We start from the raw sequence: 72,089 nt of genomic DNA on the forward strand, positions 1-72,089 counted from the left end.
CGGTGCCCGCGTACTCCGACTTGACGGCCTTGCCACCCGCCCTCTTCCTCTTCCATAGCCTCCCAATGCCAGCCGCCCAAGGAGACGACCCCGAGAAGTTCAGGGAGCCGGCGACGCGGATGATGGGGTCGTCGGTGCCGCACGGAGCGGCACCCGACACCTAATCGGACCCGTCATCTTGCCGCCTACTACCCTCGTCGTCGCTGCCGCTGTCCTCCTCGTCACTCCCGCCCGAGGAGGAGTCTTCACTATCAGAAGAGCTCTCCACGCAGCACCTTGCACGGGTCCCAAAGCACCCGAAGACCTTGACGGAGAGAAGGCCACCCTCCATCAGCTTAAAAAGGAGAGTGAGCCCCTCCGTCAAGCGGTGGATATGGGCAAACGTCTTCCATCCCCGATGGAGATACATCACGTGAGGGGCAGGGAAGTCGACGCGGGCCCGCGTGCCACTGATCCCGCAGCCCCTCATGTGCAGCCACAACGACTCCGGCGGATCCACCTCCCTCTCCCGCGCCAATGGAGTCGGGAGACGAAGGCGACGGTGAGGCGGCCGGCGCAGCCTGACGAAGAACTCGCAAGGGTCATCCCCAACGTGGCCCTCCATGGGGGGAGGAACTGCTGGCGGAGGCGAGGCCGGCGCGCCGCCCCGTCCTCCTCTTCCCCGAGTGCCTCGGCCTCGCCCACGGCCTCGCCCCCTCCCCCTTCCCCTCGCGGCTGGCTCTGCCACCACAGGTGCAGGAGAAGGAGGGACGCGTTGTCGAGCGGCGACCCTCACCGCCACCGTTGAAGGACCAAGATTCCCTCTCTCCATGGCGAATGGAAGAGGGGAGCAGAAGCTGAAGGAAGGAGGAGATGAAGGAATGCGGGACGCCATCCCCCCCCCCTCCCGCTCTTTATAAAGGAACGGGGTGGGGGCTCGGCCGCCCCGCTCAGCCAATCAAGACACGGAAGGCGCAGGGAACTGGGACCGACCCGCCGCCCTAGCCCGCGGCGGCCCGGTTTCCCGCCTCCACCTTTCGCCACCCCAAGCGCATGAGAGCCATGTGGCAGGCGTGCAGGACCGAGGCGACGGGTGAGGCGACCTCTCCCTACCCCGTGATCGTAGGGAGTGGACGCCTTGAAGACCACGCCTCGGCCCCGTTCAGTAAATGGGCCGTGCCTCCATGCCTCCCTCCGTTTATGGGGAGGGCGCGAACCGACCCCTTTACTACGACGTGACGCATGCATGTAGAGCTCAGCCCCACGCATGCCGCCCACGTCAGACACGCCTCCCCGCGCCGCGCCACGCGCGGGAAGTGTGGGGAGCACAGCGGCGAAGAAACTTACCGCAGTAAAAACCGCCCCGCCTGCCCGCGCACCGTTTTTGGGCCTAGCCCAATGACGCGATTGCGCTTACGTGTGGCCCAGGCCCGGGGGCTCCTGTCGGTGTACAAAAAGATGGGTACACTTTTTGTACCCCTATAACTGTGCACGGGCAGTCTGAGCCATGGGCACCACCACACTGAGCAAGGCAAGGGAGGTGAGCCAAGGTAAGGCTGAAGCTCAGGAGAAGCAGAACGACGCCGAGACCAAGACCACAAAGAGCAAAGGGGGCGAAGCGGACCCCCCCCCCCCCCCGGCAAGATCCTTGCCGGGAGGCGGTTTTAGCAAACCCGGCAAGACCCTTGCCGTGGCAGCTCGCCCCACACCTACGGAGTAAGTCACCCTTGAGTCCACTGCCCCCATGGGGCAAGGATTCGGGAGACATCCCCGTGGTGGCATGCAGATCTTTGTGAAGACATTCAAGATCAGATACACCCTTTAGAAGATGATGATCCTTGGCGGGATCCCAGCCAAGGAGGACCACAAGGCCCCGGCAAGAGCCTTGCCGGGGATGACAGCAGGCGCCACAGCAAGACCCTTGTCGGGGCCCCGGCAAGGCCCTTGCCAAGAACACCCGTAGGGCCACCATCAGGCCCATGCCAGTCAAACCTCCACCGCCGTTTGCATGCAGCTACCGACCCAACCAGCTGGGCAGGCACCTGCGTGGCGGCATGCGGGTCTTCGAGGAGACCCACCACTATGCCACCTCAGCTGCCCGCCTGCCTACAAGGCACCGCGGGCGCCGCTGGCCAGGGCGCGTGTCGACACAAGAGGGAGCGGCGACGGACGAGACAGGGCTCTCCCCCGTCCCCTCTAAAGCAGGGACACCTGGGCAAGACAGATTAAATGCGCCTTGTCATGTAATGCAAGGGATAACCTCACATCACTGTACCCTTTCCACCTCCTGTGTGCCACTGTGGCAACCCCTTTCCTATAAAAGGAGGCCCAAGGAGACCAGGAGGAGGATTTGGCTTTTTGGAGCTCCTCACGCCCCATAGCTAGCTCAAGAACACAGATATACAATCCACCAAAGTAGGAGTAGGGTTTTACGCATCCTCGTGGCCCGAACCTGGATAAACGAACCGTGTGCTATCTGTTTGATCCGCTCTTCTCACGACCCCGTGCCCCGCAACCGTAGTAGGGATTCTTGTGATCCCATAGGTGTCGTTCCCACTGACAGTTTGGTTATGAACATGTTATACTACATATAATATATTTTATCTCTACTCTTATAAAAACGGAGTTGTTGATGATGGTGTGCCTACCATCCTGCAATATAGGCCGTCCGATTTATATCTGGCGGATAGGAAGGAAACTATGGCAATTTTGAGAAAAGATACCCACGCCCCTCTCCATATTTGCAAATTAGGCCTCCCCTTGATCATGTTGATGTTCTGTGGAATGCATGGGTATCTTGCTAGTACTACATATAATATATATAACATTGATCATATTTCGGGCTAATGTGTGGCTTTTGTAGCTCAGGTCTAAATATGTGTCATAATGTAGGGGGCGGGCACTGTACTATGTGTGATAAACACGGTGTACACATATGAACATGGTTTAGATTATGAATATATAGTTAGTACATCAAATGTACTATTTTGGAATCAACATCAAGTGTATTCAAAAAATAGAATTCGAGTTCATGTAGTACACATAGTTCATATCTATCTCTATAGTAATCATGTGGTGTGTTATTAAGGTAATGCACGAATGATGGTTGAAGTTGGCAACAATCATGATTGTAGATTCTTATTGAAATAGAGAAATGAATTCAAATTCAGTTTGAATTGCAGCGGTAGTATAGATAGTTGGAATGCACTAAAATGTTGGTATGAGTAGGTTACATGCATTATACAGCAAGCGAAAAAATATTAATTGGACATAACATGGATTCATACTCCCTCCTTCCATCTATATAGGGCGTAATGTGTTTTTTAAGACAGCCTTTGACTATTGACAAAATTAATAGTACATGACAAGCACAATGTGAAAATTATATCATTGAAACAACCTTTCACAGACAAATCTAACGGTGTGCTTTGTGTAAGTTGCATGTCATATATTATTGCTCTAATATTTGGTCAAAGTGAGCATCGAAAAACGCATTAGGCCCTATATAGATGGAAGGAGGGAGTAGCTTTGAATAGCATTTTTATAGTAAAACGGGGCAAGACTCTCTCTTTGTGTGGTGTGACTATTTTTACTTTTTTCATTTTCTTTTTGGTTGAGGGAAGTGCGAATTGATTTGGTACGTACAAGTACAATATTACACGTTAGGCTTGTCCCTAAAATTCAACCCGCGCCTTGTTATATCCCGAAAATTCAGATATCATGCTCCCAAAACTGGCGCCTTCACAACCCGCGCCCTGCTATCCCGAAATTACAACACGCGCAAAAACTCCCTCCAGCTGCCAAATCCCGACACGCGAAATCCCCCTTCTTACCCTGAGCCGAAAAGGGCCGCCAGTTCAAATCGGTGGGGGGTACTTTTGTAACACACCCTACATTTTGGACAAGCGTGTCCCTAAGTCATGGTTCACCCTCTCCCATCGCCTCCTTTTGCCATTCGAAATCCCAGGCCACCAAAACCTCTCTGCTCCAGCCGCGAAACCCCACCCTCCTCCGTCCGCCACCTCACCGATGCCCAGCTGGAGCCTCTTCCCCGAAGACGTCGTCCACCGCAACAGCTCGACGTCCCTCATCCACCTCCCCGAATGAGGATCCGTCGTCCATATCGTCGCCCTGCCGGTTCAGCCGCCCCGTCCTCCACCTCCAAGGAGCTGCTCTGACGATCGCCTTGTCTATCGCGGCTGCTCCATCCCCACAGCACCGCCTTAACCTGCTCCACTGGAACCGCAGCATCCTCACCGACTCCTCAGATGAAGTCGAGGCCTAATCGGCGCCACCAAAGAGCTTGTACACTCATCGCATCGCACCTTCTCCTTAGCTCGACCTCCTGGTGCCGACGGTGCTCCATCCCGCACCCTCATGGAGCGGCTACCTTGAAGCCAGCGCCACAGGAGACATCTCCACGGCAGCTCTCCCCTAGTGCGAGGCCCCTTCGGTGGAGGCGGCCATATGAGCCGGATCTGCTGCTGCTGCTCTGGCTCTCGCTCGCGATGCTGCTGCTGCTCCGGCTCTTGCTCGATCGCTCACTCGCCCAGCTTTTGCTGCTCCGGCTCTCGCTCGCTCGCGCTGCTGTTGCTGCTCTCCCCCTCGCTCGGGCTGCTTCTCTGCTCCGATTTAGCTTTGGGTCAGTCGATTTTCAGGGGGTGGGAGGCTCGCCGGAGTTAAGGAAGAACCACCTGCAGCGGGGACGGGGGCTCGCCGGAGAGGTACCCCACTATCTATCTTAGGGTTCAGGGTGGGGCGGGGGGGCTATAGGGCTGGCCGGGGCAGCGGCGGACCGGCGGTGGGGAGTTGTTTCGGGGCGGTGAGGCGGCGCTGGGGCCGGCGGTTTGGCCGGTGGTGGCTGGCGGCTCATGGGGGTGCAGGTTGAAGATGAACTACATGCCCTCCCTAAACTACATGTCAAGTGCCTCTCTGCTACCATTGCATTCAGTTTCGACAGTAACATTCAGATTCCACAGTAAATTTCAGTTTCGACAGTTAAGTTGAGAGTCAACAGTTTTTACCTCATCTATTGTAGTCAGGTGGTTTTTGGTGATGTAAATTTTACATCTATTTTACATCATCTATTGGAGATGCTATTAGGATCCCACTTGAGATTGATGATGTCTGTCTTGTGCTGCTTCAGCCCTGACGTCTTACGGCTCACTGGGGCTGCTCCAACGACAGAACGATCCATCACAACAGAGCAGCGCCCTGGACGCCGTCTACAGATTCCTCAGATCTTCCTCCACACCTCCGATAGCCACCTCTACCGCAACTGCTTCATCGACCAACCCAATGAAGCTAAGGTCGACATGGCTACGGCAAAGAGGTTGTACACTTGTTGCATCACTTATTACTATACATTCGTGTCGATCCATTAGGGCTATTTTGGTTCAACGGAAAAACATAGCAATAGGGAATTTTCCAATGGCACTCTACTATTCAATTATTCATGCATTTTGTTGAAAGGAATGAAGCAAAACATCCACCTGGACCTACTTTTCAAAATCCTATGCATGAAAACAAGACCAAGTGCATTAGTGGCAGAATAACATTCTAACTGTACATGCTTTCATATGGTTTCACTTTATTTTGGCCATGTTTCTTTGCATTCCTGTGCTCTTCCAATTCCTATAAACCAAACACTCAAGTTGACAGAAATCATGTGTTTACAAATGCTCTGTTTACCATGTGCATTCCTATCATATTCTGGTGTTTTTCCTATCCCTACGTTTTTAGAATCATGCAAGCCAAATGAGCCCTTCAATAATTACTTCAGTTACAGATATGTGTCGAAGGGAACTTTGTGTGGTTTGTCCTGCTCCTGTCGCGACGTCGTCCATCTCAACTGAGTTGCTCCATCGACAGAAACATCCACCAAACCAGACATCACGACTCCTGACCATCTTTCGCCGCCTCAGATCTCCTTCCCTGCCGCCGGCACCCACCGCAACGGCAACACCATCATCGACTCGGCAGATGAACCTGAGGAGTACACGAGTCCACAAGAGAGGTCACACTCTTTGGATTCTGCTTATGTTATGCATTGCTTAAAATTACCTGCTACTTTATCATCATGTTCACCTCTTGGACTCCAAGTCAAGTCCAAATTAATGTTCAAACTAGAGTTCTAAATTAGTTGTGGGCACATATCGAGGAAGCAATGAATAGTATCTCTGTCTAATATCTGGTTCACCTAGGGTATGCCTATGTTGTTCATCTGGGGTGGGAAACAAATAGTAAAGCAATCATCATTTGTCTTTTTATTAAATTAAAGCAATCATCAGCCTGCTATCATTATTTTTGGATCCATCCACTGGTTATTACCATCCTCTAAATTTCTGCATGCTCTCGTTACATAATCTCACCATATTTTTTTCATATGCATGTCAAATATTGTACACAGTCATGCTGAAGATGTAGAGAAAATAGAAGAGTTTTGCATGACAATACAATGTCATGCAAACATTGCCCCATGGTGGGTTCAATGGCAAACCCTCCCCACCCCTCTCCAGATTGTAATCCAGAGGAAGATATCTGTTATGAGGCGGATTCAGATGCCGCTGACCACTCCTATTTACCCCCCAAGGTGTTTGCTCTACCTTGGCATGATGATGTTAGTCATATCATGCATATATTGCCTTGCAGTGCCTACTTTTGACATCATATATGCCATCTGCTTAGTTTAGACATGTTCTGTAATGCCACATGTTTAGTTTCTATATCATATATGGGAATTATGCAGTCTCATGTCTTTTAGCCAGCCATAATATACGTGAAATGTGCAATGCCATCCTGTTTAACCAGGCATCATATATTTGAGTGATATCTTTCCCTTCCTTTTCTTCATTACATTTCCATTTGTCGACAATGTTTGTACATTAAACTACTCTTCCTGTGAATCAGCCATTTGGGTGGGAGATTGAAAAATCTGGAGTGAAAACAAGGCCTTCAGAGCAGACAGTGCTACTTGTCGAAGCAGATCTCTTGTTGTGGCCCGATAGCTCCTCAGAGATGGATTCAGAGACAGATGACCAGTCATATTCCCCCACCGAGGTGTATGCTCTAACTTGGCACGGTTATACTGCTCATATCATGCATATGGTGTCTTGCATTGCATAGTTTAGACATCATATACACAATATTCAACACCATGTTCTTAGTTCATACATCATATCTAATGCCCTCTGTTTAGCATATAAATCACATATGTGAATTAAATGACGCGATCCTGATTACTTAGATAACATGTAGGTGAATTATGTCATGTGATCCTGTTTAGTTATTCATCATATCTTTGAATTATGTTATGCTATGCTATCCAGTTTAGATAGACATCATATATGTGAAATTATGTCATGCTATCCGTTTTAGTTAAACAATATACATGTCAACTATTTCATGCCCACTTATTTCCACACTACCTATTGCATATGTCTCTCATACAGTGTATGTACATTCAACTATGTTTCCTGTTTATCAGCCATTTGAATTGGAGCGGGTGATGCCAGCATCTAGCGGACTAAAAACACGGTCTTCAAATAAAACAGTGCTACCTCTTGGTGGAGATGGCACCCCGGTTTTATAAGCACGAGAACCAGCCCTACCACACATAACCCAAACTCTCGCAGATTGTAACCCTACTGCGATGGACAGAGAACCGGCTAAAACAGTGCTACCTCTTGGTGGAGATAGCACCCCGGTTGTACATGCACGAGAACCAGCCCTACCACACATAACCCAAACTCTCGCAGATTGTACCCCTAGTGTGATGGACAGAGAACTAGCTTCACCCAATCTAACTCCAACCCCAGTAGATAGTAACCCAGTTCCTGTTGACACAGCACCATCTCCACCACAGAGCTCCCAAACAAGAGAAGTTAGTAAGGCAGCTCCAGTACCCAAAGGGCCAGTACTACCACGGCGAACCCCAACTCCACCAGTTAATACGCCTATTCCTGTGGAGGAAGCAAAACCAACTACTCGTAGTTTAGCATCTATCGCATTTGATGTTGTTAAATCATATGTGTGTATCTTCCCATCTTGGAAATATTATAATGAAGATGAAGGAAAATGCTAGTTGCAGGTGTTTGTCCAGGAGTTATGTGTAAGTAATGTTATTCATGGCAATTACTTTGCTTTGTCCCATACATCCTACCTCCATGATGGTTATAATACAACAAATTTTCCCATTTTTCTCTATAGAGAAGGACCAATTTGGAAAGTCGGGATGAGGTAATACCTCTGCTATCTTCAAGAATGCTTGTTGGCAGTATCGGAATTACCTGAAGAAAACGTACTTCACCGGCAAAGAAACTCATCAAATTCCCTTACGTTCTCCTGAGACACATTTACTGGACGATGACTGGGAATGCCTTGTTCTGTACTGGTCCCGAACCAAGAATATGTAATGTCTGTGAGATCATTTTCTATTTTTAAGTACTATATTCTTGCGTCTTACTGTACTCTGTTCATGTAGAACAAGTGCCTAAACCTGAAGAACAACTGTTCTAATTTAAGATTCCATTGCTATCATAGTTCAAAAAAGCGCTAGGCGTTAATTGTGTGTTTTGCCACCGCCTTGCGCTTTACTGACCAAAGCGCATGCTTATGCGCAGTTATGCACAGATTAAGCGTAGTTATGCACAATGCGTTTCACCAACGCCTAGAGCCTAGGCGCGCTTAAGCGCTCTCTTAGGCGCGCCTTTTTTAACTATGATTGCTGTCGTGCATACTGCTTTGCTCTTGTATCACTGTATTTACTCATACAAACTTATTTTTAAATTGAAGGATCCAATCGAAACTCCAATGGCACAGCAGGTATGTTCGCGCATGTTTCTTTAACAGGCTTGCTCTTATCAATAGCTCTATTTATTTCAATTTCAATTTTGTATACAGTTGACTTCTCATATCATGCACATTACTAGCATCACAACATAGCCAATAGTGTTGTTGTACATGTAGACCCGTGGTACCCATCTGAAATCTTGTTGTGCCGTGTAGTTTCCCATGCTTTGTATTCTTTCACTTCTGTTTTGTCTTGAAGTGATATGATTTGAACTATGTCTCTATTTTGATTTGGCAAGACAATGCAGTGACCATAGGACATAGATATATGTTTGTTTGATGCTTTTATTATGTACTAGTACTTGGCAATAGAAGACTTGGTAGTTTAATCTTGTCCACCTTACTAATGAACTGGTTCACTGAAATGAGTTTCATATACTAGTACATGCTAAACTTGTTATGTGTCTGCTTGTTTCTTCTTTTAGAATGCTGACAGAATATTGGGGAAGAGTACCTTATTAAGCAATGGTAAAGGAAGTAATGCAGATAAGGTTCAGGATAGTGAGACATCCTTGTTGGTCTCCAACAAAGCTGATAAAATAGCTAAGGAAGACTATCTCGAAGATAGTGAGACAACCCCAAAGTCCTGTCTTGGTTTAGTGTTCGAGTTATTGGCCACTACCGCTTGCACAAGCTATTCAAACTCACTATCTGAATCAATTCGGTTTATTGAGTCTCAACTACAAGCTGAAAGACATCGATCAGCTGTGTTGCAACAAGAAGCGGAAGGACTGTGGAAGTCCCTGGAGCATTCAGATGCATACTTTCTGGTGCAACAGCAAGCGTTGGAGGATTTTAGTGCCAAACAGCACAAAGCTAATAAGCTTGCTAAGATTATTGCCAGCATGGTGGATACCATGTTTCTTGAGCTCTTCTGAAGTTGTTTCAGTTATGCTCTTGTTTTGCTACCGCGTTTATTTGCACTGGTGGCCAATTTTGATGGTCAGTGTATGTAATATGCTGCTTTGTTCCCTATATTTGCACTGGTGGCGAACTTCGATGCCCAGTGGATGTAATATGTGTAATAGCGGTAATGGGCTAGCATTAATTGCTTGCTTATATATTTCGATATTATCTTGTTTAGTTGTTTGCTTGTAGTCACTTTAGTTCTTTTCTGTGTTTTTCTAGTGGCCCCAATAACCTATTTTTGGAAACTAGGCCAAAATAATCATGGCAACACACGGACTGTTGTAACCATGGGCCCCATGCGGGTCGTATGATCCATGGGCCTTCTACGGGCCATAGGATCCATTGGCCTTCTATACGGGCCGTAGGATCCATTGGCCTTCTACGGGCCGTACGATCCATGGGCCTTTTATGGGCCGTAGGATCCATGGGCCTTCTATGGGGCGTATCATCATTTCGCCAATCATGGATCGTACTATTCGTGGACAATAACGGGCCGTTAATAGGCCATATTTGATAACTCTATGAAAACAGCCCAACGGGTTTTTTTCAACATGAAAACGGCCCAACGTATTAACGGGCCACAAACGGGCCGACTGTAACCACGGGCTGAATTTGGCCCACAAGCAGAAAATGACAGTAACTGGCCGTAAGTAACCGAATGCTGGAAATGAGCCCAAGAATAAATGGGCCCTGAGAAGGCCGAAAGAAAACATGGGCTGGAAATGGCCCAACGGAATAATGGTCCGTTAATGGGTATAAAAAGTGATACACTGTTCATTACAGGCCAGTTTTACTACGGGCCGTTAAGGGGCCGAGGGTTAATAAGGGCCTCATATGGGTCGAAAGACGTCATGGGCCATACATGGGCCGAAAGTAAAAACGGGCTGGAATTATATTGGATGACCCAGATGACGCTACTGGCCCTAATTCGGATAGGCCGTAAATGGGCCCTCGGATAGCGGGCTGTAAATGGGCTATATGCGTAAAGGCCGTTAACAGGCTTGTCGTGGGCCAGCCCGCCACCTTTTGACCAAGTCAAACGGGCCGTCCTTTTCATAGGAATGGGCCTTTGTTGGGTCGTGCCACGTGTCGACGTATCATAGGCACTTTGGGTCCAATGAGTGGATGACATCTGTCCCAACGGTGAGCCGACACGTGTTTCCTCCAGCCAATGATGATTTAACACGTGGAAAGTCCCCATTGGTTTGGGGTGTTAACGGGTTATCGGATCCAAAACTGGACCCGATAGCTTAACGGCGTTCCGTTACGGTGGATGCCATGTGTTGGTCACCCTTGACGAAAGCACTTCTGTGACACGCGATTTATCGTCATGGAAGTGGACACTTCCGTGATGATAATTCTGGTAATGTCATGGAACACTTCTACGACAGCACATGTATGACTATCTTGATTCTGTCATAAATTTGTCATGGATGTACATGCATGACAGAAAACGTGACGTACTGTGACAAACACGTATCATCACGGAAGTGTATTTTTTGTAGTGCTTCCAATGCATTTAGCCTTTAATCTAAAATCAATATTGATTGACTAATGCACCAACTTGTGCTCTAGCTATAGGCTACATGTCTATCCTTAATTACAACATGCAACAACCTTATTTAATCTTCTTCTCTCAATGGTCGCATGCACACATAAATCTGCTATTTTTGGGCGTTAATTATGCCCTCGTCAATGTGTAAATCTCTAAATGTACAGTCTTTCACGGATGTAGGGAGTAGGTTGAGCACTTGAGCGTGAGCGTGTGTGTTGCGTCGCATGCTATGTGCGGCATGGGTGTGTGAGTGTTGCGTGTGTCCATGTGTACGTGTGAGTGTTGCATGTTGCATGCCTGCATGCATGCATGAGGCTTTTACTCCCTCCCATTGACATGTTCATATTTCAAGCTTCCTCTGTTCCCTCTATATTGTGATACTCCCTCTGTTCCCAAATACGGAGTAAAGGCCTCCCTCTGTTCCCACGGAGTATTTGTCTCTCTAGAGATTTCAACAAGTGACTACGTACGGAGCAAAATGAGTGAATCTACACTCTAAAATATGTCTACATACATCCATATGTTGTATTCCATTTGAATGTCTAAAAAGACAATATTTAGGAACGGAGGGAGTAGCAAATAAACAATAAGTTCTCTTGTTTTTCCCTCCTTGGTCACGGTGCACAACCAAAGATGACTCACCTGGATGGAGGGAGTAGCTGGTCAAATTTTGACACAAAATTAATGCATTGGTAAACATAATTTTTTGAGGAAAACGAGTCATTAATTGAGTGTTTTTGCAAACTACAAAAATTATTCCACCACTCATCATCTACCTTGGTTGGTGAGATTTTTGAATTGAGCCCTATAAACCGGAAAGAAGGTAGTACTAGTACTTCTACATTATTGGTGTCGAGTGCCTTGGCCAATGTTTCATCTTGTTGGACAGGATGCATCGATGCTTACATGGGGTGCTAAGCACATTAAAAACTTTAGCAACTAAAGCTCCCAATGCTTACATGTACAGGTGCTTAACTTGTTGGTGCTAAGCATCCTTTATTTAATGATTTTGTAACTAAAGTTCTTCATGCATTGGTGGGATTATTCCATTTAAGTCTTTTGTCTAGGTTCTCGCGCTTAGTACTGGGGTCACCACACTTATCTCTCCTCTTAATTACCTTTCCACATCAGACTTATTGCCTACATGGCAGCCTTAGCACCTGTACAAGTGCGGAGCATTGGGAGGGGCCCGAGCGTACAGGCATAGGGATACTGTAGATAGGAAGTCTTTGCGATCCATTATTCCCCATCTCGGTCAAAGAGAACTATTCAACTAGTCTTCACAGTGAAGTGACAATACACACTGCAGCAGATGGGACACTTGATTAATAAGCTGAACCAGCATGTTGGTGTTACTAAATCAGCCTTACCCAGTACTACCATCATGTTTTCTAGTGGAGCACGCTTACGTAAATATGACTACGCACCTCTCCCCCCCCCCCCCCCCCCGCTCACTTCTCGCCCGCCCGCGCCATCTTCCTTGGTAGCTCACGCTTACCATATCCCCCCGCTCACTGCTCGGCCACACACGCCATCTTCTTCGCTCGCCCGCCCGAATCCACTTCCCCGCTGGCTCGCAGGCACCGAAAACCCCGGTCACTCAGCGCCCTAAAAAAATCTATGGCGGAACTGACTGACACGCAGAGCCGCGATTGGAATTCCCTCCAAGATGTTCTCTTAGAGCACATCTGTAATCATATGGACCTGCACAGCACCGTCCGTATGGTCGCATGCTCTGTGTCTTTGTACCATCTACTCGTCTGCAACCGGCCGGCTCTTTTCAAGACACCCTGCTTGCTGATGCCCGATCCTCGCAGGTGTCCCAGACACCGACTTGACGATCCTACGGAGGTTGTCGTGGTGCCCCTTGACATGCTACCACTACCCGTCCACCTGTCATTCATGCGCGGCCACTACTAGGCGAGCATGAAGGCCAACTAGATCGTCCTCATCCACCAATCCAGTAGTCCGTGGTGTCTCGTGGATATCTACACCCGGCGAGACATCATCCTTCCATCATTGGATACCGCCGCCATCGAGCCTCGCGGCCCGCCGGATACTCCTGCCTACTACGCACGAGAAACATTGAGCTTTTGGCTCAACCTCTGTTTGCTGAAGGTTGGAATCTGCGAAGTGCCCACACCATCACAAGACTACATGGATTACAAGCTCATTGTCGTGTTCAACATGGGATTAGTCTATCTGGAATCTGGTTGCCATACATGGTTATGGCTCATCGTCGATCCTCTTCACCCAACATTTCTGTCTGATGCTACAGTGTGCGATGGCATCGTTTATGCGGTCGACGCACAGATTGGCTGCCTATACTGGTGGAATCTATCGTCATGTAATTGTTCTCTCTCATCTCATCTTTCCCTTAAGAATACGACTGCATGTTCATTGTTACAAATTTAGAATATATAGTATGTCTATAACCACATCATTGCTATATGTTCCTCTCATTTCCTAGATTTTTATGACCACACATGTTATTGTTAGAGTTGATATGAGAACAATTGGCATCTAATGATTGTTAGAATAGATATTATGAGTATAACCTCATGATTGCTATATGTTACTATCATTTCCAGGATTTTTATAACAACGCATGTTATTGCTTGGAGTTGATATGATAAATGTAGTAAGTGCTATGGTAGAATATGAGTAGGCCCTGTCATATCTGTTTTCCTCTCATTGTTACATGATGTTTGAACCATGATATGTGCTAGAATATGAAAGCCATTGGCTTATTTTTTTTAAGTTGGGGTATGATTATGACCACGGCATTGCAATTCTCTGTCTATGATATGTGTCACTTTTATAATAATCTTAATTCCACACATACTCTAAACATGATTGTTTATTTTTGTCCTTTTGGTCTCCAATTTGAATTGTTGCAGCAGACGCAAATGGGTTGGCCTTCATGATTCCAGGACCTGGAATCATACCAGCCGATGGGTGGTGGTCTATCGCTCGTTCAACTGACGGCGGTCATTTGATGCTCATTTGCATGTACCAAATTAACCAAACCATTTCATCAAACCACATGCAGTATAATGCCTGGGGTGTTCTTCACATTGATGGCTATGGCTGCTTCGTGTTCGAGAAAGATCCCAGCTCTGTTGGGCCAGGCGTATTCAACTGGAGGTGGGTTTACAGCCTCAGCAACCACTCCATGTTCCTCGGGCTCAATTATCCGATCATCCAACCAATCATCGATCATATCACCGGCGATGATTACCGTGCTATGCAACTTCCATTCGCTAGGGGGAACTGTGTTTACACATCATACCATGGGTTTCATGAATCACCATATCCAGAGATTCGTCGACACAGCTTGTTGCCAGATAATCTTTAGTGTGTGAAAGGCATCAAGCTTCCATGCGATGGATGGCTTTTGCAAACCCGACATGCGGCGATGTGGTTCATGCCAACAACAAATATGCACAACTTGATTCGTACTGATATCTAGACTGAGCCATGTGTCCTGCTGTTGTAGCATGACCCTCTTTTGTTGGATATTGTGTACTGTTGTTAGTTTGAAGCACTCCTCTGGTTAGAAGGATAGATAACTTTCTGGGATCAAGTGCATCCTAACTCACCTGCGTTGGATGTACTGATAATGATGATGGAGATGTTGTGTAGAAGCCATATATATATATATATATATATATATCAATTAGGCTTCAAGTGTGTACTTGTTGGTCAAAGTGTTGTCCAATGGGAATTATATTTTGTATTACTCATGTAGCCTACAAAGTCTGTCGCACAGCCTTGTAACTTCTTACCCCATTTCTAAATTTGTACTAGTCCTCTATACCGTATATTGCGCTACTCGTACTACTACCTCCCTCCTGGTTTACTAGTCCCCTTCGTAATTTGTGTCAAATTTTGACCATAAATGTCACTAACTAAATGTTAATGCATGTCACAAAAAATTATATCATTTTATTCGTATTTGAACATAGTTTCCAATGGAATAATTTTCGGTGACATGCATTGACATTTTGTTAGTTAAACCTGTGGTTAAAATGTGACACTAAATACGACTAGTAAGTAGTACAGTAGCAGTACTAGTATACGTCGGTCAAATTATTCATCATGCCACACATTGAATTGATGTGACAACATGTTGCGCGTGAGGTGACACAAGAATCCCTGCAGCGTCTTCGGGTATTTGGAGTACCACTTATATGTCAAAATCTTTCATCATTCACTTAAAACAGTCAATTGGTCATACATTGAGTACCATATAACTGGAATTAACCGATGCAAGTCCAAGAAGGATTGGCCGGTGCTGCCGGCTGGCGTCAAGTTTGATCTCACGGATCAGGAGCTGATCGAGCACCTTGAGGCCAAAGTGACTGCTGACAGCACGAGATCTCACCCTATCATCGATTTGTTCATACCAACCATCGACAGCAAGCACGGAATATGCTACACCCATCCTGAGAAACTTACATGTAAGACACCGATCGGCCGTCTACTTGCACAAACATAGTCCTTTGTGTATAGCTCTATTTTTCTTTTTAGACGCAGACCTAGTGAAGCAATTACAATTTGGCAGTTAATAAAAATTGAAACAAGTGGCTGTAACATGCCAAAGATGTTATGAAAATGCCAACCACGTACACTAAAACATGTATTCGACAATATTGCACGTATCACACTGAGTCGCCTAAGCAAGCATTTCTTCCAACGCAATTCCAGAGCGTTCAAAAGGGGCACGTGGACGCGTCACAAGATACAGTAGGAGTGTGGCATGCACGTGATGTGGCACAAGACCGGCAATACCTTGCCGGTGGTGGTCAACAGTTGGCAGACGGGCAGCAAAAGGTTTTGGTGCTGCACACCAACAAGAACTTCGACCAGCAGAGGACCAACTGGGTGATGCACCAGTACCACCACGGGGACCTGGAGCAAGAGAAGGAGTGGTAGCTGGTCCTCTGCAAGATTTTCTACCAGACGAACACTAGGGCCAGGAGTAATAAGATTATAAGTTAGTTTGATATTGGTACTTATACTACCTTGTCATCCGCAAGTTGGTATTTTCGTTAATGATCTTTCGGTATGAACTTGGCATTTGCTTCCAACCATCATGCCGAGGGTCAACGTGGATATAAAGCTGAATCATTTGTTTCAAAATGAATTTTCAGGCACCTGATTTTTATTTAATGGGTAGCATAAGCACCTGCCGTTCAAATTCCCAGTTCTCCAAAAAAATTGAAACAAGTGCATGCACTTATTACCACGATGAGAAAACAATATATGTGTTGCATCCCAGTTATCTGTCTGTACTTGCAGAATTCTCTCGTTTATTGAGCGGGTATATTGTTTTTTCAGGTCAAGAAAGTTTCAACTGGGCTGTAGACTGCCCAGGCTTGGTTTTGTTTTTAACAGGCCCAGCCCATAATGACAATGGGGCACTAAGATCCCCCAGGTATATACTGGCCTCTGGCCCGCCAGCGTTAGTTATATTTTGTCTTACAACATCCGTAGGTAGTTTTTTTTAATAAATCAAACACACAGCCCAGTTCTATTTTCCTCTTGAAACGCCATGTCCTACATCTGTTTTCTAATCTCTACCTACAGTTTTACTAGTTCATATACACATATCATTATATTGAAAATACATAAAGTTCCCTTTTTCATATTTACATCCATATTTTTGTTGTTGTTTTCTCTCCCCGTGCTGATTTTTTTACCACTGGTTTTCCCTTAAACCAACTCAATTGTCCCATGTCTTATTTGCTTACAAAAACAAAATGATTTTTTTGGCAAATAAATAAGTTCTTAAAAAATGTTTATCATTTCGGGATTACAACATTTCGGACTCCACCGAAATATGCAAAATAAGGTTGAACTTTTTGACCGTGGTCCTGGGCAGAAAATGGGCTGCAAATTATAAAAAAATAGCAAATGGGCTCTATGTTGTCTGCCACAGATTTGGAGGCTGACTTGTGGGCCTACTAAGTTCATGCCTACACAAGGTTTCTCAAAAAAAAAGAAACTTAGTCAACAATCGACTCTACCAGCGTCAGGCCGTTAGATGTCAATCTAACGGTAATCGTGTTTCTTCAGTATCTGATCTTCCTGCTCCAACCGCCCAAACCAGCGCTGACGGAACCACCTGCTCCCGCCTCCCGTGGCCGGCTATGCTGTCGGGCAGGCCTCACGGCCCCACCATACTCGCATCCCTGGCCTGTCTATCCCTCTACTCACCCACCACTCCTGTTATTTTCCGACGACGGCAGGCGAACCAGTCAACCCTCATACTCCCCACCGTGTGGGAAGCCACTGTCGTGTCTTCCCCGGCTCCATGTTGTTCCCTTCGTAGGCCTCGCCATCGTCCACTGCCTTGGTGCTCTCGGTGTGGCGTGGTCAACGTGGTCAACGAACGACATCCATCTGAAGTGGACTCTACGTGGAGAGGCTGACAGCTGGGTCCACGGCCGCGCACAAGGAAATGCCTCCTTATTACGCGCAAAATAATGATTCCTCCACCTGACATCTGGGACCCACCGGAAGGGCCTCTGTATTTCGCGAAAAGAATGTTCCCCCTGCTGACAGCTCGGACCCACCAGCTATATCTTCGCACGCAAGGAAATGCCTCCTTATTACGCACAAAAAAATGAATACCCCCCTGCGAGGGAGGCTGAATTATGGGCCTACTAAGTTGACGCGGACGGAGGGCTTTGTCAACTTAGTCAATATGAACGATTCTGGCTCCAGTGATCGTACAATGTCCATCCAACGACCATAGTGCTTCTTCAACCTCTAGTCTTCTTGCTCCAGCCGCCCAAACCAGCGCCGGTCGTGCCGCGTGCTCCTGCCTCCCGTGGTCGGTTGTGATGCCGCGGAGACCTCACCACCCCCTACTACTCCCACCGCTGGCCAGGCCATCCGCCTCTACTCACCCATACCCCCTGTTATTCTACAGCAACCGCAGCCTCGCACCGCAGCCAAACCAGTGAACCCTCGTACTCCTCTCCGCGTGGGCTTCCACTGCCGCGTCTTCCCTGGCTCCGCGTCGTCCCCTTCATAGGCCTCGCCGTCGTCCACCGTCGTGGTCCTCTCAGCGCGGCGTGATCAATGTGGTCAAGGAATGACTTCAATCAAAAGAGTACTATACATGGAGAAGCTGGCAGCAGGGTCCACGGCCGCAACAAGGAAGTGCCCCCTTATTATGCGCAAAATAATTATTCCTCCACCTGACAGCAGGGACCCACCGGATGGGCCACCATATTTCACAAAAAAAATGTTTCCCCCCTGACTGCTAGGACCCACCAGCTACATCTTCGCATGCAAAGAAGTGCCTGACAGTTGGGACCTACCTGGTCGAAGCGTATGTAGCGTTGTTATTCTTGTCTCGAACGTGTACATACATACCGGTCGGTGTAGAGGTGCGCACATGTCGTAGTAGAGGCACGCACGTGTCGTAGTAGAGGCGCGCACGTAGCATGTACACGTACGTACAGCGGCCAGGGTGCAAGAAAGTAAATACGGCCACATACTCAAAGTGCAACTATCCCTGGGTGGTTTTGGTAATTCCTAACAACATATAGCTCATTGAGCTAACACTATTCCAAGATTAATATTTCAGGAAAAGCTCAATGAATGGCATGGCATGGATGAGGAAAGTGGACCCCTCAAAATACTAAGGACAAAAAGATTGGCTCAAGATCAAAGATCAAGACTCTACATTTTATATTTTAGTGATACAAGATCACATTGAGTCTATAGGAAAAGCCAATACTATCAAGGAGGGATGAGGTGTTTCTTAATGAGGTTCTTGCTTCATAGTGCTTAGTGATATGCTCCAAAACCCTCAACTACCTTCCCACATCCACATATGACCTAAACCAAAAGTCAAACTCGGCCCCACCAATTATATCTATCTGGCGCCACCGAGTTCAGATGTCATAGCCACTGGCACAAACCCTAGGCAAATCGGTCTCACCGATAGGGATCTCGGTCTCATCGAGATGGGGTTGTAATCTCTCTGTTTCCCTTCGTAACGTTTCGGTCCCACCGAGATGAGCGATCGGTCCCACCGAAATTGCAATGTAAACTCTCTGTTTTCCCTTCGTAACATTTCGGTCTCACCGAAATGAGCGATTGGTCCCACCGAGTTTACCTGACCAACTCTCTGGTTAGCTTATTACCAAAATCGGTCCCACTGAGTTTGTGTAATCGGTCACACCAAGACTACGTTATGCCCTAACCCTAACCATATCGGTCCTACCGATTTGCATCTCAGTCCCACCGAAAATCCTAACGGTCACTAGGTTTGCTAAATCGGTCCGACCGAGTTTCTCAATTCGGTCTCACCGAGATTGGTAAATTGTGTGTAACGGTTAGTTTTTGTGTGGAGGCTATATATACCCCTCCACCCACTCTTCATTCGTGGAGAGAGCCATCAGAACATACCTACATTTCCAATACACATTTTCTGAGAGAGAACCACCTACTCATGTGTTGAGGCCAAGATATTCCATTCCTACCATATGAATCTTGATCTCTAGCCTTCCCAAGTTGCTTTCCACTCAAATCTTCTTTCCACCAAATCAATATCCTGTGAGAGAGAGTTGAGTGTTGGGGAGACTATCATTTGAAGCACAAGAGAAAGGAGTTCATCATCAACACACCATTTGTTACTTCTTGGAGAGTGGTGTCTCCTAGATTGGCTAGGTGTCACTTGGGAGCCTCCGACAAAGATTGTGGAGTTGAACCAAGGAGTTTGTAAGGGCAAGGAGATCACCTACTTCGTGAAGATCTACCACTAGTGAGGCAAGTCCTTCGTGGGCGATGGCCATGATGGGATAGACAAGGTTGCTTCTTCGTGGACCCTTCGTGGGTGGATCCCTCCGTGGACTCGCGCAACCGTTACCCTCCGTGGGTTGAAGTCTCCATCAACGTGGATGTACGATAGCACCAACTATCGGAACCACGACAAAAACATCTGTGTCTCCAATTGCATTTGAATTCTCCAAACACTTCCCTTTACATTCTTGCAAGTTGCATGCTATACTTTCCGCTGCTCATAGACTCTTTGCATGCTTGCTTGAATTGTGTTAAGATTGCTTGACTTGTGCTAAGTTAGCTAAAATCTGCCAAAGACTAAAATTGGGAAAAGGATAGATTTTTAATTGGTCAAGTAGTCTAATCACCCCCCCCCCCTCTAGACATACTTTCATTCCCACAAGTGGTATCAGAGCCGTGGACTCCATTTGCTTTGATTTCCATAGCTTTTGGTGGTCATTGCCTTGGTTTCACAACCTAGGAGAGTATGGCATCTAGCGAGGGAAATTACCACCGTAGAGGTCCTTACTTTGATGGTACTAATTTTGCTAGTTGGAAGCATAAGATGAAAATGCATATTCTTGGACATAACCCCGCCGTTTGGGCTATTGTGTGTGTTGGCTTGCAAGGTGAATTCTTTGATGGGAGAGAATCGAATCGTGAAGCTACCGCGGAAGAGTTGAAAATGTTGCAATACAACGCTCAAGCTTGTGATATCCTCTTCAACGGATTGTGCCCCGAATAATTCAACAAAATCAGCCGTCTTGAGAATGCAAAGGAAATTTGGGATACTTTGATTGATATGCACGAAGGTACCGACTCCGTCAAGGAATCCAAGTTGGATGTGCTTCAAAGTCAACTTGACAAGTTCAAAATGAAGGATGGTGAAGGTGTCGCTGAAATGTACTCTAGGCTTTCTCTTATCACAAATGAGATTGTCGGCTTAGGAAGTGAAGAGATGACCGACAAATTCATCATAAAGAAGATCCTAAGACCCTTGGATGGAAAATACGATACCGTATGCACATTGATCCAAATGATGCCCAATTACAAAGATCTCAAGCCAACGGAGGTCATTGGAAGAATTGTTGCTCATGAGATGTCACTCAAGGATAAGGAGGAGCTTCATAACAAGTCAAGTGGTGCTTACAAAGCCTCATGTGAAGCCCCCACATCATCAAGTGAGAAACAGACCTTCAATGAGGAATTGAGCTTAATGGTGAAGAACTTCAACAAGTTCTACAAGAATATAAGCAAAGAGAGAAGTTTCAAGTCAAGGTCCTACAATGACAAAAGATCTTCTAGTTGAGAGAGAAACTGCTACAATTGTGGAAGACCCGGACACTACTCCAATGAGTGTATGGCACCCCACAAAAGAAGAGAAGATTCTCCAAAAAGAAGAAGTAGAAGAGAAGAATCACCATCAAGGGAGAGAAGGAGTAGGGATGATCGATATGAACGAAGATCCTCTCGGAGAAGCAAGGATTCAGAAAGGAAGGACAAGTCATCAAGGAGCTACACAAAACGAAGACATCAAGCTCATGTTGGTGAATGGGTATCCGACTCCGACTCCGACAATGACTCCGAGAGAAGCTATCACTCCGACTCCGAATATACTCAAGAGAAGGTGTTGCCGGTCTAGAACTTGTGTCAACCAAATCCTACGACATATTTGATTCACCAAATGAAGGAATTGGAAGATGCTTCATGGCCAAAGGTCCAAAGGTATCACACCCCGAGTATGTTTGATTTCAATAGTGATGAATATGACTTGTTAGGTGATGATGATTTACTTGTTTACAACTATAGTGATGAATACTATGATGAAACGAATGACAATGATAAGGAGAAGATTGAGTCTCTAACTAAAGAACTAAACACTCTTAAGTTAGCTCATGAAACTATCTTAGGAGATCATCGAGAACTTTTAAGGACTCATGAGAAATTACGTTTTGAAAAGCTCAATATTGAGCAAGAGCATGAGTTCTTAAAGGCAATCAATGATGATCTTCGCAAGAAAAGTTCTTCTTACATTGCCAAGCATTTACTCTTATCCACTTACATGCCTCAAGTTAAGTCTAGTAACAAGAACAAGAAAGATTCTTCCTCTAGTAGTAACAATAATCATGCTAAATCCAATGTTGCTGCTTCTAGTAGTTCTCTTGATGCCACTAATGATTCTCTTAGCCAAGTTACACTTGAGCAAGAAAATAGCTTATTGAAGGGAATTATAGAGAAAGGTGTTTACAAGAGCCTTGCCGGGAGTAAGAAATTTGAGGAAATTGTACACAAGCAAGGAAGGCACCGGAAGAATCAAGGTGTTGGTTTTGAACGGAAGTTCAATGCCAATGGAGTTGAGTGGGAAGAAGATCAATACCCCAAGACGAAGTTTGTTCCCCAACAAGAGAAGTATGATCCTACTTCTTTCAAAGGGACACAAGCTCAAGATGATCTTCCACCACAAGACCACAAGCAAAAAGGCAAGGACAAGCTTCAAGAGGAAATTGATACATTTGAAGAAGCTCCTAAGGCCTTGGTCAAGTGGGTTCCCAAGACTACATCAAGTTCCACTTCATCAAGTACAACTACAACTTTGAGGATTCCCATCAAGATGGTGTGGATCCCGAAGAAGAAGAACTAGAGAGTTCTTGAGGGTGACTCCGCCAACATACTTCACTCTTATCATTTTGGTAAGAACAAGTGCAATCAACTTCCACATCTTGCACTAGTTCAAGGAGTCACAAACCCTTTTGTTGGTAAGACAAGGGAGAAGGTAACCTAAAGCTTTCATAGACATCATCTTGTGTGTGCATCACTCTATGTCTATGGATATACTTGTTTGTTCCTTGTGGGACTAACCCGTGTAGGTATTGAAAGTGCAACTCACTCCAAAGGATAGCTCCAAATGATCTACATCAACAAAGAGCATCCACATCTTCAACACCTACATGAATTCATCATCGACAAAACCCAAGGTTAGTTCATCCCTCTTAGGGGGGATCTCTGTTGGAAATATGCCCTGGAGGAAATAATAAAATGGTTATTATTATATTTGTTTGATCATGATAATTGTCTATTATTCATGCTATAATTGTGTTATCCGGAAATCGTATTACATGTGTGAATACATAGACCACAACACGTCCCTAGTGAGCCTCTAGTTGACTAGCTCGTTGATCAAAAGATAGTCATGGTTTCCTGACTATGGACATTGGATGTCATTGATAACGGGATCACATCATTAGGAGAATGATGTGATGGACAAGACCCAATCCTAAGCATAGCTTAAAGATCATGTAGTTCGTTTGCTAGAGCTTTTCTGAATGTCAAGTATCATTTCCTTAGACCATGAGATTGTGCAACTCCCGGATACCGTAGGAGTGCTTTCGGTGTACCAAACGTCACAACGTAACTGGGTGACTATAAAGGTTCACTACGGGTATCTCCGAAAGTGTTTGTTGGGTTGGCACGAATCGAGACTGGGATTTGTCACTCCGTATGACGAAGAGGTATCTCTGGGCCCACTCGGTAATGCATCATCATAATGAGCTCAATGTGACCAAGTGGTTGATCACGGGATCATGCATTACGGTACGAGTAAAGTGACTTGCCGTTAATGAGATTGAACAAGGTATTGGGATACCGATGATCGAGTCTCGGGCAAGTAACGTACCGATTGACAAAGGGAATTGTATACGGGATTGATTGAATCCTCGACATCGTGGTTCATCCGATGAGATCATCGAGGAGCATGTGGGAGACAACATGGGTATCCAGATCCCGCTGTTGATTATTGACCGGAGAGTCGTCTCGGTCATGTCTGCGTGTCTCCCGAACCCGTAGGGTCTACACACTTAAGGTTCGGTGACACTAGGGTTGTTGAGATATTAGTATACGGTAACCCGAAAGTTGTTCGGAGTCCCGGATGAGATCCTGGACGTCACGAGGAGTTCCGGAATGGTTCGGAGGTGAAGATTTATATATAGGAAGTCAAGTTTCGGCCATCGGGAAAGTTTCTGGGGTAATCGGTATTGTACCGGGACCACCGAAAGGGTCCCGAGGGTCCACCGGGTGGGGCCACCTATCCCGGAGGGCCCCATGGGCTAAAGTGGGAGGGGAACCAGCCCCTAGTGGGCTGGTGCGCCCCCCTTGGGCCTCCCCTGCGCCTAGGGTTGGAAACCCTAGGGGTGGGGGCGCCCCACTTAGCTTGGGGGGCAATCCACCCCCCTTGGCCGCCGCCCCCCTTGGAGATCCCATCTCCTAGGGCCGGAGCCCCCCCTAGGGGTCCTATATATAGTGGGGGGAGGGAGGGCAGCCGCACCCTAGCCCCTGGCGCCTCCCTCTCCCTCCCGTGACACTCCTCCCTCTCCCTGAGCTTGGCGAAGCCCTGCCGAGATCACCGTTGCTTCCACCACCACGCCATCGTGCTGCTGGATCTCCATCAACCTCTCCTTCCCCCTTGCTGGATCAAGTTGGAGGAGACGTCTTCCCAACCGTACGTGTGTTGAACGCGGAGGTGCCGTCCGTTCGGCGCTAGGTCATCAGTGATTTGGATCACGACGAGTACGACTCCATCAACCCCGTTCTCTTGAACGCCTCCGCTCGCGATATACAAGGGTATGTAGATGCACTCTCCTCTCCCTCGTTGCTAGATGACTCCATAGATTGATCTTGGTGATGCGTAGAAAATTTTAAAATTCTGCTACGTTCCCCAACAGTGGCATCATGAGCTAGGTCTATGCGTAGATTCTATGCACGAGTAGAACACAAAGTAGTTGTGGGCGTGGATATTGTCAATTTGCTTGTCGTTACTAGTCTTATCTTGATTCGGCGGCATCGTGGGATGAAGCGGCCCGGACCAACCTTACACGTACGCTTACATGAGACTGGTTCCACCGATTGACATGCACTAGTTACATAAGGTGGCTAGCGGGTGTCTGTCTCTCCCACTTTAGTCGGATTGGATTCGATGAAAGGGTCCTTATGAAGGGTAAATAGAAATTGGCATATCACGTTGTGGTTTTGGCGTAGGTAAGAAACATTCTTGCTAGAAACCTATAGGAGCCACGTAAAAACTTGCAACAACAATTAGAGGACGTCTAACTTGTTTTTGCAGCATGTGTCGTGTGATGTGATATGGCCAAAAGGATGTGATGAATGATATATGTGATGTATGAGATTGATCATGTTCTTGTAATAGGAATCACGACTTGCATCTCGATGAGTATGACAACCGGCAGGAGCCATAGGAGTTGTCTTAATTTATTTATGACCTGCGTGTCAACATAAACATCATGTAATTACTTTACTTTATTGCTACAGCGTTAGCCATAGTAGTAGAAGTAATAGATGACGAGACAACTTCAAGAAGACACGATGATGGAGGTCATGGTGTCATGCCGGTGACAACGATGATCATGAAGCCCCGAAGATGGAGATCAAAAGGGGCAAATGATATTGGCCATATCATGTCACCATTTGATTGCATGTGATGTTTGTCATGTTTTGCATCTTATTTGCTTAGAACGACGGTAGCTTGAATAAGATGATCCCTCGTAATAATTTCAAGAAAGTGTTCCCCCTAACTGTGCACCGTTGCGAAGGTTCATTGTTTTGAAGCACCACGTGATGATCGGGTGTGATAGATTCTAACGTTCGAATACAATGAGTGTAAGCCAGATTTACACACGCAATACACTTAGGTTGACTTGACGAGCCTAGCATGTACAGACATGGCCTCGGAACACGGAAGACTGAAAGGTCGAGCATGAGTCATATAGAAGATACGATCAACATGAAGATGTTCACCGATATTGACTAGTCCGTCTCACGTGATGATTGGACACGGCCTAGTTGACTCGGATCATGTTTCACTTAGATGACTAGAGGGATGTCTATCTGAGTGGGAGTTCATTGAATAATTTGATTAGATGAACTCAATTATCATGAACTTAGTCTAAAATCTTTACACTATGTCTTGTAGATCAAATGGCCCACGCTAATGTTGCCCTCAACTTCAACGCGTTCCTAGAGAAAACCAAGCTGAAAGATGATGGCAGCAACTATATGGACTGGGTCCGGAACCTGAGGATCATCCTCATAGCTGCCAAGAAAGATTATGTCCTAGAAGCACCGCTAGGTGACGCACCCATCCCAGAGAACCAAGATGTTATGAACGCTTGGCAGTCACGTGCTGATGATTACTCCCTTGTTCAGTGTGGCATGCTTTACAGCTTAGAACCGGGGCTCCAAAAGCGTTTTGAGCGACACGGAGCATATGAGATGTTCGAAGAGCTGAAAATGGTTTTCCAAGCTCATGCCCGGGTCGAGAGATATGAAGTCTCCGACAAGTTCTTCAGTTGTAAGATGGAGGAAAATAGTTCTGTCAGTGAGCACAAACTCAAAATGTCTGGGTTGCATAACCGCTTGACTCAGCTGGGAGTTAATCTCCCGGATGACGCGGTCATTGACAGAATCCTTCAGTCGCTTCCACCGAGCTACAAGAGCTTTGTGATGAACTTCAATATGCAGGGGATGGAAAAGACCATTCCTGAGGTATATTCAATGCTGAAATCAGCGGAGGTGGAAATCAAAAAGGAACATCAAGTGTTGATGGTGAATAAAACCACTAAGTTCAAGAAAGGCAAGGGTAAAAAAGAACTTCAAGAAGGATGGCAAGGGAGTTGCCGCGCCCGGTAAGCAAGCTGCCGGGAAGAAGTCAAAGAATGGACCCAAGCCTGAGACTGAGTGTTTTTATTGCAAGGGAAGTGGTCACTGGAAGCGGAACTGCCCCAAATACTTAGCGGACAAGAAGGCCGGCAACACTAAATGTATATGTGATCTATATCTATATCTATATCTATCTATATCTATATCTATATCTATTCTATATCTTATCTTATCTATACTAATTCTAGACTCCCTGGAAATTCCCATGTTAATTAGATTTTACGAGCCGTTAATCTGGTGGGGCCATATTTTTTACGGTGTAGATCGACTCAGAGAAAAAAAATTAATAGAAAAAACACACGTATATCTCTCTCTTGACCTTTGTCTCTCAATCCCTCACGTCTCACCTTTTATCTCTCCAATGAGAAATAAATTTGAGCCAGAGAAAAAAAACACAACAGAAAAAATCTCATGTATATCTCGCTGGACGTTTGACTCTCTGTCTCTCACGTCTCAGTTTTTACCTCTTCAATGAGAAATAAAAATCATCTCTCTCTCTCTCTCTTGACCCAACTCACAATCTCTCACGTATCTCTAACAAACTCTCACGTAGAAAGTGCTCACGTATCTCTCTCCCATGGGTAAACCTCTCAATCTCTTTGTTCTGTATCTTCATCCCTTCACCCTAATTTCTCTCAGATCAGATCACCTCTTCCTAGCGTGCAATCGTGCAAAAAGTGCAAGATCCATCAGCATCTCTTCTGTCCGAGATTCAAGTGGTGATGATTCAGGTATTCACAGATGCACGAGCATATATCGACAGACCAAAGGCAAGATTGAAATAGTTTTTTTTGTAATATGTATGCTCATATCAATTCTGTATGATTCCTAATCTATTTAGTATCTTCACCACTTCATCTCTATCACCTAACCAAGCTCTAATCTCTCTCACAATAGATCATCTCTTCCTAGGGTAAGGGTACGATCGTGCAAGAAGTGGAACATTGATCAACATCTATTCGTAGGACACGATTCTGCTTCTCTTATCTGGCATTCAGGTGGTGATGATTCAGGTATTGATAGATGAATGTGCTCAGATCGAACAACCAAAGGCAAGATTCAAATAGGTTTTTTTATTGCGATATGCATGCTCAGATCAATTCCGTCAAAGGTGATTCATGTGATGTGATTATGCGTATGGGTTTTTTATTGCAATATGCATGCTCAGATCAATTCCGTCAAAGCTGATTCATGTGATGTGATTATGCGTAGGGAGCAGTGGATGATGTTCCTATTCCTGTGTTATGTGCCAAAATATGACAGAATTTGTCTGCTCTTCAGGTATCATAGCAACCTCATATTTATTCTTCTCTGCATGTCAAAGGTTCAATCCTAGCATTCTTATAATTGATCTTTGTGGATACTAAGCAATATGATTGTTTTCCATCCAAATGTTCGGTGTGATATCTGACCTATCTTGAACTTGGAGTAGGTAGCTCGAGGAAAAAAGGGAATGTGAGCTTCGATTGGGGTAACATGCATAACAGAGCACTTAGTTTTTTTTTCTGCAATGAACCGAACACTTCTCTGAACCTGTATCTGTTTGTGGGATGCCATTTTACTTGAACCAAATGTTCAGTGTAAGATGATGTTGAGAAAAGAATAAATCGAGCCAAAAACATCTACCTTTTCAAAATGCAAGGCAAAATTATGTGTGTGTCTTCTTATAGTTTTGAAAGTAGAACTATGCATGTTAGATATCAGGAGGAGCGGACCAGATTGATTCAGCATGCATCCTATGTCGTCATGTGCAAGGTAGTGGTGACATGATGCATATGTGTTGAATCAGCTGGACCATCGATTAGAATTAGGCATTTTGTACAAATATACTACTTTGCCTGATATGCATGTGATTCGTGACTTACATGGATTCACATGGTACTTTGGAGTTGCAGATTGCTAATAAGTATTTCCATATATAATACGTCTGTGCATGTCTTTTTTTGTCCTTATAACAAAGAGAAAATGAACTATTAAACCATATTTATATACTTAAAATTTGTGCAATATTAAAAAAGAATCTGGATGTATCATACGCCACAAATATCTCATATGAACACATGATTGCCTATATGATATTCACATTAGTATGGATAGAAAATATTAAGAATGTCCATCCATGTTGATCAAAAAAGAATTTTTTTAAGAATTTGTTTGTAAAGACAAGAAGTCGGAGAATTTATCGACAGCATAAGTACATGGATTGAGGAGAGTAGAGCATGGTTTGGAACACATGCAATAGAGGTCGGTGTTGCAAGTGCATATGGTTGTTAGGAAGCAGAGGTTAGACGTTGGCTAGGGTCTCGAGCGCAGGGTGGAAGAAATATAGGAAACGGCCACAGGGCACCAGCTGGCGCAGATGCAGGACGCTCATGTGTGTTTTTGCATTTCTCTCCATCTACTTGGAGACACTATGACGCTCCTAATCTGTTTTACTATTACGCTGTTCGCTACTATTACATTGACTCCGTGTTGTCCTGTACCGAAAGATGTATATGATCCTGAATGCATTTCATGAGTGTCTGTTCATCATTGTACACACTTCTCCCCCATAGTATATTGTATTTTTAGAGCTTTGTTAGTACCTAAAAAAACTACAAATAATTCATTAATGTTTAACTGAGTACTTCTAATTTTCCGCTGCATGTTTTTTGCAACATTTTATCTTTGTTTATCAAGCTTTTCTTTCGATGAGCACAAACATTCACCCTACAGTATACTTAATTCGGCAGTTCGCTCGCTCTAGAATGATCATCTTTCTATCATCTATCTGAGTGGCTTGCTCCTATCACTGTTGTAAATAATGCTTCACACGGACGTGGAGTTTCTACACCCAGGAGCAAATGCTCCTGGTGTGAACAGTAACAACAAATAAATTTAAAAATAATTCAAAAAATTCTGAAATTTTTTTGTGACATACTTTCATAAATGTTTGTTGTGCATGCAAAATTTCGTCGCAAAATCACATTGGTGGAAAGTATGGTAAAAAAACAAAATCGATGCTCTGAAAATGTTACTTACAAAAGCATTTTGGAGCTCTGATTTTGTTTTTTTCGGCATGCCTTCCACAAATGTGATTTCGCAATGAAATTTTGCATGGGCAACAAACATTTGTGGAAGTATGTCACAAAAAAAATTCAGAATTTTTTGAATATTTTTTCTATTTTTTTGATGTTACTGTTCACACCAGGAGCATTTGCTCCTGGGTGTAGAAATGTACTTTCGGCTTCACACCTCTATCTATTTACTATTGTCGTGTTGTATCCTTATGGGCAAAGCTGCCGAAACTTATTCATTTGTTGCTACCTTAGTAGCAGACTAAAAAAAGGAACATAATTTATATCCTTCCAAATAAGGCTAATCTTTCGTTATCTTCCATATATAATACGTATGTGCATGCCTTTTTTTCTCCTTATAACAAAGAGAAAATTAGCTATCAAACCATAGTATAATTCGACGATGCTCATAGTATAATGAGAATATACGATAATATCATCTTTAAATGCGTATCGATGATGCTTCCATGGAAAAAAGGAAGATGTATGTCTTCTTTTTGTAGAGTAAGCGAGGGAGATATATGCTACAATAAGGCACATGAACTTTATACCTTTTAGAAACTGTAGGTCACGAATACACGAAACAACACGTGCGTTCGTAACCATGTTTTCCACCAACATATATAACACATATACCCTTACATAACCTTCATAAAGTAGCACATCCACATTTTCACATATCGACCATAAATCTAAGCTGGTTTGCCATCACACAATGACAATATTTATGTTATTGTAATACAATTAGGCGCATACAATATAATTATATAATAGTCGAAGCAATGTAAGTTCGTTCAACCCTATGTCCAACCAAGGTACACATGCATGTCTAATAATCATAACCTATGTCAACATATTCAATAATTTTGTTTGACATATAAATCTACCACATATTTGTTATATCTAATACTAAAATTGCTAGCCCGTGCAGACGCACGGGTTGACGACTAGTATACATGTAATTGATGTGTACCTTACCAGTACTCGTAGTAGCTCCTGGGTATTCGATACCGGTGCGGTTGCTCACATTTGTAACTCAAAGCAGGAGCTGCGGAATAAGCGGAGACTGGCGAAGGACAAGGTGACGATGCGCGTCGGGAATGGTTCCAAGGTCGATGTGATCGCCGTCGGCGCTCTACCTCTATATTTACCTACGGGGTTAGTTTTAAATCTCAATAATTGTTATTTAGTACCAGCTTTGAGCATGAACATTGTATCATGATCTCGTTTAATTCGAGATGGCTACTCATTTAAATCCGAGAATAATGGTTTTTCTATTTATATGAGAGATATGTTTTATGGTCATGCTCCGCTGGTGAATAGTTTATTCTTAATGAATCTCGAGCGTAATGTTACACATATTCATAGTGTGAATACCAAAAGATGTAAGGTTGATAATGATAGTCCCACATACTTGTGGCACTGCCGCCTTGGTCACATAGGTGTCAAACGCATGAAGAAGCTCCATGCAGATGGACTTTTGGAGTCTCCTGATTACGAATCATTTGACATGTGCGAACCATGCCTCATGGGTAAAATGACCAAGACTCCGTTCTCAGGAACAATGGAGCGAGCAACCAACTTATTGGGAATCATACATACTGATGTGTGCGGTCCAATGAGTGTTGAGGCTCGCGGTGGCTATCATTATGTTCTCACCCTCACTGATGACTTGAGTAGATATGGGTATGTCTACTTAATGAAACACAAGTCTGAGACCTTTGAAAAGTTCAAGGAATTTCAGAGTGAGGTTGAGAATCAACGTGACAGGAAAATCAAGTTCTTGCGATCAGATCGTGGGGGGATACTTGAGTCACGAATTTGGCACACACTTAAGACAATGTGGAATAGTTTCACAACTCACGCCGCCTGGAACACCTCAGCGTAATGGTGTGTCCGAATGTCATAATCGCACTCTATTGGATATGGTGCGATCTATGATGTCTCTTACCGATTTGCCACTGTCATTTTGGGGCTATGCTTTAGAGACTGCCGCATTCACTTTAAATAGGGCTCCGTCGAAATCCGTTGAGACGACACCGTATGAATTATGGTTTGGGAAGAAACCTAAGCTGTTGTTTCTAAAAGTTTGGGGATGCGATGCTTATGTCAAGAAACTACAACCTAAAAAGCTCGAACCCAAGTCGAAAAAATGCGTCTTCATAGGATACCCTAAAGAAACTATTGGGTATACCTTCTACCTCAGATCCGAAGGCAAGATCTTTGTTGCCAAGAATGGATCCTTTCTAGAGAAAGAGTTTCTCTCGAAAGAAATAAGTGGGAGGAAAGTAGAACTAGGTGAAGTATTACCTCTTGAACCGGTAAGTGGCGCAGCTCAAGAAAATGTTCCTGAGGTGACTGCACCGACTAGAGAGGAAGTTAATGATGATGATCATGAAGCTTCAGATCAAGTTGCTACTGAACTTCGTAGGTCCACAAGGACACATTCCGCACCAGAGTGGTACGGCAACCCTGTCTTGGAAATCATGTTGTTAGACAACGGTGAACCTTCGAACTATGAGGAAGCGATGGCGGGCCCAGATTTCGACAAATGGCTAGAAGCCATGAAATCCGAGATAGGATCCATGTATGAAAACAAAGTATGGACTTCGACTGACTTGCCCGATGATCGGCGAGCCATAGAAAATAAATGGATCTTTAAGAAGAAGACAGACACGGATGGTAATGTAACCATCTATAAAGCTCGGCTTGTCGCTAAGGGTTATCGACAAGTTCAAGGGGTTGACTACGATGAGACTTTCTCACCCGTAGCGAAGCTAAAGTCCGTCCGAATCATGTTAGCAATTGCCGCATTCTATGATTATGAGATGTGGCAAATGGACGTCAAAATGGCATTCCTTAATGGTTTCCTTAAGGAAGAATTGTATATGATGCAGCCGGAAGGTTTTATCGATCCTAAGAATGCTGACAAGGTGTGCAAGCTCCAACGCTCGATTTATGGGCTGGTGCAAGCATCTCGGAGTTGGAACATTCATTTTGATGAGATGATCAAAGCGTTTGGGTTTATGCAGACTTATGGAGAAGCCTGTATTTACAGGAAAGTGAGTGGGAGCTCTGTAGCATTTCTCATATTGTATGTGGATGACATATTGTTGATGGGAAATGATATTGTCGGTGTACAAAAAGAGGGGTACACTTTTTGTACCCCTATAACTGTGCACGGGCAGTCTGAGCCACAGGCACCACCACACTGAGCAAGGCAAGGGAGGTGAGCCAAGGTAAGGCCGAAGCTCAGGAGAAGCAGAACGACGCCAAGACCAAGACCACAAAGAGAGAAGGGGACGAAGCGGACCCCCCCCCGGCAATATCCTTGCCGGGAGGCGGTTTTAGCAAACCCGGCAAGACCCTTGCCGTGGCAGCTCACCCCACACCTACGGAGTGAGTCACCCTTGAGTCCACTGCCCCCATGGGGCAAGGATTCGGGAGACATCCCCGTGGTGGCATGCAGATCTTTGTGAAGACATTCAAGATCAGATACACCCTTTAGAAGATGATGATCCTTGGCGGGATCCCATCCAAGGAGGACCACAAGGCCCCCGGCAAGAGCCTTGCCGAGGATGACAGCAGGCACCACGACAAGACCCTTGCCAGGGCCCCGGCAAGGCCCTTGCCAAGAACACCCGTAGGGCCACCATCAGGCCCACGCCAGTCAAACCTCCACCGCCGTTCGCATGCAGCTGCCGACCCAACCAGCTGGGCAGGCACCTGCGTGGCGGCATGCGGATCTTCGTGGAGACCCACCACTGCGCCACCTCAGCTGCCTGCCTGCCTACATGGCATCGCGGGCGCCGCTGGCCAGGGCGCGTGTCGACATGAGAGGGAGCGGCGACGGATGAGGCAGGGCTCTCCCCCGTCCCCGATAAAGCAAGGACACCTGGGCAAGACGCATTAAATGCGCCTTGTCATGTACTGCGAGGGATAACCTCACATCACTGTACCCTTTCCACCTCCTGTGTGCCACTGTGGCAACCCCTTTCCTATAAAAGGAGGCCCGAGGCGACCAGGAGGAGGATTTGGCTTTTTGGAGCTCCTCACGCCCCATAGCTAGCTCAAGAACACAGATATACAATCCACCAAAGCAGGAGTAGGGTTTTACACATCCCCGCGGCCTGAACCTGGATAAACGAACCGTGTGCTGTCTGTTTGATCCGCTCTTCTCACGACCCCGTGCCCCGCAACCGTAGTAGGGATTCTTGTGATCCCATAGGTGTCATTCCCACCGATATCTTTGGCGCGCCAGGTAGGGGGCGCAGTTGTGAGAATCGGCTTTAGCAGTTAGTTTGATGCTTCTTCATCGTCATGGCGCCCAAGAAGAATACGACGGTGGCAGTTGGCCCGTCGGAAGCTGGACATCCCGTCCCGACGCGGGCGAGCAGCGGACCGGTCGCAGAAAGGACCCGGGGCGCCGTTCGCGAACACAAACACCGTCCCAGCAGCCGGAGTTTGGGAGGCGGTGATGTTCGTGCGCCTGGTAACGGGCCGCACGCCGCCAAATCCAAAGACGGAGCCAGGCCCTCCGCGGGTGGCGCGGGGCCTTCCAAGATTGCTACCGCCCCGCCCGAAGGCGATGCGAGGGCCTCCAAGACTCCCACGCCGGTGCCGACGGCGCGCTCCTCTCAGGCGGTGCGCGATGAACGGCGCAATCACGCCGAAGACCCCGGGCGTCACCGCGGGAAGAGCCCCGAGCGCCACTCCCGGGAGGTAGAAGACCTGCCCACTCGCCGAGGCGCTGGTGAAGATGGCATGCGACCGCGGGGTCGTGATAGAGCTCCTTCTGACATGGTCAGAAGTCGAAGCGCGTCGCGAACCGTGCAGGTTTCGCTGCCACCAACGCCAGCAGAAGCCCTGGCGCGCGCGCAGTTGCTCCTCGATTTTCCTCCCACTATGGGGAAACTCGATGAATGGAGAGCCACTATCTGAAGCCTTGTTGCGGTGGCCAACAAAGACGAACCGAGTCCGGTGGAGCCCCCGGGTCGATGCTCCGACGGAGTCCCATGCACCAGTGGCGGGAAAGCCGGCGGCGCCGCGACCATGGTGCACTCGCCTCCTCGCCCGGTACCGCGGACGCCAGCCCGTCGCGACGTTGCCGGCGACGAAATCTCCATAGCGTCGTCCGACCCACGGACCCACTATGACCAGCGCCAAGTCCTTCGGGAACGGGAACATGAAGACGCTTGAACCACTATCGAGCGCCGGCGCGGAGCGCGCCACCAGTCAGACAGGCGAGCAGGGCCTGCTGTGAACCACCCGACACCGGAGAGCCCTGGAGGCCTACCTTACTAGGTAGGCTGTCCGGCTTTTACCCGTGAGCTGCGGCAGTTCCAGTGGCCCACTCACCGCACCTTCAAACCTGACGTGGGCAAAAAGTATAGCGGCAAGACCCACCCGTCCGAGTTCCTCAGCATCTACATCATTGCGATGCAAGCTGCCGGAGCCCGCGATGATAAGGTGCTTGCGAATTACTTTCCATTGGCTCTTAAACCCAACGCCATGTCATGGTTGATGCACTTGCCGGTAGACTCTATTTCCTCCTGGTCGGATTTGTGCCATGAGTTTGTGGGTGCCTTTACTGGAGGCCACCAAGCCCATGGCCAAGCGAGCGACCTGCACGTCATTCCCCAGAAGGGAGGCGAGAGTCTCCGCAAGTATATATAGAGGTTCAGCCAGATACAGTACAATATCACTGATGTTCACCCTGCCGCCATCATCAGCGCGTTCCATCAGAACGTGCGTAACCGCAAGATGCGCGAAGAGCTGGCAATGAACAAGGTGAAAGATGTAGCAGAACTCTATGTTCTTGCTGACAGATGTGTCCGGGATGAAGAGGGAAGGAAGTACCCCGGCGAAGACGCTGGCGTGGAAACCGACTCCTCAGATAGATACTGCCGCCTCGGCGAAGAAGGGCCAGCGCCGCAACAGGAAGCGCAAAGGTAAAGTCGTGCTTGCCATCGAGGGATCTGGTGACACCGGCTCCACCAAGAAAACCAAGGCAGATGACCCCGGCAAGGAAATTGCCGGATGTGTCACCTGCCGGGCCTTGGCGGTTGCCAAGAAGCCAGCGAACTCCGACAAGCGATACTGCAAGATCCATCGCACCAAAGGCCATGCTCTCCAAGACTGCCGACAGGTTGAGCTCCTCGCTGAGAAGTAGAGGGCTGAATATGAGAGGCGGGACAAGGAGAAGGGCCAAGACGGTGCTGAGGGGTCCGGCAAGAAGCGTGACGGCCAGGCGGGCTGTCGCGGCAAGGATAAACAACAGGAGAGGCCCGCCCGGGGCCGTGACAAAAAGCCAGAAGATGACAATCACGAAGAGGACGACGAATCCGGCGACCAAGAGTTTCAGAAAGCTACAGAGGCCATGTGCATCGACGGCGGCGCCTCGCTGCATACTTCTCACCGCCAGCTTAAACAGTGGGCGCGAAAGATTACAGCGGCAGAGCCGTCGTTTGATGCCCAAAGGCCGCTGAAGTGGTCCAGCACACCTATCATTTTTGACACTGAGGATCACCCTGATCGCACTACTGCGGTCGGGTGCTTGCCATTGTTGGTTTCACCAACAATACGCAACCTCAAGGTGACAAAGATGCTAGTCGATGGCAGGGCCGGTCTGAACTTGATCTCGCCTGCCGTGATCGGGAAACTGCAGATTCCTGATGGAGACCTCGAGGAGACGGGCACGTTTCAGGGGGTCAACCCGGGAAGAAGCCAACCTAAGGGAAAGGTCACGCTACCCGTGACTTTTGGAAGCGATCTGAACTATAGGACGGAGAGGATCGTGTTTGATGTTGCCAAGATCCCCTTACCCTACAACGGGATCCTTGGCCGCCCAGCGCTGGCCAAGTTCATGGCGGCGTCACACTACGCCTACAACACCCTAAAGATGCCAGGACCTGTGACGATCATCACCATCCCCTCCAATAAGAAAGATGCACTGATTAGCACTGACCAACTATACCAGCAAGCAGTTGCAACAGCTGCCGCCACTAGGGCACTTGCTCCTGCCACTGGGACCCCGGGAGGGAAGAAGAAGAAGAAGAAGAAGAAGACCGGTGAGACCTCGGACACCCACTCCGGCAAGCGCACCTCTTCGGAGTGTAGCGCTCCCGTCGAGGACGTGCCAGAGAGCTCCACCGGCGGAAACAAGAAGCCCAGGTCCATACTGCCGGGAACCAAGAAGGTTTCTGTCAATGAGGACGGCACGGGAGGGGCTTTCACCATAAGCTCCACCCTTGACGACAAATAGGAAGACGCGCTCGTCACCTTCCTGCGGGCGAATGTCGATGTGTTTGCATGGCAAGCTTCCGACATCCTCGGCGTTCCTAGGGAGGTGATTGAGCACCACCTTGCTGTCTGTCCTCATGCACGGCCCGTCAAGCAGAAGGTCAGAAGGCAAGCTTTGGAACGACAAGAGTTCATCACAGAGGAGATCCGGAAACTGGAAGCAGCGGGTTTGGTAAGAGGAGTGCTCCATCCAACGTGGTTGGCCAATCCGGTCATAGTGCGCATGGCTAATGGGAAGTGGAGGCTGTGTATTGATTACACAGATATCAATAAGGCTTGTCCTAAGGACCCCTTCCCGTTGCCGCGCATCGACCAGATTGTTGACTCCACAGCTGGGTGTGATCTGTTGTCATTCCTCGATGCCTACTCCGGCTACCACCAGATCTTCATGACAAGAGAAGACGAAGAGAAAACAGCATTCATCACCCCATGTGGTACGTATTGTTTCATGCGGATGCCTTTCGGGCTGAAGAGTGCTGGTTCGACGTTTGCAAGGGCGGTCCAGATTGGTTTTGAACCCCAGCTCCATAGAAATATGGAAGCTTATATGGATGACATAGTGGTCAAAACCAAGGACAGGGCAACCCTCATACCGGATTTGCAAGAAACATTTGCAAACCTGCACAAGATCAATCTCAAGCTGAACCCTGAGAAGTGCGTCTTTGGTGTCCCGTCCGGCAAGCTTCTCGGGTTCTTTGTGTCACAACGTGGGATAGAGGCTAATCCGTACAAGATCAAAGCTATAGAGCAGATTGAAGCACCCAAGCGAATCAAGGATGTGCGTCGGCTTCCTGGTTGCGTCGCCGCCATGGGCAGATTCATTTCCAAGTCTGCCGAGCGCGCCCTTCCCTTTTTCAAGATCCTGAAAAAGGCGGGCCCGATGGAGTGGACGCCAGAAGCCGAAGCAGCATTGCAAGATTTGAAGAAGTACCTCTCCTCCGCGCCAATACTAGTTGCGCCTAGGCCACAGGAGCCGTTGCTGCTATACCTGGCGGCAACGAACCAGGTGGTCAGCGCCGCACTAGTGGCGCGGAGAGAGGTTGACGACGAGGTAATGGCAGCGACAGAGCCCGACACCACCAATGCAGAGACGACACAGCCAGTTGAAGTGCCGCCGAAGAAGAAAATGATGCAGCACCCGGTCTACTTTGTTAGTTCCCTCCTGCACGGAGCTAGATCAAGGTACTCCGGCATGCAGAAACTGCTCTTCGGCCTTCTTATGGCCTCAAGGAAGCTACGTCACTACTTCCAGGCACACGAGATCACTGTCGTCACTCGCCTCCCTCTGCAACGGATATTGCACAATCCAGATGCAACGGGAAGAATTGTGGAATGGGCACTGGAGCTGTCTAGCTTTGGCCTCAAGTTTGAAAGTACTTCGACAATTCAGAGCCGAGTCCTGGCGGAGTTCATTGCAGAATGGACAGCAACGCCTGACGAAGAAGCCCAAGAGACTGCTCTCCCCGGCAAGGAGGCAAGTTGCAGTTGGATCATGTACTTTGATGGAGCTTTCTCCTTACACGGCGCCGGGGCTGGCGTACTGCTTGTCGCGCCCACCGGAGAGCACCTCAAGTACGTGATCCAGATGCACTTCCCCAGGGAGGTGTCAACAAACAATACGGCAGAGTACGAAGGGCTGCTTGCCGGTCTTAGGATCGCGGCGGACCTCGGAATCACGAAGCTCATCGTCAGGGGCGACTCGCAGCTCGTCGTCAAGAAAGTCAACAAGGACTACCAGAGCCCGTTGATGAAGGCCTATGTCGATGAAGTGAGAAAGCTGGAAGAGCGTTTCGACGGTATACAGGCTGAATACGCTCCCCGAGCGGAGAACGATATCGTCGATTACCTGTCAAAACGCGCTGCCCTCAAGCTACCTGTGGAACCAGGTACCTTTGTGCTCCAGCTAACTCAGCCATCCGTTGATCCATCAACAGAGCAGAACAAGAGGAGGAAATCAGGACCCGGCAAGTACTTTCCCGCCGAGCTCCCCGGAGCCGCCGGCAAGGATGTTGCCGGGGACACTGAGCCCGCCACGGGACGGCTAGCTCCGGCGGAGCGTCAAGCTCTTGCCGTCGAGACAGCCGCTCCTATAGCGGAGGAAATGCCTTTAGTCCTCGCCGTCGAGCCTCAGGCTCTAGTGTGGGCACAGTATACCGCCCGATTCCTCCAAACAGGGGAACTTCCTGAAGAGCGGGAAGAAGCGGAAAAAGTAGCCCGTCGCTCTATCATGTACCAGTTCGTCGATGACGTCCTGTACAGAAAGAGGCCGAACGGTGTGAAATTGAAGTGTATCCCTCGGGAGGAAGGACTGGAGCTGTTGGCGGAGAAACACGGAGGCATATGTGGATCCCACATCAGGTCAAGGGCCCTTGCGGGCAAGGCATTTCGGCAAGGCTTCTTCTGGCCCACCGCCCTCTAGGATGCGACGACACTAGTCACCATGTGTGAAGCGTGTCAGTTCCATTCAAAGAAGCTTCATCAGCCAGCTCAAGCCCTTCAAACCATTCCTCTCTCCTGGCCCTTCTCGGTCTGGGGGCTCGACATACTGGGCCCCTTCCCCCGCGCTATCGGGGGCTTTGAGTACTTGTACGTTGCAATCGACAAGTTCACAAAGTGGCCGGAGGTGGAGGCAGTGAGGAAGGTCACAGCTCAGTCAGTCGTCAAGTTCTTCAAGGGACTAGTGTGCCATTTTGGTGTACCCAACAGGGTCATCACCGACAAGCACACAGTTCACAAGCCGCACCTTCATGCAATATATCCAAGACCTCGGCAGCAAAGTCTGTTTCGCTTCCGTTGCTCACCCATGAAGCAATGGTCAAGCTGAGAGGGCAAACGCTGAAGCACTGTGAGGCTTAAGGACCAAGACCTTTGACAGGCTGCACAAGAGTGGAAGGCGCTGGATTGATGAGTTGCCGACGGTTCTTTGGTCGATCAGGACGACGCCAAATCGAGCCACCGGCCAGACACCTTTTGCCCTGGTATACGGGGCAGAAGCAGTTCTCCCCACTGAACTCATATACGGGTCACCTCGAGTGCTTGCTTATGATGAGCTTGAGCAAGAGCAACTGTGGCAAGATGATGCAATGCTCCTTGAGGAAGATCGTCTTCGGGCGGCTGTGAAAGCAGCATGCTACCAGCAAGCCTTGCGCCGCTACCATAGCCGCAAGGTTCATGCCCGAAGCCTTGAGGAAGGCGACCTTGTCCTTTGGCGTGTTCAGTCGGCCAAGAATTCCAATAAGTTGACGCCAAAGTGGGAAGGCCCTTATCGGGTAATACGAGTCACCAGGCCCGGCGCAGTCCGCCTGGAGACCAAAGATGCCGTTCCGGTGAGTAACTCCTGGAACATTGAGCATCTTCGCAAGTTTTACCTGTGAGGCGCGGCTTGCCGGGCCCCCCAGCAAGCCACCTTTTGTACAAGCAAAGCTCGAAGACGAGGCGGGAGGACGTCAGCACGCGTCGAAGGCATCGGTGCCCGCGTACTCCGACTTGATGGCCTTGCCGCCCGCCCTCTTCCTCTTCCGCAGCCTCCCAACGCCAGCCGCCCAAGGAGACGACCCCGAGAAGTTCAGGGAGCCGGCGACGCGGATGATGGGGTCGCCGGTGCCGCACGGAGCGGCGCCTGACACCTAATCGGACCCGTCATCCCGCCGCCTACTACCCTCGTCGTCGCTTCCGCTGTCCTCCTCGTCACTCCCTCCTGAGGAGGAGTCTTCACTATTAGAAGAGCTCTCCACGCAGCACCTTGCATGGGTCCCAAAGCACCCGAAGACCTTGACGGAGAGAAGGCCACCCTCCATCAGCTTAAAATGGAGAGTGAGTACCTCCGTCAAGCGGTGGATATGGGCAAACGTCTTCCATCCCCGACGGAGATACATCACGTGAGGGGCGGGGAAGTCGACGCGGGCCCGCGTGCCACTGATCCCGCAGCCCCTCATGTGCAGCCACAACGACTCTGGCGGATCCAGCTCCATCTCCCGCGTGAATGGGGTCGGGAGACGAACGCGACGGCGAGGCGGCCGGCGCAGCCTGACGAAGAACTCGCAAGGGTCATCCCCAACGTGATCCTCCATGGGGGAGGAACTGCTGGCGAAGGCGAGGCCGGCGGAGGCGAGGCCGGCGGAGGCGAGGCCGGCGCGCCGCCCCATCCTCCTCTTCCCCGAGCATCTCGGCCTCGCCCACGACCTCGCCCCCTCCCCCTTCCCCTCGTGGCTGGCTCTGCCACCGCGGGTCCAGGAGAAGGAGGGGCGCGTTGTCGAGCGGCGACCCTCGCCACCACCGTTGAAGGACCAGGATTCCCTCTCTCCATGGCGGATGGAAGGGGGAGCAGAAGCTGAAGGAAGGAGGAGATGAAGGAATGCGGGACGCCATCCCCCCCCCCTCCCGCTCCTTATAAAGGAACGGGGTGGGGGCTCGGCCGCCCCGCTCAGCCAATCAAGGCGCGGAAGGCGCAGGGAACTAGGACCGACCCGCCGCCCCAGCCCGTGGCGGCCCGGTTTCCTGCCTCCACCGTTCGCCACCCCAAGCACATGAGAGCCACGTGGCAGGCGTGCAGGACCGAGGCGACGGGTGAGGCGACCTCTCCCCACCCCATGATCGTGGGGAGTGGACGCCTTGAAGACCACGCCTCGGCCCCGTTCAGTAAATGGGCCGCACCTCCCTCCGTTTATGGGGAAGGCGAGAACCGCCCCCTTTACTATGATGTGACGCATGCATGCAGAGCTCAGTCCTATGCATGCCGCCCACGTCACACACGCCTCCCCACGCCGCGCCACGCACGGGAAGCATGGGAAGCACAGCGCGCGAAGAGACTTACCGCGGTAAAAACCACCCCGCCTGCCCGCACACTGTTTTTGGGCCTAGCCCAACGACGCGATTGCGCTTACGTGTGGCCCAGGCCCGGGGGCTCCTGTCGGTGTACAAAAAGAGGGGTACACTTTTTGTACCCCTATTACTTTGCACGGGCAGTCTGAGCCACAGGCACCACCACACTGAGCAAGGCAAGGGAGGTGAGCCAAGGTAAGGCCGAAGCTCAGGAGAAGCAGAACGACGCCAGACCAAGGACACAAAGAGCGAAGGGGACGAAGCGGACCCCCCCCCCCCCCGGCAAGATCCTTGCCGGGAGGCGGTTTTAGCAAACCAAGCAAGACCCTTGTGAAGGAAATATGCCCTAGAGGCAATAATGAAGTTATTATTTATTTCCTTATATCATGATAAACATTTATTATTCATGCTAGCATGCTAGAATTGTATTAACCGGAAACATAATACATGTGTGAATACATAGACAAACAGAGTGTCACTAGTATGCCTCTACTTCACTAGCTCGTTAATCAAAGATGGTTATGTTTCCTAGCCATAAACAAAGAGTTGTTATTTGATTAACGGGATCACATCATTAGATGAATGATCTGATTGACATGACCCATTCCATTAGCTTAGCACCCGATCGTTTAGTATGTTGCTATTACTTTCTTCATGACTTATACATGTTCCTATGACTATGAGATTATGCAACTCCCATTTGCCGGACGAACACTTTGTGTGCTACCAAACGTCACAACGTCAATGGGTTATTATAAAGGTGCTCTACAGGTGTCTCCAAAGGTACATGTTGGGTTGGCGTATTTCGAGATTAGGACGTGTCACTCCGATTGTCGGAGAGGTATCTCTGGGCCCTATCGGTAATACACATCACATAAGCCTTGCAAGCATTGCAACTAATGAGTTAGTTGTGAGATGATGTATTACAGAACGAGTAAAGAGACTTGCCGGTAACGAGATTGAACTAGGTATGGGATACCGACGATCGAATCTCGGGCAAGTAACATACCGATGACAAAGGGAACAACATATGTTGTTATGCGGTCTGACCAATAAAGATCTTCGTAGAATAAGAAGGAGCCAATATGAGCATCCAGGTTCCGCTATTAGTTATTGACCGGAGACGTGTCTCGGTCATGTCTACATTGTTCTCGAACCCGTAGGGTCCGCACGCTTAAGGTTTCGATGACAGTTATATTATGAGTTTATGAGTTTTGATGTACCGAAGTTAGTTCGGAGTCCCGGATGTGATCACGGACATGACGAGGAGTCTCGAAATGGTCGAGACATAAAGATTGATATATTGGATGGCTATATTCGGACACCGGAAGTGTTCCGGGTGATTTCGGAGAAAACCGGAGAGCCGGAGGGTTACCGGAACCCCCCCGGGAGAAGTAATGGGCCATGGGCCTTAGTGGAGAGAGAGAGGGGCAGCCAAAGGTGGGCCGCGCGCCTCCTCCCCCCTGGTCCGAATTGGACTAGGAGAGGGGGGGCGGCGCCCCCCTTTCCCTCTCCCTCCCCACTTCTTTCCCCCTCCTAGTAGGAGTCCTACTCCTACTAGGAGGAGGACTCCTCCTTGGCGCGCCATAGAGGGCCGGCCGGCCTCCTCCCCTTGATACTTTATATACGGTGGCAGAGGGCACCCCTTGACACACAAGTTGATCCACGTGATCATATTCTTAGCCGTGTGCGGTGCCCCCTTCCACCATAGTCCTCGATAATATTGTAGCGGTGCTTAGGCGAAGCCCTGCGACGGTAGTGCATCAAGATCGTCACCATGCCGTCGTGCTGACGGAACTCATTCCCGACACTTTGCTGGATCGGAGTCCGGGGATCGTCATCGAGCTAAACGTGTGCTGGAACTCGGAGGTGTCGTAGTTTCGGTGCTTGATCGGTCGGGTCGTGGAGACGTACGACTACATCAACCAAACGCTTCCGTTGTCGATCTACAAGGGTACGTAGATCACACTCTCCCCTCTCGTTGCTATGCATCACCATGATCTTGCGTGTGCGTAGGAAAATTTTGAAATTACTATGTTCCCCAATAGTGGCATCCGAGCCTAGGTTTTATATGTTGATGTTATATGCACGAGTAGAACACAAGTGAGTTGTGGGCGATATAAGTCATACTGCTTACCAGCATGTCATACTTTGGTTCGGCGGTATTGTTGGACGAAGCGGCCCGGACCGACATTACGCGTACGCTTACGCGAGACCGGTTCTCCCGACGTGCTTTGCACATAGGTGGCTTGCGGGTGACAGTTTCTCCAACTTTAGTTGAACCGAGTGTGGCTACGCCCGGTCCTTGCGAAGGTTAAAACAGCACCAACTTGACAAACTATCATTGTGGTTTTGATGCGTAGGTAAGATTGGTTCTTGCTTAAGCCCGTAGCAGCCACGTAAAACTTGCAACAACAAAGTAGAGGACGTCTAACTTGTTTTTGCAGGGCATGTTGTGATGTGATATGGTCAAGACATGATGCTAAATTTTATTGTATGAGATGATCATGTTTTGTAACCGAGTTATCGGCAACTGGCAGGAGCCATATGGTTGTCGCTTTATTGTATGCAATGCAATCGCGTTGTAATGCTTTACTTTATCACTAAGCGGTAGCGATAGTCGTGGAAGCATAAGATTGGCGAGACGACAACGATGCTACGATGGAGATCAAGGTGTCGCACCGGTGACGATGGTGATCATGACGGTGCTTCGAAGATGGAGATCACAAGCACAAGATGATGATGGCCATATCATATCACTTATATTGATTGCATGTGATGTTTATGTTTTATGCATATTATCTTGCTTTGATTGACGGTAGCATTATAAGATGATCTCTCACTAATTATCAAGAAGTGTTCTCCCTGAGTATGCACCGTTGCGAAAGTTCTTCGTGCTGAGACACCACGTGATGATCGGGTGTGATAGGCTCTACGTTCAAATACAATGGGTGCAAAACAGTTGCACACACGGAATACTCAGGTTATACTTGACGAGCCAAGCATATACAGATATGGCCTCGGAACACGGAGACCGAAAGGTCGAGCGTGAATCATATAGTAGATATGATCAACATAGTGATGTTCACCAATGAAACTACTCCATCTCACGTGATGATCGGACATGGTTTAGTTGATTTGGATCACGTAATCACTTAGAGGATTAGAGGGATGTCTATCTAAGTGGGAGTTCTTTAAGTAAATTAATTGAACCTAAATTTATCATGAAACTTAGTACCTGATAGTATCTTGCTTGTTTATGCTTGATTGTAGATAGATGGCTCGTGCTGTTGTTCCGTTGAATTTTAATGCGTTCCTTGAGAAAGCAAAGTTGAAAGATGATGGTAGCAATTACACGGACTGGGTCCGTAACTTGAGGATTATCCTCATTGCTGCACAGAAGAATTACATCCTGGAAGCACCGCTGGGTGCCAGGCCTGCTGCTGGAGCAACACCAGATGTTATGAACGTCTGGCAGAGCAAAGCTGATGACTACTCGATAGTTTAGTGTGTCATGCTTTACGGCTTAGAATCGGGACTTCAACGATGTTTTGAACGTCATGGAGCATATGAGATGTTCCAGGAGTTGAAGTTAATATTTCAAGCAAATGCCCGGATTGAGAGATATGAAGTCTCCAATAAGTTCTATAGCTACAAGATGGAGGAGAACAGTTCTGTCAGTGAGCATATACTCAAAATGTCTGGGTATAATAATCACTTGATTCAATTGGGAGTTAACCTTCCAGATGATTGCATCATTGACAGAATTCTCCAATCACTGCCACCAAGCTACAAGAGCTTCGTGATGAACTATAATATGCAAGGGATGAATAAGACTATTCCCGAGCTCTTCGCAATGCTGAAAGCTGCGGAGGTAAAAATCAAGAAGGAGCATCAAGTGTTGATGGTCAACAAGACCACTAGTTTCAAGAAAAAGGGCAAAGGGAAGAAGAAGGGGAACTTCAAAAAGAACAGCAAGCAAGTTGCTGCTCAAGAGAAGAAACCCAAACCTGGACCTAAGCCTGAAACTGAGTGCTTCTACTGCAAGCAGACTGGTCACTGGAAGCGGAACTGCCCCAAGTATTTGGCGGATAAGAAGGATGGCAAGGTGAACAAAGGTATATGTGATATACATGTTATTGATGTGTACCTTACTAATGCTCGCAGTAGCACCTGGGTATTTGATACTGGTTCTGTTGCTAATATTTGCAACTCGAAACAGGGACTACGGATTAAGCGAAGATTGGCTAAGGACGAGGTGACGATGTGCGTGGGAAACGGTTCCAAAGTCGATGTGATCGCAGTCGGCACGCTACCTCTACATCTACCTTCGGGATTAATATTAGACCTAAATAATTGTTATTTGGTGCCAGCGTTAAGCATGAACATTATATCTGGATCTTGTTTGATGCGAGACGGTTATTCATTTAAATCTGAGAATAATGGTTGTTCTATTTATATGAGTAATATCTTTTATGGTCATGCACCCTTAAAGAGTGGTCTATTTTTATTGAATCTCGATAGTAGTGACACGCATATTCATAGTGTTGAAGCCAAAAGATGCAGAGTTGATAATGATAGTGCAACTTATTTGTGGCACTGCCGTTTAGGTCATATCGGTGTAAAGCGCATGAAGAAACTCCATACTGATGGACTTTTGGAACCACTTGATTATGAATCACTTGGTACTTGCGAACCGTGCCTCATGGGCAAGATGACCAATACACCGTTCTCCGGTACTATGGAGAGAGCAACAGATTTGTTGGAAATCATACATACAGATGTATGTGGTCCGATGAATATTGAGGCTCGTGGTGGATATCGTTATTTTCTCACCTTCATAGATGACTTAAGCAGATATGGGTATATCTACTTAATGAAACATAAGTCTGAAATGTTTGAAAAGTTCAAAGAATTTCAGAGTGAAGTTGAAAATCATCGTAACAAGAAAATAAAGTTTCTATGATCTGATCGTGGAGGAGAATATTTGAGTTACGAGTTTGGTGTACATTTGAAAAATTGTGGAATAGTTTCGCAACTCACGCCACCCGGAACACCACAGCGTAATGGTGTGTCCGAACGTCGTAATCGTACTTTACTAGATATGGTGCGATCTATGATGTCTCTTACTGATTTACCGCTATCGTTTTGGGGATACGCTCTAGAGACGGCCGCATTCACGTTAAATAGGGCACCATCAAAATCCATTGAGACGACGCCTTATGAACTGTGGTTTGGCAAGAAACCAAAGTTGTCGTTTCTGAAAGTTTGGGGCTGCGATGCTTATGTGAAAAAGCTTCAACCTGATAAGCTCAAACCCAAATCGGAGAAATGTGTCTTCATAGGATATCCAAAGGAGACTATTGGATACACCTTCTATCACAGATCCGAAGGCAAGACTTTTGTTGCTAAGTTCGGAAACTTTCTGGAGAAGGAGTTTCTCTCGAAAGAAGTGAGTGGGAGGAAAGTAGAACTTGACGAGGTAACTGTACCTGCTCCCTTATTGGAAAGTAGTGCATCACAGAAAACTGTTTCAGTGACACCTACACCAGTTAGTGAGGAAGCTAATGATGATGATCATGAAACTTCAGAACAAGATACTACTGAACCTCGTAGATCAACCAGAGTGAGATCCGCGCCAGAGTGGTACGGTAATCCTGTTCTGGAAGTCATGCTACTAGATCATGATGAACCTACAAACTATGAAGAAGCGATGGTGAGCCCAGATTCCGCAAAATGGCTTGAAGCCATGAAATCTGATATGGGATCCATGTATGAGAACAAAGTATGGACTTTGGTTGACTTGCCCGATGATCGGCAAGCAATTGAGAATAAATGGATCTTCAAGAAGAAGACTGACGCTGACGGAAATATTACTGTCTACAAAGCTCGACTTGTCGCAAAAGGTTTTCGGCAAGTTCAAGGGATTGACTATGATGAGACCTTCTCACCCGTAGCGATGCTTAAGTCTGTCCGAATCATGTTAGCAATTGCCGCATTTTATGATTATGAAATTTGGCAGATGGATGTAAAAACTGCATTCCTGAATGGATTTCTGGAAGAAGAGTTGTATATGATGCAACCAGAAGGTTTTGTCGATCCAAAGGGAGCTAACAAAGTGTGCAAGCTCCAGTGATCCATTTATGGACTTGTGCAAGCCTCTCGGAGTTGGAATAAACACTTTGATAGTGTGATCAAAGCATTTGGTTTTATACAGACTTTTGGAGAAGCCTGTATTTACAAGAAAGTGAGTGGGAGCTCTGTAGCATTTCTGATATTATGTGTGGATGACATATTACTAATTGGAAATGATATAGAATTTCTGGATAGCATAAAGGGATACTTGAATAAGAGTTTTTCAATGAAAGACCTCGGTGAAGCTGCTTACATATTAGGCATTAAGATCTATAGAGATAGATCAAGACGCTTATTTGGACTTTCACAAAGCACATACCTTGACAAAGTTTTGAAGAAGTTCAAAATGGATCAAGCAAAGAAAGGGTTCTTGCCTGTGTTACAAGGTGTGAAGTTGAGTAAAACTCAATGCCCGACCACTGCAGAAGATAGAGAGAAAATGAAAGATGTTCCCTATGCTTGAGCCATAGGCTCTATCATGTATGCAATGCTGTGTACCAGACCTGATGTGTGCCTTGCTATAAGTCTAGCAGGGAGGTACCAAAGTGATCCACGAGTGGATCACTGGACAGCGGTCAAGAACATCCTGAAATACCTGAAAAGGACTAAGGATATGTTTCTCATATATGGAGGTGACAAAGAGCTCATCATAAAAGGTTACATGGATGCAAGCTTTGACACTGATCCGGACGATTCTAAATCGCAAAACTGGATACGTGTTTACATTAAACGGTGGAGCTGTCAGTTGGTGCAGTTCTAAACAAAGCATTGTAGCGGGATCTACATGTGAAGCGGAGTACATAGCTGCTTCGGAAGCAGCAAATGAAGGAGTCTGGATGAAGGAGTTCATATCCGATCTAGGTGTCATACCTAGTGCATCGGGTCCAATGAAAATCTTTTGTGACAATACTGGTGCAATTGCCTTGGCAAAGGAATCCAGATTTCACAAGAGAACCAAGCACATCAAAAGACGCTTCAATTCCATCCGGGATCTAGTCCAGGTGGGAGACATAGAGATTTGCAAGATACATACGGATCTGAATGTTGCAGACCCGTTGACTAAGCCTCTTCCACGAACAAAACATGATCAGCACCAAGGCTCCATGGGTGTTAGAATCATTACTGTGTAATCTAGATTATTGACTCTAGTGCAAGTGGGAGACTGAAGGAAATATGCCCTAGAGGCAATAATGAAGTTATTATTTATTTCCTTATATCATGATAAATGTTTATTATTCATGCTAGAATTGTATTAACCGGAAACATAATACATGTGTGAATACATAGACAAACAGAGTCTCACTAGTATGCCTCTACTTGACTAGCTCGTTAATCAAAGATGGTTATGTTTCCTAGCCATAAACAAAGAGTTGTTATTTGATTAACGGGATCACATCATTAGAGTAATGATCTGATTGACATGACCCATTCCATTAGCTATTGCTTTCTTCATGACTTATACATGTTCCTATGACTATGAGATTATGCAACTCCCGTTTGCCGGAGGAACACTTTATGTGCTACCAAACGTCACAACGTAAATGGGTGATTATAAAGGTGCTCTACAGGTGTCTCCAAAGGTACATGTTGGGTTGGCGTATTTCGAGATTAGGACTTGTCACTCCGATTGTCGGAGAGGTATCTCTGGGCCCTCTCGGTAATGCACATCACATAAGCCTTGCAAGCATTGCAACTAATGAGTTAGTTGTGAGATGATGTATTACAGAACGAGTAAAGAGACTTGCCGGTAACGAGATTGAACTAGGTATGGGATACCGACGATCGAATCTCGGGCAAGTAACATACCGATGACAAAGGGAACAACGTATGTTGTTATGTGGTCTGACCGATAAAGATCTTTGTAGAATATGTAGGAGCCAATATGAGCATCCAGGTTCCGCTATTAGTTATTGACCGGAGACGTGTCTCGGTCATGTCTACATTGTTCTCGAACCCGTAGGGTCCGCACGCTTAAGGTTTCGATGACAGTTATATTATGAGTTTATGAGTTTTGATGTACCGAAGTTAGTTCGGAGTCCCGGATGTGATCACGGACATGACGAGGAGTCTCGAAATGGTCGAGACATAAAGATTGATACATTGGACGGCTATATTCGGACACCGGAAGTGTTCCGGGTGATTTCGGAGAAAACCGGAGAGCCGGAGGGTTACCGGACCCCCCCCCCCCCCGGGAGAAGTAATGGGCCATATGGGCCTTAGTGGAGAGAGAGAGGGGCAGCCAAAGGTGGGCCGGGCGCCTCCTCCCCCCTGGTCCAAATTGGACTAGGAGAGGGGGGGCGGCGCCCCCCTTTCCCTCTCCCTCCCCACTTCTTTCCCCCTCCTAGTAGGAGTCCTACTCCTACTAGGAGGAGGAATCCTCCTTGGCGCGCCATAGAGGGCCGGCCGGCCTCCTCCCCTTGATCCTTTATATACGGGGGCAGAGGGCACCCCTTGACACACAAGTTGATCCACGTGATCATATTCTTAGCCGTGTGCGGTGCCCCCTTCCACCATAGTCCTCGATAATATTGTAGCGGTGCTTAGGCGAAGCCCTGCGACGGTAGTGCATCAAGATCGTCACCACGCCGTCGTGCTGACGGAACTCATCCCCGACACTTTGCTGGATCGGAGTCCGGGGATCGTCATCGAGCTAAACGTGTGCTAGAACTCGGAGGTGCCGTAGTTTCGGTGCTTGATCGGTCGGGTCATGGAGACGTACGACTACATCAACCAAATGCTTCCATTGTTGATCTACAAGGGTACATAGATCACACTCTCCCCTCTCGTTGCTATGCATCACCATGATCTTGCGTGTGCATAGGAAAATTTTGAAATTACTATGTTCCCCAACACCTTGTCGTGGCAGCTCGCCCCACATCTACGGAGTGAGTCACCCTTGAGTCCACTGCCCCCATGGGGCAAGGATTCAGGAGACATCGCCGTGGTGGCATGCAGATCTTTGTGAAGACATTCAAGATCAGATACACCCTTTATAAGATGATGATCCTTGGCGGGATCCCAGCTAAGGAGGACCACAAGGCCCCGGCAAGAGCCTTGCCGAGGATGACAGCAGGCGCCACGGCAAGACCCTTGCTGGGGCCCCGGCAAGGCCCTTGCCAAGAACACCCGTAGGGCCACCATCAGTCCCACGCCAGTCAAACCTCCACCGCCGTTCGCATGCAGCTGCCGACCCAACTAGCTGGGCAGGCACCTGTGTGGCGGCATGTGGATCTTCTTGGAGACCCACCACTCCGCCACCTCAACTGCCTGCCTGCCTACATGGCACCACGGGCGCCGCTGGCCAGGGCGCGTGTCGACACGAGAGGGAGCAGCGACGGACGAGACAGGGCTCTCCCCCGTCCCCGATAAAGCAAGGACACCTAGGCAAGACGCATTAAATGCGCCTTGTCATGTACTGCGAGGGATAACCTCACATCACTATACCCTTTCCACCTCTTGTGTGCCACTGTGGCAACCCCTTTCCTATAAAAGGAGGCCCGAGGCGACCAGGAGGAGGATTCGGCTTTTTTGGAGCTCCTCACGCCCCATAGATAGCTCAAGAACACAGATATACAATCCACCAAAGCAGGAGTAGGGTTTTATGCATCCCCGCGGAACGAACCTGGATAAATGCACCGTGTGCTATCTGTTTGATCCGCTCTTCTCACGACCCTTGCCCCCCAACCGTAGTAGGGATTCTTGTGATCCCATAGGTGTCGTTCCCACCGACAGATATAGAATTCTTGGAAGGCATAAAGGCCTACTTGAACAAGTCTTTTTCAGTGAAGGATCTTGGAGAAGCTGCTTACATATTAGGCATCAAGATCTATAGAGATAGATCGAGACGCCTCATTGGTCTTTCACAGAGTATGTACCTTGACAAGATATTGAAGAAGTTCAATATGGATCAGTCAAAGAAGGGGTTCTTGCCTGTATTACAAGGTACCAGATTGAGCACGGCTCAATGCCCGACCACAGCAGAAGATAGAGAAAAGATGAGTGTTGTCCCCTATGCCTCAGCCATAGGGTCTATCATGTATGCTATGTTGTGTACCAGACCTGATGTAAACCTTGCCGTAAGTTTGGTAGGAAGGTACCAAAGTAATCCCGGCATGGAACACTGGACAGCGGTCAAGAATATCCTGAAGGACCTGAAAAGGACTAAGGATATGTTTCTCGTTTATGGAGGTGACGAAGAGCTCGTCGTAAAGGGTTATGTCGATGCTAGCTTCGACACAGATCTGGATGACTCTAAGTCACAAACCGGATACGTGTATATTTTGAATGGTGGGGCAGTAAGCTGGTGCAGTTGCAAGCAAAGCGTTGTGGCGGGATCTACATGTGAAGCGGAGTACATGGCAGCCTCGGAGGCAGCACAAGAAGCAGTCTGGGTGAAGGAGTTCATTACCGACCTAGGAGTCATACCCAATGCGTCGGGCACGATGACTCTCTTCTGATCATGGGATCATGCATTACGGTACGAGTAAAGTTACTTGCCGGTAACGAGATTGACCAAGGTATTGGGATACCGACGATCGAGTCTCGGGCAAGTAACGTACCGATTGACATGGGAATTGTATACGGGATTGATTGAATCCTCGACATCGTGGTTCATCCGATGAGATCATCGAGGAGCATGTGGGAGCCAACATGGGTATCCAGATCCCGTTGTTGATTATTGACCGGAGAGTCGTCTCGGTCATGTCTGCGTGTCTCCCGAACCCGTAGGGTCTACACACTTAAGGTTCGGTGACGCTAGGGTTGTTGAGATATTAGTATACGGTAACCCAAAGTTGTTCGGAGTCCCGTATGAGATCCCGGACGTCACGAGGAGTTCCGGAATGGTCCGGAGGTGAAGATTTATATATAGGAAGTCAAGTTTCGGCCATCGGGAAAGTTTCGGGGGTAATCGGTATTGTACTGGGACCACCGGAAGGGTCCCGGGGGTCCACCGGGTGGGGCCACCTATCCCGGAGGGCCCCATGGGCTAAAGTGGGAGGGGAACCAGCCCCTAGTGGGCTGGTGCGCCCCCCTTGGGCCTCCCCCTGCGTCTAGGGTTGGAAACCCTAGGGGTGGGGGCGCCCCACTTGGCTTGGGGGGCACCCCACCCCCCTTGGCCGCCGCCCCCCTTGGAGATCCCATCTCCAAGGACCGGCGCCCCCCTAGGGGTCCTCTATATAGTGGGGGGAGGGTGGCCAGCCGCACCCTATCCCCTGGCGCCTCCCTCTCCCTCCCGTGACACTCCTCCCTCTCCCGGAGCTTGGCGAAGCCCTGCCGAGATCACCGTTGCTTCCACCACCACGCCATCGTGCTGCTGGATATCCATCAACCTCTCCTTCCCCCTTGCTGGATCAAGTTGGAGGAGACATCTTCCCAACCGTACATGTGTTGAACATGGAGGTGTCGTCCGTTCGGCACTAGGTCATCGGTGATTTGGATCACAACGAGTACGACTCCATCAACCCCGTTCTCTTGAACGCTTCCGCTCGCGATTTACAAGGGTATGTAGATGCACTCTCCTCTCCCTCGTTGCTAGAAGACTCCATAGATTGATCTTGGTGATGCGTAGAAAATGTTAAAATTCTGCTACGTTCCCCAACAGATCTCACATCTAGGGGGAGCTTTACTCTAACAATTGAGTTAAAGCAACTCTAATGGTGTGAACACAACAACGCTTTATGTAAAAGTGGTAACCCCACTTGTGCTTAAACGATCAGTATGACCTACAATCAAATGTTCTCATTTGACTCCTAGGTCAATATACTCATATATAGATGACCTAGTCATCGCCAATTGCTTGATAGATGCTAGAATTGTTTGTGCATGCTTTGCCACATATTTCATTTGTCATTTTATTGTGTGAGCATGTTGGTTGCATAATTTGCTCATTCGAGGACATCCACTTGTTGTTTTGATTGATTGGTTTCCTTTTCTTTTGGCCAAGTGGATGGACAAGAATGCCTAAGAACCTTCTCTAGCTATCTATGCTTTTCTCGTCTCAAACTCTATTCATGCTGCATCACAAAATTTGATCAAGTCAGATTTGAACCACTCTGTGTGAGGAGCACTCAGAGTCCAAGATTCGTCATAGACTTAAACTTCCAAAACTTCTTTGTGCGTTTCGGTCTGACCGATTCACCCATTTCGGTCATACCGAGATCACCAAGTCGATCTAGGTTTTCAATCTCGGTGCACCCGATTTGAACTTTTCGGTCACACCGAGTTGCAGTAACTGCTTGCAGTTATGCATCTCGGTGCCACCGAGTTGTTCCACTCGGTCACACCGATAGGGTCGGGCTATATATATCCACGGGTCAAATTTTGGAAAACTTTCTGAACCTCCTCGACCCGCGCTTAGCCCACTCTGCCTCCAGGGTCTCCGGATCGTCCTCCTCGTCACCAGTTGCCTCCTGCCGCTGGTCTCCGCCGCCGTCAACGAGAATCATCCCCGATGTTGTCGTCGTAGCGAGTTCATCGCCGAACTAGGGTATGAAATCGATCATTGTGCTATCCTTATCTGATTCCTAGCACATTGTGTTTACCATGTATCTTGCCACGATTGAGATCATTCTATCCATCGAAAACACTCCGTAGTTTAGTCATGAATTGAGAATTTAGGGTTAGGTTTCCGCCAAAACCATCTCGGACCCATCGAGTTGTGGAACTCGGTACCATCGATTCGGCTCAGGCCATTGCACATGTAATTCTCGGTCTGACCGAGAATTGCAAATCGGTGTGACTGAGTTTAGGACTTTGTGAAACCCTAGCAGTCTCGGTGCCACCAAACTATGACTCGGTCTGACCGAGTTCACTAGTTTAGGTTCCAACAGCTGCTTCGGTATCACCAAGTTTACAAATCAGTTGATCCGAAATGCTTTCTGTGGAAAACTAAAACTAAGTTTTTAATTCATTCTTTTGCAAAAACCTCTGCACTTTGTGATGCTCATCCACTCTATCTCATCTATATCTATTCACAGGGTCTGCTGTCAGTGTTTGCAATATGTCTGATCAGAATGACAGCCAGAACAAGTCAGAGGAGCAGGTTCACTTGAGTGAGGGCACTAGTCCCTCTAGCAGCTCCGATGAGGGTAGTAGGAGCACCCCAAGCAACTTACCCAAAGCTGCCACCAGGGCCAGAAAGAAGAAAACTTCTGAATCTGAGGATGAAGACTATGTGGCAGTTGAGGATGAGGCCACTTCCAAGAAGAAGGTGGTTAAAAAGGAATATAGCACTGATGCTGCCACCAAGCCAGGAATGAAGCAAAAGGTTCCTGCCAAGAGAGCTCCAATGTCTAAAGCCAGAGCCTCTACTCAAGAGACTTTGGGATCTGCACCCAAAGAGGCTGCTGTAGAAGGGAAGAAAAGTAAAGAGAGGGTCAAGAAGACCACTGCCAGAGTGCTTGGGAGATCCTCAATCATGAGAGATTCTGAAGAGGAAGAGGAAGAAGATGATGCACCAGCACCCAAAGCTCAGAAGCTTATGGGTGATGCCATCAGGTCAGAGGTTGTTCCATCTAAGCCTAAGACTACTCCTAAGGCTGCTGCTCTAGGACCAAAGCCAAAACCAAAGAGGAGCACCAGGAACATCCCTGCTGAGGAGAAGAACAAGGCCCTAGTGCCTGAAGCTGAAATGGAAGAAGAAGATGATGAGTCACATGTCTTGAGGAAGTTGAAGCCAAAAATTCCAGATCACAATGATGCTCATCCAGTAGCTGAGAACATGTAGATAAGGAAGGATTCAGGACTGAGGATATGGAGAGAGTCTGATCCATATGCCACCAGGAGAAGGACTGTTGTAGACTACAGGTTCCATACAAAGGAACAGCAGGAGTTCTATGAGACCATCTTGCTTGACAAGAAACCAATAGTATGTGACATGAGATGGGTCGACTGGGAGTACATCAGGGAGAATGATGAACACTATCCAGGAGTATATGACAGTTTCAAGGCTTGTGGAGTTCATGAGTTTGTGGCTCAGAAGCTCACAAAGTGGAATGATGAGCTTATCATGCAGTTCTACTCCACAGCTCACTTCTACCCAGATGGAAGGATTGTCTGGATGTCTAAAGGTACGAGGTACCAGTCAACAGTTGCAGAATGGGCTAAGTTGATCAATGCCCCAGAAGAGAGTGAAGATGACTTGGATGTCTATGCCAACAAGAAGAAGGATCACAACACCATGGCACACATGTACAAGGAGATCCCAGATGCTGCTCTTGAGACACACAACTTTGGATCTGTACATTACCTTCTGTTAGGCTTGCCAACTATCAACTGGATCCTCAGGCACACTCTCTTGCCAAAGTCAGGAGATCACAAGATGAACAGAGGCCATGCAATAAATTTGCTTCACATCTTTGATGTCCCACAGAAGTTCAAAGTCATGAGCCTAATAGTGGAAACCATAAAGAGGACAGCTGCAGATCATAAGAGGAGCTGTGGGTATGCCCCACAGATCCAGGAGTTGATCAACTCCAACATGGGCACTGGCACATATCTGCTGGACAAGGAGCACCTGCCCATCTACCCAGAATTTGAGGACAACACTGTGGTTATGAATGAGGATGAACCATCTTCTATGCACGCACAAGCCAAGAAGGAGAAGGCAAAGGCTGAAAAGGCTGCAAGGATGCCAACTACTGAAGAAGCATCTCAATATCTTCTGAAGAGCAAGCAAGATCAGCTTGGCTACTTGATTGCCTCCACTCTGAGGATTGAGAAAGGACTGGCCACCCTGACTCAAAACCAGGAGAGCTTGGAAAGGATCATGGAGCAGAAGTTCTACGACTTGGATGTGAAGGTAACTGAGATCCACTCTGTTGTGGAGCAATTTCAGGATGATATGCAGGAGAGGAAGGGCAAGACAACCACTGATGCATTTGCCAGAGTGCCTAGAGCTCAGAGGTCAGCTGCAGTGCTAGTTCCAGACACCAGAGCCACTTCATCTGCACCAGCTACAGCTTCAGTGCCACCAGCTCCAGCAACTACTCCATCAGCTCCATCTACATCGACTGAAGCCTTCGTTCTTGGAGTTATCCGGACACCACCACCTGAAGACCAAGCCTGAGAGACGATTTAGTACTATGCATTTTCTAGGAACTTTTTGGTAACTTGTTGCCAAAAGGGGAGAAAAATGTATAGATCATAGGCTTCGAGAGAGAGCGTTGCTTTTTATTCACTCTTGCTTTGGTGGTTGAACTTTATTTGCTTGTTTCAGATACTTTCTGTATGCGTGATACTTGGATGATCATGTGTGTTTGATCATATGCTACATTAATGCTTGTTGGATGACATTATCATTTTATCCCAATATGATCATTCACTTTGCTTGGTGATGAGAGCATGTATTTAATTATTATCATTTTGAGCGCTCCACCAAGATGTATGTGACATGGAAGAGTAACCCATGAGCCTAACTTCTGTGCATTTGCAGTCCAGAGCAAATCATAAACTATGCACAAATTTAGGGGGAGCTCTTGCTTTTCACATACTTCTCAAAGCGACAATGTTTTTCACTCTTATTATCATTCGTCAAAGCTTTGATCTATATGTTGTCATCAATTACCAAAAAGGGGGAGATTGAAAGTGCAACTATCCCTGGGTGGTTTTGGTAATTCCTAACAACATATAGCTCATTGAGCTAACACTATTCCAAGATTAATATTTCAGGAAAAGCTCAATGAATGGCATGGCATGGATGAGGAAAGTGGGCCCCTCAAAATACTAAGGACAAAAAGATTGGCTCAAGCTCAAAGCTCAAGACTCTACATTTTATATTTTAGTGATCCAAGATCACATTGAGTCTATAGGAAAAGCCAATACTATCAAGGAGGGATGAGGTGTTTCTTAATGAGGTTCTTGCTTCATAGTGCTTAGTGATATGCTCCAAACCCCTCAACTACCTTCCCACATCCACATATGACCTAAACCAAAAGTCAAACTCGACCCCACCAATTATTTCTATCCGGCACCACCGAGTTCAGATGTCATAGCCACTGCCACAAACCCTAGGCAAATTGGTCTCACCGATAGGGATCTCGGTCTCACCGAGATGGGGTTGTAATCTCTCTGTTTCCCTTCGTAATGTTTCGGTCCCACCAAGATGAGCGATCGGTCCCACCGAGATTGCAATGTAAACTCTCTGTTTTCCCTTCGTAACGTTTCGGTCTCACCGAAATGAGCGATCGGTCCCACCGAGTTTACCTGACCAACTCTCTGGTAGCTTATTACCAAAATTGGTCCCACCGAGTTTGTGTAATCGGTCACACCGAGACTACGTTATGCCCTAACCCTAACCGTATCGGTCCTACCGAGTTGCATCTCAGTCCCACCGAAAATCCTAACGGTCACTAGGTTTGCTAAATCGGTCCGACTGAGTTTGTCAATTCGGTCTCACCGAGATTGGTAAATTGTGTGTAATGGTTAGTTTTTGTGTGGAGGCTATATATACCCCTCCACCCACTCTTTATTCGTGGAGAGAGCCATCAAAACATACCTACACTTCCAATACACATTTTCTAAGAGAGAACCACCTACTCATGTGTTGAGGCCAAGATATTCCATTCCTACCATATGAATCTTGATCTCTAGCCTTCCCAAGTTGCTTTCCACTCAAATCTTCTTTCCACCAAATCCATATCCTGTGAGAGAGAGTTGAGTGTTGGGGAGACTATCATTTGAAGCACAAGAGCAAGGAGTTCATCATCAACACACCATTTGTTACTTCTTGGAGAGTGGTGTCTCCTAGATTGGCTAGGTGTCACTTGGGAGCCTCCGACAAAGATTGTGGAGTTGAACCAAGGAGTTTGTAAGGGCAAGGAGATCGCCTATTTCGTGAAGATCTACCGCTAGTGAGGCAAGTCCTTCGTGGGCGATGGCCATGATGGGATAGACAAGGTTGCTTCTTCGTGGACCCTTCGTGGGTGGATCCCTCCGTGGACTCGCGCAACCGTTACCCTCCGTGGGTTGAAGTCTCCATCAACGTGGATGTACGATAGCACCACCTATCGGAACCACGACAAAAACATCTGTGTCTCCAATTGCGTTTGAATTCTCCAAACACTTCCCTTTACATTCTTGCAAGTTGCATGCTTTACTTTCCGCTGCTCATAGACTCTTTGCTTGCTTGCTTGAATTGTGTTAAGATTGCATGACTTGTGCTAAGTTAGCTAAAATCTGCCAAAGACTAAAATTGGGAAAAGGATAGATTTTTAATTGGTCAACTAGTCTAATCACCCCCCTCTAGAAATACTTTCGATCCTACACATACGTACATACCGGCGAGGTCTCGAACGCCTACTCGCGCATACGTACGGCCAGAGCTCATGTACATGGCTGGGTCGGAACAGAGAAACTTCGTCGTCATCGTGTTCATGGGGAGCCAACCGGATGGGTCGGAACGGAATGCGTCGTCATGTTCATCGGGAGCCAACCGGCTTGGCGTACCGCAGAACGGAGGAAACAGCCTTGTGTTCGACCGGCCACGGTCGAAACGGGGTCCTGTTCATCGAGGGGGTCTGGCATACCACAAAACGAAGGAAACGGACTTCCGTTGGACCTCCTACGGTCGAAACGGGGTCCTGTTCACTGGGAGGGGTGTGGCGTACCGCAAAACGGAGGAAACGGACTTGTGTTGGAGCGCTACGGTCGAAACAGGGGTCCTGTTCATCGGGAGGGGTGTGGTGTACAGCAAAACGGGACTCCATGGGATACTGTTCATATCCTCCATCGACCTCCTCCAGCCTCCGCGGGGTACTGTTCATCCACCGTCGACCTCCTCCAGCCTCGACCTGCGACTGTCATCCACGAGCTCCTGTTCATCAAGCCTCCACCATGTGCTCCTCCACCGGCAACTGTTCAACCATCCCTCTCCACGGGGGTCCTGTTCAACCACCCCTCCACAGGCTACTGTTCATCCAGCCCTCCACCGGCTACTGTTCAACCAGCCATCCACCGGCTACTGTTCAACCAGCCCTCAATGGGGTCCTGTTCATCCAGCACTCCACGGGGTCCTGTTCATCCACTGGCTCGATCGATTGGGGTACTGTTCATCCAGCTGCAACGGCCTCTACTACCACGGGTTCCTGTTCATCCAACCCCCACCGGGAACTGTTCATCCAAACCCACCAAGAATGCTCATTGTTCATCCAAAGGCAGCATCGATCGGCTTCAGTTAGCAGCAGTAGCGAAGGAATCGCTCGATCAGGTTCATTTAACAGCCATCGATCACTCGGGTTCAGTAACGCGTAGCCTACAGTGCAATCGCTCGGGTTCAGTTAGAGCCCAATGCCTCGCTCGGGTTCAGTTAGAGCGCAACGGCTCGCACACACGCGTGTACGTACGAGAGAAACGCGTATTGCTCGGCCCCCGACCAGCCACCGTAACCGGGAACTCCCCGATATTTTCCTCGCCCTCGCTTCTACCACAGTTTTTTCCGTCATGGACGGCCTAAAGAATGTCATGCAGCTGCGTCTCCGGCCCGCCCAGGATGAAAAGCCCATTTTTTTCATGATGTTTTGTCATAGAAGTAGGACCCCACCACATCTATGATGATACCGGGTCTTGTCACAATTATTGTCATAGAAGTGTCATAAGTATGACAGAAAAAAATTGTTCGGCCCAAAATGTCACGGATGTGTCTTTTTTTGTAGTGCCTCCGGATCTCCGGTAGCGAGTTCCATAATTGTAGGGATTCCGGCGGGCTCTAAATTCCCGTCTTCGGGCCCGGTGGTCTACTCGGGATCTAAGGCCAGGGCGGCAGTCGGGGCCACGAATCCTTCGAAGATCAAGTCTCCTCGGATATCAGCGACACAGTTTAGGTTCCCGAAACTGATCTGATGACCAGGGGCGTAACTGTCGATCTGCTCGAGGTGGTCAATCGAGTTGGCGCGTAGTGCGAAGTCGCCGAATACGAAGATTTGGCCAGGGAGGAAAGTCTCCTTCGAAACAACATCATTGCAGATGATCAAACGAGCCATCGAACCTTCTATCGGCAACACAGAGGAACTCTCAATGAAAGCACCAATGTTGGTGTTTACCCAGGTTTGGACCCTCTTGATGGAGGTAATACGCGAACTATGCGTCTGAGGATCGAAGGTAACAGGAGGCAGGGGACACGGTGTTTACCCAGATTTAGGTCCTCTTGATGGAGGTAATACCCTACTTCCTGCTTGATTGACTTTGATGAGTATAAGGGTTACAAGAGTTGATCTACCTCGAGATCGTAATGGCTAAACCCTAGATGTCTAGCCTGTATGAATTCTAATTGCCTCTACGGACTAAACCCTCCGGTTTATATACACACCAGAGGGGCCTAGGGTTATACATAGTCGGTTTACAGAGAAAGGAACCTTCATATCCAAACGCCAAGCTTGCCATCCACGCAAAGGAGAGTCCCATCCGGACACGGGGGGAAGCCTTCTATCTTGTATATTCACGGCGCACCAGTCCGGCCCATGTCACACAGCCTGGACGCCTGGGGACCCCCTAATCCAGTACTACCTCAATGACCCCTCACTAAATTTCAAGGTATAAGGGTTCTCCTTAAGTATGCATCGTTGCTACAGTTTGTCGTGCCGAGACACCACGTGATGATCGGGTGTGATAACCACTATGTTCACATACAATGGGTGCAAGCCAGTTTTGCACACGCGGAATACTCAGGTTAAACTTGACAAGCCTAGCATATGCAGATATGGCCTCGGAACACTGAGACCGAAAGGTCGAACGTGAATCATATAGTAGATATGATCAACATAGAGATGTTCACCATTGAAAACTACTCCATCCCACGTGATGATTGGACATGGTTTAGTTGATATGGATCACGTGATCATTTAGATGACTAGAGGGATGTCTATCTAAGTGGGAGTTCTTAAGTAATATGATTAATTGAACTTTAATTTATCATGAACTTAGTCCTGATAGTATTTGCAAATTATGTTGTAGATCAATAGCTCACGTTATAACTCCCCGTTTATTTTTGATATGTTCCTAGAGAAAAAATAAGTTGAAAGATGATAGTAGCAATGATGCGGACTAGATCCGAGATCTAAGGATTATCCTCATTGCTGCATAGAAGAATTATGTCCTTGATGCACCGCTACGTAACGGACCTATTGCGGGATCAGATGCAGATGTTATGAATGTTTGGCAAGCTCGGTATGATGACTACTTGATAGTTTAGTGTGCCATGCTTTACGGCTTAGAGCCGGGACTTCAAAAAAGTTTTGAATGCCACGGAGGATATAAGATGTTCCAAGAGCTGAAATTGGTATTTCAGACTCATGCCCGAGTCGAGAGGTATGAGACCTCTGACATGTACTTTGCCTACAAGATGGAGGAGAATAGCTCAACCAATGAGCATGTGCTTGGAATGTCTGAGTACTACAATCGCATGAATCAAGTGGGAGTTAATCTTCCAGATAACATAGTAATTGATAGAGTTCTCTAGTCACTATCACCAAGTTACTGGAACTTCGTGATGAACTATAATATGCAAGGGATGACGAAAACGATTCCCGAGCTCTTCGCGATGCTAAAATTGGCAAAGGTAGAAATCAAGAAAGAGCATCAAATGTTGATGGTTAACAAGACCACTAGTTTCAAGAAAAGGGGAAAAGGAAAAGAAAGGGAACTTCAAGAAAGAATGGCAAGCAAGTTGCCACTCCCATGAAGAAGCCCAAAGCTAGACCCAAGCCTGAAACTGAGTGCTTCTACTGCAAAGGAAATGGTCACTAGAAGCGGAACTACCCCCAAATACTTGACGGATAAGAAGGATGGCAAAGTGAACAAAAGTATATATGATATACATGTTATTGAGGTGTACTTTACTAGTGTTCATAGTAGCCCCTGGGTATTTGATATTGGTTCAGTTGCTATGATTAGTAACTTGAAACAGGAGTTACAAAATGAACAGAGACTAGTTGAGGGCGAGGTGACGATGTGTGTGGGAAGTGATTCCAAGGTTGATAAGATCACCATCGCACACTCCCTTTACCTTCTGGATTAGTGTTGAACCTAAAATAAATGTTATTTGGTGTTTGCGTTGAGCATAATATGATTGGATCATGCTTATTGCAATACAGTTATTCATTTAAGTCAAAGAATAATTGTTATTCTGTTTACATGAATAAAACCTTCTGTGGTCATACACCCAAGGTGAATGGTTTATTGAATCTCGATCGTAGTGACACACATATTCATAATATTGATGCCAAAAGATGCAAAGTTGATAATGATAGTGCAACATACTAGTGGCACTGCCGTTTAGGTCATATTGGTGTAAAGCACATGAAGAAACTCCATGCAGATGGGCTTTTGGAATCACTTGATTATGAATTACTTGATGCTTGCGAACCATGCCTCATGGGCAAGATGACTAAAACTCCGTTCTTCGGAACAATGGAGCGAGCCACTAACTTATTGGAAATAATACATATCGATGTATGCGGTCCAATGAGTGTTGAGGCTCCTGGCGGGTATCAGTATTTTCTAACCTTCATAGTTGATTTGAGCAGATATAGGTATATCTACTTAATGAAACACAAGTCTGAATCATTTTGAAAAGTTCAAAGAATTTCAGAGTGAAGTGGAGAATCATCGTAACAAAAAAATAAAGTTTCCGTGATCTGATCGTGGAGGAGAATATTTGAGTTACGAATTTTGACCTTCATTTAAAACAACGTGGAATAGTTTCACAACTCACGCCACCTAGAACACCACAGCGTAATGGTGTGTCTGAATGTCGTAATCGTACTATATTTGATATGGTGTGATCTATGATGTCTCTTACCGATTTACCACTATCATTTTGGGGTTATGCATTAGAGATAGCTGCATCCACGTTTAATAGGGCACCGTCTAAATCCGTTGAGACAACACTGTATGAACTATGGTTTGGCAAGAAACCAAAGCTATCATTTCTTAAAGTTTGGGGTTGCGATGCTTATGTGAAAAAGTTTCAGCCTGATAAGCTCGAACCCAAATCGGAGAAGCGCGTCTTCATAGGATACCCAAAAGAAATTGTTGGGTATACCTTCTATCACAGATCCGAAGGCAAGATCTTTGTTGCTAAGAATGGATCCTTTCTAGAAAAGGAGTTTCTCTTGAAAGAAGTGAGTGGGAGAAAATTAGAACTTGATGAGGTAATTGTACCTTCTCCCGAATTGGAAATTAGTTCATCACAGAAATTAGTTCTAGTGATTCCTACACCAATTAGTGAGGAAGCTAATGATAATGATCATGAAACTTCAGATAAAGTTACTACCGAACCTCGTAGGTCAATTAGAGTAAGATCCACACTAGAGTGGTACAGTAATCCTGTTCTGGAAGTCATGTTACTAGACCATGATGAACCTACGAACTATGAGGAAGCGATGCTGAGCCCAGATTCCGATAGATGGATTGAGGCCATGAAATCTAAGATAGAATCCATGTAAGAGAACAAAGTGTGGACTTTGGTGGACCTGACCGATGATCAGCAAGCCATTGAGAATAAATGGATCTTCAAGAGGAAGACAGACGCTGATAGTAGTGTTACTATCTACAAAGCTCGACTTGTCGAAAAGGGTTTTTGACAAGTTCAAGATGTTGACTACGATGAGATTTTCTCACTCGTATCAATGCTTAAAGTCTGTCTGAATCATGTCAGAAATTGCCACATTTTATGAAATCTGACAAATGGATATCAAAATTGCATTCCTTAATGGATTTATTAAAGAATAGTTGTATATGATACAACCAGAAGGTTTTGTCAATCCTAAAGGTGCTAAAAAAATGTTCAAGCTCCAGCGATCCATCTATGGACTGGTGCAAGCATCTCGGAGTTGGAATATACGCTTTGATGACTTGATCAAAGCATATAGTTTTATACAGACTTGCGGTGAAGCCTGTATTTACAAGAAAGTGAGTGGGAGCACTACAGCCTTTTTGATAAGTATATGTGAATGACATATTGTTGATCGAAAATGATGTAGAATTTTCTAGAAAGCATAAAGGAGTGTTCCAAAGGAGTTTTTCAAAGAAAGACCTCGGTGAAGCTGCTTACATATTGGGTATCAAGATCTATAGAGATAGATAAAGACGCTTGATAAGATTTTTCAATGAGTACATACCTTGACAAGATTTTGAAGTAGTTCAAAATGGAACAATCAAAGAAGGAGTTCTTGCCTGTATTGCAAGGTGTAAAGTTGAGTTAGACTCAAAGCACGACCACGATGGAAAATAGAAAGAGCGTGAAAGGCATTCCCTATGCCTCAGCCATAGGTTCTATAAAGTATACTATGATGTGTACCAAACCTATTGTGTACCTTGCCATGAGTTTGGCAAGGGGGTACGATATTGATCCAGGAGTGGATCACTGGACATCGGTCAAAATTATCCATAGAATACTGTCACGACCGGTTTTCCAATAAAATATTTATTGAGAAACCAATCTTTTGAGTCCAGTATGAGAAAAATTCTCCTTACCGGTAGACAAATTCTTGATACAATAAGCCAGTAGCATAAAATATATTACAGGGTCGAGCCACGGCAGCTCAACCAAATTATTACAAGCACGCCAATAATTATACATAATGGCGGACATGACACAGTGGTGTGGAGGCATACTACTGACTCGAGGATAGGGCGGTGGTGGAAAAACACAGCGGGGAGTGGGATACATGACTCTAAAACTGGCATCTCATCGAGCGTCGAGGTGAGGCTCGATGAATTTATTTGGTAGCGGAAGCGGATATAATACAGTGACCAAATCCAGGGTCGCACGAGACTGACTGGGATTCCTCTAGGCGTCGGACTCGCTATCGAACTCTTCATCCATGAGATCGCCTTCGTCAGCATCTGGCCAAATCCACAAGCCAGTGAGTACTTTGAAAGTACTCGCAAGACAGTTCGGACGTAAGATATAACAAATGCATGCATGAATGCGTCACGATTAATTCACCAATGTATATTCAAAAATTAGCATAACGAAGTAAGTAAAAAGGGAAACGGCGGTAGTCCGCCTGAAATCCCAACAAAACATAAATGAAAACCGATCGGGTGTCTGAAGCGATGCCTCGAAAGGTGAACAAATAAATAGAAGGAAATGATGCCACAGTCGGACGTCTGAGCGACATCGCAGAAAGGGCTTTAAAAGAAATGCCACAGTCGGACGTCTGAGCGACATCACATAAAGGGCTTTAAAAGAAATGCCACAGTCGGACGTCTGAGCGACATCACATAAAGGGCTTTAAAGAAATGCCACAGTCGGACGTCTGAGCGACATCACAGAAAGGGCTTTAAAAGAAATGCCACAGTCGGACGTCTGAGCGACATCACAGAAAGGGCTTTTATTCACAAGTAAATAATACTCATAATCAACATTCAATTCATGAAAATAAACGGGTTAGTCCATCCACAGGAATAATCATTTAACCGGACTTAGCACTCATGTGATTCACCGGAGTCTCTGTCATCAAAACTGGCACTTGTCAGGATAAGATGATACTGAACTTGGACATAGAATAGATGATTCAAGGAATATATGACTCTGCAGAGGTTGTACAAAAATTTCCCACAGCCAACGGATTTCCGTAGTCACGAAGGACTAGTTCCGTTTACGGTATTTCGGAAGAAAACACAGCTAACCAGTACACACCCATCCTACCTCTCGATGCTAGGAATCACCCTAGACATCGTCCAAGAAAAACTTTTGAGACGGAGAGATCACAATCTCGAATAGCATGGGATCAAATTTATATACGCGCGCTCTAAGGGGTGCCCCCCTCTCGGTCCCAACCGGAAACACCCATGCCCCCTGACCGGATGACTGGCTTTAATCCAGGGCCATGGAACCATCATCACGGCCTCTCCTTTTGGTGTGTACCAGGAAAGCGGTTTGCAACTTACTAAGCCATATTCCTTGCGGAAAACATGTGGTAGTACAGGGAAGGAAATGGGAGGAACTGGACCGATACGGTTTGACACTGCAGTCACATAGTCTGGCATAAGACTGGCGTGCTACACCACTGCCATCTTACCCATCCTCATGCCAACACATGGCCATTCATATTCACATCCATACACTTATGGATCATCGAACTCACTTACCTCAACAGTGCATGGAAATAACGTTCATCGGTATGCTCATCAACATGCCATGAGACTAACTAAATGCAAAACATGCCAAGACACTCATCATATCAAAAGTTCAAACATGCTTGCCTGGTTCGGAGTAGTCGGAGCCTAGCTCGGTGAAGTTTGCGGTTCCGTCACCTCCTTCGGTATCTACGGTATAAAGAAAATATATGTGCTATCGTAAATACCACGAGGTGCACAAAAAGTATTCCAAAAAAAATTTCAAATAAATATGATAAAAAACTAGACAAAAATTGAAGAGAATAGAAAAAGAATCAATCAAAAATATTATTCTGTTTAAAAGTTATAAAGGTTTTTGTCCAGGCACTCATCTGTAATGAAACAGAAAGTTCCCAGGGGCTAGCTCATAAAAACAGAAAACGTTTCCGTATAGAATACGCCAGCCCAGAGGGGAAAGCGCATTTTGCCCGAAGGCGCTTCCAGAAAACGATTCAATAGAGAGGGCAGAGAGGCTGACGGTGGGGTCCCACTCGTCAGGTTTAAACTTTCAAATGGGGGGGGGACGAAGCTCGTCGGTGCCCGAGAGCCGCGGTGGTCGCCGGCGGCGATCCACGGCGAGGCAGGGAGATCGGAGGGTACCTCCGTGTTCAGGGCACCCTTCCGCGTTGGTTGGTGGTGGTGGTGGTCGCCGGCGAGTACCACGTCGGTGGCGAGCCTTGCTCCGGCGGACGGCGGCTCGGGTGATCGAGGGGCTCGTCGGAGAGAGCTGCAGTGATCAAATTGAGGAGGGGGTTAGGCTTCTGGTAGCTAGAGGGAGTAACCGACGGGGTTTGGGCGCCGGAGACGGCCTCACCGGAGCGAATCGAGGTGGAGGCCGAGGCGGATCGGGGCGGCCGGAGCTAGGGGAGGAGACCTCCTCAAGGTCCTCCTGGTGGCCTGGCGGGGCGTTGGTGAGGTGTAGAGATGATGCGTGCACGAGGGTGAGCTCGGGGGCCCTTTATATAGGCGGTCCGAGGCGGTATCCGTGAACGGGGGTCTCCAGTGAAGATTACGGCGGCGCAGAGCTCGGTCGGGGGTGCTTAGGGAGTTGGGCGCCATCACGGAGGTCCACTGGCTCCATTTAGGTGCTAACCCGGCTAGGATTTGATGCTTAGGGCGAGCTCGACAGAACGGGGTGGCGCGGGCCCGTCGGCAGCAGGGAGCACGTCCCGTGCTTGCCGGGCCACGGTGACGGTGCCACGGGCGTGCGCTGGCATGCATGGGCCACGCGTAGAGCCAGGGAGCAAAGGGCAGCGCGGAACGGCGTTGAGCCGCCGTTCTTGTTCCCTGTCGGCTGTAACGGGGTTTCGGCCACCGCAAGACACGCCGGCGCGGGCGGCCAGGGGCGCCACCAACGCCGGGAAGACGCCAAGCGCGCGTGCGGGGGTGCTGGCCAGGGAGAAGAGGCCGCGCGTAACGCGCCAAGCGCACTGTGGACGGTGACCGATCACTGACGAAGAAACGGCGCGGCGTCTCTGAACTTTTCTGAATTTCTGAAAATGCAAAGGAACAGTGCAGCTCAGGTGTTCGACAGAATGTTTTTGGCCTCTGGGAATTTTTCCTTGAGCTGATTTTTGGTGTAGTGGCTTCTCATTGCTCAAGTAGGCTGCCTGAATTTTTGTGGAATTTTTGGAGAAGTGTAGATATGAATTTCACCAAATTTGGCAAATCTGGTCCAAACTTGCAGAGACTGAATTTTGAAAATTTTGAAAAGGGGAGGAGTGGATCAAGATGGTTATGGGTTGTGGGTTCAAAGGACTATCCAGGAGAGTTGGTTTGAGGTCAAAACTCAAATGAAAAAGGGTACTTGCTTTGAAAATCTCTCAGGCTCCAAATAATTTTCAGAAATGATTTGAGGGGAAAATAATTAGAATAAAATCCAGAACTTGCTTGGATGAGTTGGGACAGAGAACTTAGGTTGATTACAAGGAGTAGGGGAGGTTTTGGAGAGGCTTTACCACATGGACAAAATACAAAGCCATCGGTGGTTAACAAGATATGAAAATGCCAAATTTTCATAGAGTTTCTTTTTAAAAGAAAAAGATTAAACTCCCAAGGAAATTTTGAGAGGAAACCAACAGAGAAGAAGTTTCAAAAGATCAAACACCATAGTTTTAAAAAATAAAAATCCTTGCCAAAGAAAAGGAAGTTTTTAAGAGGAAGGTTTTCTGGAAAAGAAATTTTAAATGTCTTCTTTTAAAAAAAGAAATCCAACAAATTTTTTTTGATGAAAACCAAATTAAAATTTTTGGAGTGTCACAACACCTACCCCCTTAGGAAAAATCTTGTCCCCGAGATTTCAGCTGATCCTTAAATAAGTGTGGATGCTCTGTCCGAAGAAAATCCTCCCTTTCCCAAGTTGCTTCACTTTCGGTGTGATTGCTCCACTGAACTCTGAAAAATTTGATGGTTTTCTGTCGGGTCCTCCTTTCAGACTCTTCTAATATTTTTACTGGGCGTTCCCGATAAGTGAGGTCTAGTTGCACGTCAATGTTCTCATGGGATACTTGCTTCTCTGGTTTGCTTACGCACTTCCTTAATTGAGAGACGTGGAACACGTTGTGAATGTCGGACAAGTCTTCGGGTAAGTCTAGCTGGTAGGCTACAGTGCCTCTTCGTGCCACTATGCAGAATGGTCCAATGAATCTTGGTGCTAACTTCCCTTTAATCTTGAACCGTTGTAGTCCCCTCATAGGTGATACTCGTAGGTACACAAATTCACCGGGTTTAAAATTGACCCCACGATGTTTCTGATCGTAATAGCTCTTCTGTCGGCTTTGAGCGGTCTTGAGTCGGTCCCTGATTAGCTTGACTTTTTCCTCGGCTTCTTTGAGCATGTCTGGGCCGAAGATACGGCTGTCTCCGGTCTCTGACCAATTTAGCGGGGTACGACACCTCCGTCCGTATAGGGCTTCAAAAGGTGCCATTCGCAGGCTGGCCTGGTAGCTGTTGTTATATGCGAACTCGGCATATGGCAGACTTTCCTCCCAGCTGGTTCCATAGGTGAGGACACATGCTCTCAGCATGTCTTCTAAAATTTGGTTTACGCGTTCAGTCTGTCCATCAGTCTGGGGATGGTAGGCTGTACTGAAGGCCAATTGAGTTCCCAGAGCCTGTTGTAAATGATCCCAGAATTTCGAGACAAATTGAGTGCCTCGGTCTGATATTATAGTCTTCGGGACTCCATGTAGACAAACTATACGGGAGAGATAAATCCTGGCAAGCTTCTGAGTGTTGTAGGTTGCCTTCACTGGAATAAAATGTGCCACCTTGGTTAATCTATCGGTGATGACCCATATGGCATTATTCCCGTGTCGTGACCGGGGTAGTCCGACAATAAAATCCATCCCTATTTCATCCCATTTCCACTCAGGTATTTTGTTTGGTTGCAGTAGTCCGGCTGGTCTCTGATGTTCAGCTTTTATGCGTTGACAAGAATCGCAACATGCAACGAATGTGGCTATGTCCCTCTTCATACCGTGCCACCAAAATCTTTCCTGAATGTCCTTATACATTTTGGTTCCTCCAGGGTGGATTGAATATGGAGTGGTGTGTGCTTCAGCTAGGATTTGCTGTTTGAGGTCTTCTATGTTTGGCACACAGAGTCTGTCTTCGTACCGTAATATTCCATCATCTCCTATGATGAACTCTGAGGCCTTGCCCATACTCACCTTTCTTTTAATTCCTTCAATACTGGGGTGACCGGGCTGAGCTTAATTCTCTCCACAAGGTCGGGCTTTATTTCCAAGTTTGATATGGTGCCTTCCGTGATCATTGACAAGTTGAGTTTGGCAAATTCTTGTTGGAATTCAGGCCTTAAGCTTTGCAGACTATTTTCGTCGGAGCTGGGGTTCCGACTAAGAGCATCGGCCACTACATTTGCTTTCCTTGGATGATAGTGGATACCAACATCATAATCCTTTACTAATTCCAACCAGCGTCGTTGCCGTAAGTTTAGTTCTGGCTGTGTGAAAATATATTTGAGACTTTTATGGTCCGTGTATATTTCACATCGATTCCCAAGTAAGAAATGCCTCCATTCCTTAAGTGCATGAATAACTGCTGCCATTTCTAAGTCATGAGTGGGATAATTTTCCTCATGCTTGCGGAGTTGTCGTGAAGCGTATGCGAAAACCTTGCCTTCTTGCATCAACACGCATCCGAGACCCTTTCTGGACGCGTCACAATACACTTCAAAGTTTTTGTGTATGTCTGGCACAATTAATACCGGTGATGTGGTTAATTTCCGTTTTAACTCCTGGAAACTTTTTTCGCAGGCTTCTGTCCATTCAAACTTCTTGTCTTTCTTGAGTAACTGCGTCATTGGCTTGGCTAGGGTGGAGAATCCTTCAATAAATCTGCCGTAATATCCTGCCATTCCCAAGAAACTTCGTACGTCCGTTACGCTGGCTGGTGCCTTCCAGTCAAGTATGGCCCTGACTTTCTCCGGGTCCACTGCGATACCGTCTTGGGTCAGCACGTGGCCTAGAAAGCCTACTTGTCTTAGCGAAAATTCGCATTTGCTGAACTTGGCATACAATTGGTGTTTACTGAGTTCTCCTAGCACAATCCTGAGATGTTCCGCGTGCTCTTCTGGTGTCTTGGAGTATACTAGAATATCGTCGATGAATACCACAACGAACTTGTCCATATACTTCATAAATACTTTGTTCATGAGGTGAACAAAATATGCAGGGGCATTAGTTAGCCCAAAAGGCATAACTGTGAACTCATATAGTCCATATCTGGAGGTGAAGGCTGTTTTGGGGATATCTTCTGTTCGTACTTTTAATTGATGATATCCTGACCTTAAGTCAATCTTTGAGAATACC

At 47.2% G+C, this 72,089-nt stretch overlaps 1 long non-coding RNA gene across 1 annotated transcript; it reads left to right on the plus strand.

Moving 5' to 3' along the window:
• The first annotated feature begins 27,310 nt into the window (after nt 1–27,310).
• Nucleotides 27,311–31,036, plus strand: LOC147972562 (uncharacterized). Its single transcript, XR_015603444.1, has 3 exons — nt 27,311–27,837; nt 28,037–28,105; nt 30,926–31,036. It is a non-coding gene; the product is annotated as an uncharacterized LOC147972562 (long non-coding RNA).
• The last annotated feature ends 41,053 nt before the right edge of the window (nt 31,037–72,089 follow it).

This window comes from Triticum urartu, chromosome 5A, assembly GCF_056163025.1.
Source record: "Triticum urartu cultivar PI428250 chromosome 5A, HENAU_Tu73, whole genome shotgun sequence".
NCBI lineage: Eukaryota > Viridiplantae > Streptophyta > Magnoliopsida > Poales > Poaceae > Triticum > Triticum urartu.